Raw genomic sequence first — 56,573 nt, forward strand, 5'->3', positions numbered from 1 at the left:
GACGATGCATGTACCTCCATGAGATGGTCCGGTGGTATAGCTCTTCTACAGAACACTCATTCTAAATGGGGAACGCAGTGTTTGCATTTGTCTTCTGACAGTAGTATTGCTGTTAAGTTAACATGCCGCTGACATGTTTGTGATTGCATGTGGCCTTCCGTCCACTAATGCCCTTTACTCTACATATAGCACGGCTCTAGACGAACTATCTGACTTATATGATGAGTTGTGTGTGCAGGGTGACACAATTATCCTAGGTGATCTCAACTCAGATATATGTAAGTGTCTAAAGTTACCACGTGACAAACTTCTGTCTCACTTTGTTAGCACTCGTTATTTAGTGAATACTATTCAAGTCATTAGCTCATATACTTTCAGGAGCAAAGATAACATAAGCAAGTCTCTGATTGATTATATCCTGATTCGTTCCCATTTGCAGAGTAACGTTAGCTCAAGTGAAGTGCTTTTCACTAGTTATGATGTATCCGATCACTTCCCCTGTTTAACTACGATACAAGTAAATGATAATCTTAGGCAAAAGGTTAAAGAAGTATGTTTTGTTAAATGGAACAAAGCTTCCAATAATGAGATCTCTTTGTACAAGGTCTGTCTTGATACACTGCTAAACAATGCAGAGATTTGTATATCAATAGATACACGTGATGATATTGAATCATTTAATACGGGGATCAGTAAATGTATGGTTGATGCCAGTAGACAGTCTATACCAGTCGGTAGTTTCAAGGCTCATCTAAAGCCTTACTGCAAACAGGATGGGCTACACCAAGACCATTATAACATGCGAGTTGCAAGGCGGAGATGGTTATCCGAGGATAAACAAAGGGGGAATAATTTCCATTCCTATACATCATACAAGCAGGTAAAGCGAGACTTCTGACGTCGCCACAGACAGTCAAAGCAGGCCTATTCAAAGATATTTTGTTCTGAATTAGAAAAAACTTGTGATTCTGATGTGAAAAAGTTTTATAAATCTGTGAGACAACTACGTAAGAAGAAAACCCCTCTCAGCCAGCCAATCAGATTGGGTGAAAAAAAAAAAACCTCTGCGAATAAACCACTGCTGGCGATTGAAGATCAAGCCCTGTTATGGGAAAACGTAATGTAACAACCCCCACTGACATATGTCAGCTTTGGGGTAGGTACTAGGCGGACCCAGCAAAACCATATGACTCTGACCAGTTCGATCAAGACTTTAAAGATGGTATTGACGATGAAATTGAGAAATTAGCCTCCAGTAATGAATCTAACTCATATGTTGATAATGTACTGTGTGCTGAAATATCGGTTCAGGAAGTGACTAGATATGTACAGACACTGAGGAGGAACAAATCACCTGGCCCTGACAATATTAATAATGAACATGTAATGTTTGGTGGTGAGCTGCTGGTAGGGAAGTAAGCACTATTATTTAATGCTATTCTTAAACTTCAGTACACACCTGCAGCCTATAGACACGGGGTAATTATACCTATTTATAAGGGTAAAAAAGATAAATCAAACCCTGTCAATTATAGAGGTATTACGCTAACATCTTGCCTTAGTAAGCTCTTTGAGAAAATTCTCCTAGAACGATTAGAAACGTGGACATCCCGAAATGCCTGTAATTTTCCCCGATATGTTGCAGTTTGAGTTTCGGAAAGAGCACTGTGCTGTCGTGTCGCTATTTACCCTCATGGAACGTGTACAAAGTTATGTTAACAAGGGATCTTGTATCTACACAGCATTTCTAGATAACGAGAAAGCTATTGATCGAATATGGCACTCGGGTCTCTTTGTAAAACTCTATCATCTTGGTATTAGAGGTAAAATGTGGTCTCTTTTACATCACTGTTATACTTCCATTTAGTGTGTGCATAAGGGCGAGCAATCTGATGTATTTGCTGTTAGACAAGGTATAGGACAGGGTAGAGTTATCTCAGGTGGCTTTTTCTTGTGTGCATAAATGACCTCATAACTGAGCTTCGGCAGTTAGATACAGCAATATGTATATATAATGTTAGTTTACCATGCCTGTTACTTGCTGATGATACTACTCTTATCAGTTACAGCCCTAACGGTCTGCAAACAGCCTTATATACAGTTAGTTAATAAGTAAAATTGTTGTGTTTCATAAAAAGAAGAAATTATTGTGTACGCAGGCTTATCACTTTGGGGATCATGACATACCTGTGTTTGATAATGTAAAATATGCGGGTGTTGTTCTACAAAGTAATCTTTCTTTCAAATTATATATTGAAGAGAATTGCACAAAAGCAAGGCGTACTATTAATTCTCTCCTCTCTGTTGGTCTAAATAGTAGTGACTTACATCAGTATGCAAGTATTGAGATATGGAAAAGAATGATCTGAACAAGTTGTTATTGATGTGAATTACTACCTCCTCTGCATGGTAAAGATCCTGAATTAGCTGAAAGCACCCCGCGGTACTTTGCAAGGATTGTACAAGGTTTTGACAAACGTTCTCCCACTGATGCCACTATTGCTAATCTAGGACTTTGGAACATGGTTGGCTATATAGATAAATGTAGACTACAGCTGCTGGGGTGTCTCTGCAACAACTCATGTGTCTCAATTTGTAAAACTGTTTTCTGCGCATGAACTTCACTCTATTACTTTCATAACAATAATTTACATAGTTTATGTGGAGTGTTGCTTTCAACAGCTAAGAAATATAAGCTACTTCATCAAGTATTTCACTACGTTTGCACAGGGCAATTCCTCGCGAAGACTAAGTGTAGAAAGATTGTGTTTAATGAAATAACTACCCACGAGGGAGAAGCATGGAAATATAAACATTCATGCAGAGCTGATCATGACCTATCTCGATATTCTAAAATTCACACAACACTTACTCCTCATGTGTTATACAGCATTGTAATGTTACATCCGGGTTCAGAGAAGAAACACAGTATGTAGTAAGGAATGGGTCCAGAAGCAAAATATCCAAAGAATGTACAAAATGTAATACTTTTGCTCAATATTATTATCGCCATGTCATCTTAAACTATGAATGTCTACTTTCAGAAGATATATTCTTTTCCACTCTAATTGATAATCTTGATGTTGAAATGTTTGTTAAAATAGAGACGATGGAAGACCATGATAAGTTAGCATTCTTTCTTGGTGCAGATAACAATGACAATGATGAAATAACGTGGCATTTCAATATTATTGATTTCTCAAAGTATATATATATCTAATTAAACATATCCTAAACAACGTGTGGTAAACTTACCAATATTTCTCACTATTTATAGCCCGTAAATAAGCGGGACATATATATATATATATATATTTGTTTATTGTGATATTTAATTATTTAATTACATATGTTTGAGAATCTTCGGATTTATCTGGAGGAAATAGAGACATTCATTCATGCAGACGTCAGATTTTTTAATTCATTACGTTTGAAATAAATAACAACCTCGAATTTAAAAGGTCAAAATGTCCTTTCTTTGTAACAGCAGTTAGAGAGACAGTAAAACTGAACATCTCAAAGAGAATTTCAAAACCTCAATGCATTTAATGTTTAGTTCTTTCTTGTTTAACGCCACACTCAGTAATGTTCCATGTCTATGACGGGGGTCTGTAAATTATCAAGTCTGGAGCAGGCAATCTAGTGATTGACATCATGAAACCGATCTTTGCAGTTGGACACGATAACTTTCATCATCAAAGTCAGCGAGCCAGACCTCCCGATCCCGTTAGTAGCCGTGTACGACATTTCAAATACGTGATAAAGCAGCGATCTCCTAGTCCTGACTCATGTCATTGCTGTATGGAGCTTCACTGTTCTCAGTAAATCAAAAAAGGTTTTATTTTTTTATCAGTAAACAGTGGACGTGGGATCATTGTTGTTATTATTTGATTGGGATTGATGGCATATCAGAAGGCTTAGAATTTTAACTGGGAATGTGTGTTTTGTTTCTTTGTTTCTTGTTTAACGCCGCACTCAGCAATATTTAGGCTATATGACGGCGGTCTGTAAATAATCGAGTCCGGACCAGATAAACAAGGTGATCGATCCATCATGAGCATCGATCCACGCGATTGTGATACGATGACATACATCAACCAAGTCAGCAAGCCTGACCACCCGATCCTGTTGGTCGCCTCTTACGACAAGCATAGGCAACCCCAGATCTTCACGGGTCCATTTGTCATGCAAGACATCAACATCTATCCTTATGATATCAGGATCTTCCGTATTTGCATACTATTAAAAAAAGCAACGCAAAGCCAAATTCGTGTAAGGTAGGAAAATACATTTATACGAGGATCGGTACAAGGTATTGAGCCAAAATGTTATGGAGAGAACACTTGGTGATTGTAGTCATCTCAGTTATCGGTACATAGGAAAAGTTCAAGGTGAAGGTCAGCTACCATCAATAACGCGTATGTCCCCCGTTGGAATCGATAGAGGCCTGATATCCCCTGGCCATGGAAGAGACAAGTATGCGAATCACATACTGGGAATGGAAGCCCACTCCACCTGCAACACAAAAGCCAACTGCTGCAACGTCTGCGGTTGTGGTTGACGTCGGCGTAGCCCCCTATCAAATTCATCCCACAGGTGCTCCATCGGGTTCAAATTCGGGGATCTGGAGGGCCAGGGGAGAAGATCAACGTTGTTGTTGTGTAGACAGGCTCTTGTAATCCGTGCTGTATGCGGTAAGATTGCCCTGGATATGGACCAAACCTGTCCTGCCATGCGATGAGAGACACCCGCCCACATCATAACGCTACCTCCATCAAACATGTCCACTTCCTGCACGCAGTTTCCGGCGTAACGTTCTCCCCGACGTCTGTAGACCCGTGCTCTTCCATCCCCCCGACGGAGGAGAAATCTTGATTCGTCGCTGAACCAGACATTTCTCCATCGCATTTGAGGCCATACCCTGTGTTGACGACACCAATGCAGTCGTTGTTAACGATGTTGTCGACACAATATGACGCGTCGAACAGGACGTGTTATAATTTTGCTGTGATTTATACTTGAACTAAATATTATCATAAGTTCATGAGCTCCATTCGCTACACACACACACACATTTCCTTCATGTGGAAGAAAAAGCAAATCTACAAGGGCTGATTGATAAGTACTGAGTCTCGTTATTTCAATAATCTCTCTAAATTTTGAGTTCGTTCTCTTTACTTTGATTATTTTCTCGTTATTTCAATTATTTTCTCGAAATAGCGATTGTTTTTCTCGTTACATCGATTATTTGCTCGTAATTTCGATTATTTATTATTCGAAATAAACTTGAAATAACGAGAAAATAATCGCAATTTCAAGGAAATAATCGGAGTAACGAGAAAATAAACATTTGATTCAAATAACGAAAAATTTCGATTTTAAATATATATGCTACCAAAGTGTCACCATTAGACTTTCGTAGAACCGGCAGTAGAAACTGAGTTCAGAGGAGTTTATGATCAAAGGATATGTTGCTAATATAGATTGAAGAAGGGGGCTTTTTAGTCAGTTCCAAAGACGCTACGATGGTTTGTATGTGACTTGGAATCTAAGTTTACTGACACTTATATTGCGTATATATTCGGTACCAACTCATTCTAAATGTATACCAATGCTTGTCGTTAGAGTCGACAAACTGGGACGGGTGGTCAGGCACGCTGACATGGCTTATGAAATTGCTTATATCGTATCCCAAATGCGTTGGACGATGTTCATGATGTCAGGTCTCTGGATTGTCGTGTCAAGAGGCGATTATTTACAGACTGCCCGAATGTAGGTGGGATAGTGACATGGATTAATTTATATTTTTATCAATACAGGGCCTCTTGGAACAAATCCATGGAAGAAAAAGCTGTCATGTAAATAACTTTTCAAAACATGTCGTGAGACAAAAATACAGGTGAGGTGGTCAAATTGCAACAAACTCTTCTAGCTGTCCCATTTCATTGGGACTACTAATTACAGAACGAAGTGTGTATATGTGCAACGTTTATTGTTTCTGATTACATGGGGCTTGCTTTAATGCGGATGTCCCCTCGCTGAGATCACCCTGTAACAAAAGAGATACATGTAAGTTATTATAATATGCCTCCATGTCTGGTGTAAGTGGCAGATTCAATTCTATTCATATTTGGAAAGTGTTCTGAAATCTTCTCCAGACACGCTTGTCTGAATCATCCTACATACTGATCGGCATACTGGAGAAGCCTAATGCATTGATATGTTATGACTTTGATGAAGCTTTATCAGGTTGCCGAGCCTGACCACACGATCTAAATTAGTCGCCTCTTGGGACAAACAAGAATTTCTGGAGATCTCAGGTCTTATTTTAAATGTCAACGGGTCGACAAGGACAGGCTTTCAACCAACAGAAAAGGATAGGCATTAACCGTTCGTTCACACATTCACAGGTGGCTAAGGAAGTCAATGTACTCGTAGCTTTAATGTTGTAGCTTCAAAGTCAACATAAACTTGTGAGCATGCAGTGTCCTCATTTACTTGTGAGCATGTAGTGTCACCATGTACTTGTGTGGTAGTAGTGTCACCATGTACTTGTGAGGGAGCAGTGTCACCATGTCCTTGTGTAAGAGTAGTGTCACCATGTAGTTGTGTTTGGTAGTGTCAGTATGTACTTGTGTGGTAGTAGTGTCACCATGTATTTGTGTAAGAGTAGTGTCACCATGTACTTGTGTAAGAGTAGTGTCACCATGTAGTTGTGTTTGGTAGTGTCAGTATGTACTTGGGATGGAGTTGTGTCCCTGTGCACCTATGTGGTAGTAGTTTCACCATGTACTTATGTGGGAGAAGTGTCACTTGGTACCTCTGTGGGAGTAGTGTCACCATGTACTTATGTGGGAGAAGTGTCACTGGGTACCTCTGTGGGAGTAGTGTCACCATGTACTTATGTGGGAGAAGTGTCACCATGTACTTATGTGGGAGAAGTGTCACTGGGTACCTCTGTGGGAGTAGTGTCACCATGTACTTATGTGGGAGAAGTGTCACTGGGTACCTCTGTGGGAGAAGTGTCACCATGTACTTATGTGGGAGAAGTGTCACTGGGTACCTCTGTGGGAGAAGTGTCACCATGTACTTATGTGAGAGTAGTGTCAACATGTACTTATGTGGGAGAAGTGTCACTGGGTACCTCTGTGTGAGTAGTGTCAACATGTTCTTGTGTGGTCGTAGTGTCACCATGTACTTGTGCAGGATAGTGTCAGTATGTACTTGTGTGAGAGTAGTGTCACCATGTCTTTGTGTGGGAGAAGTGTCACCATGTACTTGTTAAGATGTAGTGTCACCATGTACTTGTGAGTGAGTAGTGTTATCATGTACTTGTGAGTGAGTAGTGTTATCATGTACTTGTGTGGGTGTAGTGTCACCATGTACTTCTGAGGGAGTAGTGTCACGAAGTACTTGTGTGGTAGTAGTGTCAGTATGTACTTGTGAGAGAGTAGTGTCACCATGTACTTGTGAGGGAGTAGTGTCACCATGTACTTGTGAGTGTGTAGTGTCACCATGTACTTGTGAGGGAGTAGTGTCACGAAGTACTTGTGTAGTAGTAGTGTCAGTATGTACTTGCGAGAGAGTAGTGTCAGTATGTACTTGTGAGGGAGTAGTGTCACCATGTACTTGTGAGTGTGTAGTGTCACCATGTACTTGTGAGGGAGTAGTGTCACCATGTATTTGTAAGTAGTTTCACCATTAACTAATGAGCATATAGGGACATAATGTACTTGTAAAGAATTAGTGTCACCATGTACTTGTGAGCAAGTGGTGGTACCGTGTATTAATGAACAAAAAGAGTCACGATATACGTGTGAGTTAGCAGTGGAAAATGTTTACCTCAGCATGGAGTTGTAGCTGTAGTTGTAGCTGGAGCTTGAGTTGTAGCTGGAGCTTGAGTTGTAGCTGGAGCTTGAGTTGTAGCTGGAGCTTCACCTGAAGCTGAAACTGAAGTTGAAGCTGGATCTATCTCTGTTGCATACATTTCTTTGACTTGAGCTGTAGCTGGAGAGAGAGAGAGAGAGCGTGGGTGGGTGGGTGAGTTTTACGCCGCTTTCAGCAATATTGCAGCAATATCACGGGGGACACCAGCAATGGGCTTCACACATTGAGCCCATTTGGGGAATCGAACCCGAGTCTTCAGCGTCACGAGCGAACGTTGTAACCACTAGGCTACCCCAACGCCCAGAGTTGAGTTGAGCTGAGTTGAGTTGAGTTGAATTGAGGTGAGGTGAGTTTAGTTGAGTTGAGTTGAGTTGAGTTGAGGTGTGGTGTGGTGTGGTGAGGTGAGGTAAAAGGAGGTGAGGTGAGGCGGATAATCTAGACTGGCTATTTTCTTAAATTGATGTTTTTTTATTTAACGCTGCGTTTAAGGTTACTGCACTTATTTGCTGACGTGCATGTGCGTGTAAGCGCGTGTGCGTGTGCGTGTGCGTGTGCGTGTGTGCCTAGCCACAAAAGGGATCGCCGCTGTTTCCACAACACGAAGGAGGGATGTAAAACTCAGTAGGTCCTGTCATAATACAAACGTCAGCCCGGAGAGCGGAAGCTCCGGGGTTCGATCCCGGCCGCGTCATACCAAAAGACGTTAAAAGATGGCTACTTGTTGTTACCCTGTCTGGCGCTCGGCACGAAGGGGCTAAAACAAGGACTGGTCGACTCGGAGTCAGTATACTGTGTCTGAGTAGTGTATTTATGTTAAACTGCGGCATGGTATCTCAGTGAGCTAGCACTATAAATCGGCATCGGCATCTGTCCGGGCTAGTACAAGCAGCAACACATACGTGCACGTCGCTATATAAGAGCAATACTCTTGGACGCGACGCTAAACCCCATTTCACCTCACCTCACCTGTCATAATACAGCATATTTACGTTATCACTCGTAAAAGACAGAGACATGTAAAACCATAGCAAGTTTTAATTAATCTTGCAACATGTTGAAGTGTAATTGGGTACTACTTTGTTTCCCATTCAGGTGCACACTGATCACAATCCACTGACCTTTCTTCATAATGTGAAGAACAAAAACAAACGCCTTATGCGCTGGAGCCTGTCTTTGCAATAATTAAATTTAGACATCAAGCATATCAAATTCAAAGACAACGTTACAGCTGATGCATTGTCTCGTGTTTGTTGAATGTGATCACTTTTGACTGCAAACATGATTTGCATGTTTGTAAACATTCCTCATAATTACCAGGTATCATGTTTACTGTTATTCACTGTACTTGGCAGTTTTTGTACTTTTATCAGCAAGGAAAGTTCTCACTGTGTTTAAACTTTCTTTCTCCGGAGGAGAGTGTTATATGGCAGTATAATTTATTGTTAAACAATGAGTATAACTTTATTCCATTGTTTCTGTTGAGATTCAGTGGAAGTTCATTGCATTGTTTTTGGACGGTGATGAGTTATAGTTGGAATGTAGTACTATTTATTGTAAGTGGTGGTGGGGAAGTTAATATATTTAGATGCTCGAATTATCTGTAAACATCCGGAATACCATGGAAGGATGACAAGCGTTATAGAAACATGTGGAACCTTCTGTGATGTTCTAGTGACACTGAACTGGTCTAGCACTGTGTGGAAAGTGCTGGAAGCTAGTTAGACTATCAACTAGGGGACCGTCCCTGTCTTATCTCGAAATTCATCTTACATTACATCAAGATCAGGTACTTTGTGAAGATCACGTATCTCCCTGAATTCCAAGCCGAGGCCCATCTCGAAACTTGGCACCTGTTCCGTAGAAGTGAATAGTATTATCACTGAACTTGTATTTATGACCACTGCCATGATATCCTGTTTGTGATACTGCCATTGTAATTGCTATGCAGTAATTTGTATTAAGTTGTAAACGTAGTTAATTGTGAAATACAATTGTTGAGTGTATTCCATCTGTCGGTTCTTTCTTGGTTTCACACTTTTACGTACATATTTCTGGGTTAACATATTTGTTTCAATTTGGCAATGGACACGTAACATAGGCAGGTCTAGATAAGCGGACAGTCTAAGGATGCCAGTCGTTCATAGGGACACTTGTTCTTACTATTTATATAATCTAGAAACTATGATTTGAACTAACAATTGTGCAAGTCTATATATCTTCCTGTGGTCGGAACTGAGGAGAGATTGTGGTATTTGAAGTTGCCAGAATCTATTCCGTTTACAGACTCTGTGCTGGCAATTACGCGGGACCATTCCGCGTTGTCAGAGCTGCTGGTTAATTATAGAATAACCCACGAGGTACGAGTGATTACGGAAAATATGTCACGAGTGAAATTAATGTTTTAAGTTCCGAGCTTTACGAGTGAAATCTGTTAAAAAATTGTAAAAATCACATTATTGCAGTTATATTTCTGTCCGATTTACACAACGTACACTATCTAGCATTGATAAAGAAGACAGGTTTCGAAAAAGGTTCATCAGGTTTTTTAATCAAAGCTTGTTTTGACAAGATCTCGTCACTGACAGACAGCCCCCGTCGTGAATCGGCAGATAGACTATATGCATTTCACATTGAGAAGAGGTAACACGGAAAACCTGTCAATTTTTGTATGTGTCATTTGACAAAAATGCCAGAACCTATAACAACAACATAGACGGAATGTACAGAAGTCTTGTTTGTTAGAGAAAAGTTACGAAAAGTTGGTAAACTTTGAAAAGTACGATTGCTGTCACAGTGTCGGAATGAATGACCCGACTTGACCCAGATATGAGACAGCCGAAACCAGGAATGACAAGAGAACCGGTTACAGTTTAATCCGGACAACAAGTTTAATTAACATCGTGTGTGATTTGAGACAAGTGTCACTGATGGGAAACATGTGCATGTGGGATTTCAGGAGGATTTGTCAAACGCGGAATGGACACAGTCAGATGACGGGAGTTTGTTGATATTTGCTACCCTTCATCTCCTTCAAAGTAGACAGTTCTAATTCTGAACTGTCTGATGTGCATGCCGAAATGATAAATTTGCAAATAATAATGTTTAGTTGAACCTTTCCTGTGTCATTCACCCCCATAGTCATATGGTCAGCGGACGGCAGTCAGCCTGCTTACCGTTCAGCGCCGTACTTTGCAGACGTCGCGGTTACGAAAAACGTATACATTGTATAAAAAGTGTCACGTCCTTATTTCTTCACACAACGTTACGAAATTGTACGAAAAAGTGTATCTTTATGATGTCTTTCTGAAAGTCTAAATGTCGTTGCAAAATGAATTTGTTTTTATTCTCATGCCATCGTTGAAAGTGTGAGTAGTCATATTTTTCGTGTTTTTCTTTCCTTTATACATTTGTGAACTAAGTTCATGTCAACTTGTCAAGTTTAGACTTTTTCATTGTGTTTTCATTTTCATTGGCAGTTATCGATGTCATCATCGTTCACAAAGGCAAACCTGTCTATACAAAGTCCGGTTTTTGGATTCGGGTGGTCGTAAAATTCATCAAACAGCAAGCCCTCTAACACAGACGCAAACAACTTGGTGGTGATGATCTTGGCGCCCTAGAAACAGTTTCTGGCAACATCACAATCTGAATCTTGGAACTTCAATCTGGCCATATGCAGTTTTGACAACAAAGACATTAAATGTGTTCAGAGGTTGAATTATACCAATAACTTTTCATGTCAGTCAGATCTCCGTCCGCTTTAACGAGGTCATTTACTTTGACAGGTCTCAAATGGCCAGCCATGTTTGTTTACAAACGGGGACGCAGTTTTGGTTTTTACTGTAAAATGAAAAATCATGTGAAATAAATGAAAAAAATGATAATGTGAAATTCCCATGTTGTTAATATGAAACTATGTGTCTTGTCTTAAAAATCTCGAATCAGTGAGATTGTAGCACGTAAAACATCTGAAGGGAAAGGCTTGGATTTGTGAATGAATGGGATGAGAAAAAAATAGTTCCGTTGTCCAATGAAAATTGATCTTTGTTCCACTGACCAATCAGCTTCGAGAATCACTAATTGCACACTGTGCAAATATCAAAAAGTTATTACACTGCATATTTGAGCCCATATGGGTAATAATGACCATTAGATAACTCTAGCAGATGACGCATTCTATTTTTTTTTAAAAAGAAATATAAAAAGATTGAAACAAACTTATCTACTCATAGTATGTATCTGTAATAGTTTAATGTCTACCATCAATATTTTAAATTGCTTATATCAAAACTAATTAATTTTCTGAAATTTTATTGTATTCAAACATTTATCGCCTATGTTCGAGCTTTAAGTTTGTTTCTTCTTTCAGTCATATTTGCAATTTATTTATAAGAAATTGTCCGATTTATTCTAGCACATCCATACTGCTCTGTGTGGTTACACTGTCCAGCGTGGGGAGACTGAGAGGGAGGCCGGAAGGTGGTCAGGGGGCTGCAGAGAGGATCAGGATGGTTGATCTGGAGGACAAATAGCCTTAGCTTTTCAAATTTCAAGAATATTTAGACTATTTTAACACTAAACCTTTTCGAGAATATGCTTCAAGATGTTGCTTATAATTTATTAAAATGTATGTAACAGGTAGACAGGAGATTTGGGATCTACTGATAAGGGCGAGAGGACTCTCTTTCTTTGAGTCCCGATTATGTTTCTAGGTTTGTCAGCACCATACCCGTGCTCGTGGGTTTCACCGAAGTGGTAAACGTTCAAGACCTGCATCACTTCCGGCTTTCCTCCCACATTCAGCTGACACGCCGTGATATGACTGGAATACTGTTAAAAGCGGCGTTAAACCCAACTCACTCACTCACTCACTTTGTTTGAGTTGTTTATACAGTCTGTGCTCGGTCCTGTTGCAAGCCTCTCCGCACTCTCTGTAGTTGACCATGCTCGAAGGTTGTTCTGAAGTCCATGGGTGTATAGTACATGTAGTTCTACCCTTCTACTTCTATCATCACATCGTGCATGTTGGGAGTTCTGAAAACTCTGCACTGCGATATTTTTTGTTCCTTGATGAGAGTTATCGAATGTGTCATAGCCGAGTGAACATGAACATGATTATTGTGTTTTATACGAACATATAGTTTCGTAGTCAATTATTAGAAATGATGATTATCTAAGTTAATCAGATTTGTTTCTTGTCTTGTTAACTAAAATTAACATAATATCTAAATCAAATGTGTATGCAACAATTCCGTGATAACCGGATAAACTGATTTCCTGCTTAGTCCTGTATCAATTTGATTATTTTATATCTGTCATTCGTCGACGCCTTGCCTTCCCCTTTTGTATGGACGCCCCTACTCGTGTTGTAGTGAACCTCATATGTTGTATGCACGTTTATTCGTTCTACGCTTACATGTATATTATCGTTGTACACATGTTGGTTGGTTGGTTGTTTAACGCCGCACTCAGCAATATTCCAGCTATATGACGGCCGTCTGCCACTTAGGGACACTAAACATACCAATCTTTGTTTATATTGCTGCATGTACATGTATGTGAAGGTAACGGATAATTACATGAAGAGAAAGGGACTGCGACGCGCGCCTGAAGTGACACGACGATACCTACAGGCCGTCTGTGAAAATGAATGAATCATGCGGTCCTTTATGTTCAGTTTGAAACGTGAAAACGCAGCAGCGTTTCACACCATGGCAAAGAGTACCTTGGCACCAGAAATACTTATTTTAACTTTTTAAACAGTTGCAGTGTGCAAATGTGTTGAAGTGTAACATATACACGCACAAAATCAATTTCATTTGCAGATTAGCGCGTTCCTAACGTTTTACAATATAGTACATACACAATAAATCTAATGAATAGCTTCTGACAGAACTCGGGATTGTTACAGATATACTATTTAATTCACCAAAATCAGATTAACGTTTTCGTACTATACAGGTTGTGCTAGACTAACGCTTAGTCTCTTATTATATATAATTTTGATAGAAACAAACAACTGCAATTAAATTGAAAAGACGCCCCTGTAAGATGGCAGATTCAGACCTTGGAAAAAGCTAGACTTGCTCATCTTATTCGACGTAATAAGCGCCCAGGGTGCTCTTAAAATTAAAAATAGGGGCTCTTATAAGAATATTATTTTGGTGCATGAGTTGAAAGATAAATGTCGTGGTTAATGCTGACAGCCTGAAATGTTTATGTACGACAGATATATTTTTCCAGAATTTAATTGCCCATAATTAAGGGTGCATATAACACACGATTGCGTATTTTACACGAATATAAAAGTCTTGTGTACATTGATCAATCGGAAGGGGTGCTAACTGGGATTGTTCACTAGCTAATATGTTAGCAATTATCGCCATGGGCGCTTATTAGAGCGGGGCGCTTATTACGTCGAATACGGTTGAGAAATGTAGTATTACCGTAGGGGCTGGGCAGAAGGGTCACACATATGGTCCAGGGACTGTTAGACAGAGAAGTTGCGACTTTCCTTTCGTTGCTAACTTGCTTGAGAAATGTTTTGGAATTTATATTTTTTGTTTTATTAATATTGTATATTTAATGCCATTGAATCAACTTAACAATTATTGACTAGCATTGCAGCAAACATTTTGCGCAAAAGCTGACAATCCTGGTTGCGAAGCACTGCCTCTTACCACACATATTGTTCATACATGTAACTACGAAACAGGAACAGTCACGATGGAACATATGCAAATCGTCTGTGAACTCTTTCTAGATTTAACGTTGTTCAGATTGTGAGACTCTGGCAAAAGATGATCTTCCCTTGATATTGTTGATTAAACTTTGATACAACGGACAACATAGATGCTACATGGGAGGAACTCTACAGCAGTACCGGGCGTTACCATGTATCCAAGATGACATTATAAGATGTGGTACATCCAGGATCTATATGTAAGGGAAACATTTACTAATTTCAAAATAAAATTCAACAGTTCTCCTTTAAAGTCATTTTCCATAGCTTAAAAGTAAACGTAAGAATACAATCTGTAAAACTTTGGTACATATAACTATATAGCATACAATTAACATTTGCACCCTGCATTAAACGATACAGAGGTGTAAAGCCATGCACGTTCTGTCATAACACAGGGGCGGTCGGGTAGCCTAGTGGTTAAAGCGATCGATTCCCGACATGGGTACAATGTGTGAAGCCCATTTCTGGGGTCCCCCGCAGTGATATTGCTGGAAAATTGCTAAACGTGGAGTAAAACCATACTCACTCACTCACTGTCATAACACGACAGGTACATTATCAGTCGTAGTGGATATAGGGACATAAAACCGAGCAAGTTCTGTCACGATGCAGAAGATCTTGACGGAAAGGTTATCCCAAACCAAGCAAGACCATCAAACAGCCAATACGCGATCATCTATGACAAGGCAAACTGCTGTGCCAGTCCTGCCATAATACAAAAGATACACTGTCAGTTGGAAGGGGATTTAACCAAGCACGATTTACAAGAGAGTTGGTGTCATAGATAAGGGTTAACTATTATCGACGTATGTAGATAAAGACGCAAGTGCCTTCACGATACCGATCTAGAGACATACTCACCTGGGTTAGCTGCCATGTACAGCCCCAGGAACAGCGCAATGAGACACACGACTTTCGTCATCTGAAGAGAACAAATTGAAATACGCATGAATCCAGAACTACACTATAATAATGTCTTCAAAGTAGTATCTTGTAGTAGTAGAATAGTTTGTATAGTTTGTAGCAACCTTGTTCCAACACATGTACAAACAATGAAATGTTTTACAGTATTCTTCTCATGAAATGTACAATGAATGAACTTGGATGCAACGTCATACCAAAACACGTTAAAAACGTTACATGTTGTTACCCTGCCTTGCACTCGGCACATGTTGTTACCCTGCCTTGCACTCGGCACATGTTGTTAGTTCGCATTGTGTGGCACATGACAACGTACTTTTGTTCATTTAACATGTTTTCACGCAATGTTGTATTGGGCAAATGTAAACAATTTGACGTATTATGTTTTAAAGTAGTGATCCTAAGAAACTTTGAATAGTATATGTACATACATTGTATTTTGTTACAAATCTCAAACCCAAAAGTCTCTCATTTCCTTGATTTAATGTTAGTATAACCACAGACTTTATAAACATTCCAAAAGGTTGTTTACAAGCATGATCATGATTACAAATTATAAATACATCCATGCATCATGCCAAGTTAATGACGCGGCCGGGAATCGAATCCCGAACCTTCCGCTCCCCGGGCTGACGCTCTACCACTAGACCACGGAGGCGGTCTATACATGAGATCTTAGCGCCTTTTCGCATATTATTGCATATATAACATCTATGGGTTTTTGTCTACTTGTCTAATTTTTGGAAATATAGGTACTTAAAATTCTGTGAAAAGGCCAAAGTCAAGTTTCAAAAGGGCCAAAGTCACTTTGCTAGATGTTGGCCCTTTTACCTCTCATTTCCGTGTTTGGTTGAGACTGGTTGTTCAAGACATTTTGAAAATTTGTAAACATTATCATTATGGTTCAACTATTTCAACAAAGTTGGCATTAGTTCAAATCATTTAAACGAGCTTCAAAAGTATGTGTTAAAACTTTCAGTAGTAGTTTTAACAGTCTCACATGTTAAATCCCACGCAAATGCCTGAGGGTTAAAAGGGCCCAAATTCAGACATTGGCCCTGTCCGCCGTCAGAAAAATTAAAAACGTAAGTTTAATTCCTTTTTCGAATGTCTTGTTTAGCAACGTTTAGATGTCTGCTGTCAGCAACAAATTAATCATTGTGCAACACAAGATTGGCAAGCCATGCTACAAAGTAATACATCAAACATGTATATTACCTTCAAGTCACTTTAGGATTGTGAATATTATTTACTTCAGAATAATATGCTTACAGAAGAATTATATCTAAATTTAGAAGTGAATTCATATTATTGAACTTACAGAAACTTGGGCTAAGTCCCGATGACTTAAGTTTTATATTTTCTTGTTTGATTGTTTTCAGAGTGTTAGATGCTAACAAAAAGCTAGGACGCCATACTGGGTGAGAAGTAGTGTATCTGATACCTAATTTTAGAAGTGGATGAAATAAAGTACGTATAAAGGAGTGAGTGAGTGAGTTGGGTTTAACGCCGCTTTTTTATAGTATTCCAGTTATATCACGGTGTGTCAGCTTAATGTGGGAGGAAAGCCCGAAGTGATGCAGGTCTCAGACGTTTACCACTTCGGTGAAACCAACGAGCACGGGTATGGTGCTGACAAACCTAGAAACATAATCGGGGCGAACCGGGATTCGAACCCACAATCATAGGTTTCTGGCGCGACCAATTGACGCAACTCTGCACAGCAAATCGCGGCGCCTTAGACGACTGGGCCACCCGTCCCCCCACGTATAAAGGAAGTGCTTAGGGGCATTAATGAGATTATTGATGGATCAGTTATATATGTATGTAACAAGTGTAAGGTGCCCGATGATGAATATCACATTCTGTATAACTGTGTTTTGGATAAGGACAAAAAGGGACCAATTACTTGCACGAAATAGTGACATGTATTACAGCATTGCTTCTCTGAACCAGAACTAATTACAAAATTTGCTAAATTTTTCATTTAAGTATTCAAAATGCGGGACGAATTTAAATATGTATAACTCTCAACAGTAACATATTGATAACGTCTTTGTGCTATGGATCCTTGGTCTTTACTACAATCTCTGTCTGTCTGTATATGGTAAAGCTGCGTAGTCTTTAGTGTTTGTTGCCCTTAATTTCTCCCATAACAGGGCTTGATCTTCAATCGCCAGCAGTGGTTTATTCGGAGTGGTTTACTTTTTTTCAACAATCTGATTGGCTGGCTGAGAGTGGAGAGTTGTGTCATCGCGTTTTGATTGGCTGGCTAAAAATAATTGACGGCACTATTTTCGGTCGTCTAGTACAGGAAATCCCCAGCTTGCAAAACATTACCGAAATGACAATGTTTCAATTGCCGAAAGTTGGTGACCGAGAGAAAATTTGTGGGGGAAGAAGGGGTGTGATATGTGGAGATATATCAGAGAATTTTGGCTTCCCAGTGTACCAGATTCAGTTGCAGAATGAGGAGACGGTAACAGAAGCGAGATACCGCTACGATATTACGGGACCAGGTGAGCAACTCCGGTACATTCTTTACTGGGCATTTTCAAAGCTAATAACAAAGCTAATGAAACAGTCAATTAATTCATGTAAAAATACCGATGAAATAGTTAAACAAAACATATTGTTTGGTGTGGTTTTTAAAAATAACTATCAACCACATAAGAAATGTCACGTTATAAAGAAGTGTTGATCTAGAGCCGATCGATCAAAAACATATTTCATAGTTATATTAAAATAAACGAGACTTAAATTTCATATTTTAAGAAAATAAACACTCAGATAATTTGGATCTAAAGCAATACTCAACTTTAATGCAGGAAACGATCAATCTTTGCCGGACGGTCCGTACATCTCACGACCAAGATGTTTTGCAACCACAGTAGTTGTTTCAACAGGTGGAGTTTATCCAGATCAATATAATTAAAGTATGGGAGTTACGAACATCTTAGCCCTACGATCGATTTGTGGGACGGGGCCCAGAAAGTAATATATGTATTTATATATTTTCTTAACTATTTTGATTTATTATAGGGAGCAGACAAAATGATGAAAATAAAGATGGTGGGCTCCAATCAACCTTATCAGGTATTTTTTTCAAACACTATATTTTTTTTTCAACAATGATGTACATTTATGCATCTTAAAATGTATTTTGTATTTTACATAGGATGAAATAATCTCAAAATTAATTTCATATTATTAGTTTTAGGTAGAAACTCAATATTACAGTTAATTATTTTCAGAATTAACAGACGATACGGAGTATTAAGACATGTAGAATAAGGTTAGTCTCAAGTATATTCTTTAATCCAAAGATTTATTATTTACCATGATTACTGAAATAACACTTCTTTAATAATGCAATTGTTATATTATCAAAGCAGATAAAGAGCCCCAATATGCATAGCTAGCTTAATTGTAATGATTTTAATTAGCATTTCTTGGGATGATAAACTGGACATATGACAAAATAAGAAATGTGTTTTTATTTATTATTCTCCCATTACAAGGTTTACTGTGGTTTATTTTTTTTCACATAATCTATTTGGCTGCCTGGGAGTGGAAAGCTGTGTCGCTATTTTAATCAGAGACCTTAAATTATTCTAATGTGTAAATTTTCAGAACATGGTAATTAAAGAAAATTTCAAATCTATGGGTGATGAAGAAATGACCAACAAGAGGTCCTCTTATAACATTTTACCATAAACCTCATTTCTTTACATTAGCTATGTCTAATTTTGATTTTAATACTTTTTACCTAAACATCACATATGAACAGGTCACTAAAATACATATTTATTATTATGGCTTGTTTTCATGAAGATAAAAAGAAGAAAATGTTAATTTTAAACTACCTATTATCAGTCTTAACTTCTAATCTGATAAAATAACAAAAGAATAAAGTTTGGAGGTAACTGTTGCAGAAAAATAATGTAAAATTACAAGGGTATTAAAATGCAAATATTTGTAGAACTATTGAAATTTATTGTTCACATATAGCCTATGTATTTATGTTTAACACAGAATAGATTATTGTGATTGTCAAATTCACATTGTTTCTTGTCATTCACAAATATGGGGATATTAGATGACTCATTTAGTAACATTTTTGGTGTCTTGATGTTAAATATTATGTTCAAAAGAAAAATTGTCCAGTCAATAAGTTTCTTTTTATATAATAAAATCACATGTGCTCACCATGTTCAGGAACAAAACAAAATAAAAAAAAGATGACAAGAAATAATCATCATTTTACAAATTAAATTATTCACTGTAAACTTAGTTTTAAAGAGGAAAATTCTTTCAAAAATATTACAATCCATTGATTGATTTGAGAAGATGTAATCAGCTGATCAGTTGCCCGAGTTGGTGTTTATAGAATCTTGCCTGATCAATCCTGCTGACAGTTCCTTTTGGCCCTTGTTTTTCGTTTACAATATTCCACAATATAAAAGACAATATTTAATTTCCTCTTATTTGGGTTTATAACATTTGTTTCAAGCGAACAAATAAACGAATAACGTATTTACATACACTAAAAAGGTGGGCCTATATAGTGTTGCGCATTGAGAATGATAGTCACGGCAAGACGAATGCAAATAAAGTTATGGGCCGAGTAAACTCGTGTGGTTTGTCTTCGCTAGATCTTTTTAACCTGTTTATGGTGCAGTTGAAAAAGCATTTTAGAAACGAGGCTGGAGCTCGAGGGAATCCCAAGTGGTTTCTAAACACGGGGAATCTTCAGCTACGAGCTCGACTTTTTATGGCGTATTGTAATGGGAGAAAAAGGATTAACACAAGGCCTCGTTCTAATAGTGACAAATATATATATATATCTATATATTTGGCTCACGAAATGGTATCATGAATTAGGCCTATCGAGATGTCGCAAAGTTGTTTCAAACTGTTTCAATCGACAACTCTAAATAAATACTGACATTGCATTTTTCACATTTTACCACTAGAATCTTATTTTAACATTAACAAGCGTAAGTGAACACATACAAAAAAAATTGCAATACGAGAAAAAAGGCCAACACCCAGATACAGCGCGCACGTGCGAAAGTTGCAGTTTTGTCTGTTTTCTTTAAAGAGAAATATTGTACGGAGATTATGTGCAAAATTGACTCTTGTTGTTCCAGATAAGCAGCTTGCGTTGCGCATTGAGAATGATAGTCACGGCGAGACGAATTCAAATAAAGTTGTGGGCCGAGTAATCCAAAACCATCAGTTCACATTACTCATTCTCAAAACGTTACTCCCATCAGCTTTTTTATAGTTAACAAAAAACATAACATGAATGCTAACAAGTGGCTTGCCTGTCATGGGAAAACTCGTGTGGCTTGTCTTCGCTAGATCCTTTTTACCTGTTTATGGTGCAGTTGTCTTACTGAGCATATTCGAAAACGAGGCTGGAGGGAATCCCAAGTGGTTTCTAAACACGGGAAATCTTCAACTACGAGCTCGACTTTTTATGGGTATTGTTATGGGAGAAAAAGGATTAACACAAAGCCTCGTTCTAATCGTGACAGATTAATCACTCGTGTGTAGATTTTTCGGTAACAACAGAACACAGTGGTTAATCCTCTATGTCACACATTTTCATATATTGGGGTTTACATGTAACTTTTGCTCTATATATACTTAGTATCTGTTGTAGGAAAATATAAAGGACATGATGTTCCTTCATATTATTTGAACTACATCCAGAGACCATATAATATGGTCTCTGCTACATCGAAACTCAGCTTATGCGACACTTTAAATATGCAAAACTCTGTGAGGTTTAGTTCAGTAAAGAATATTCGCTGTTGCGCTGATTATTCCAAACGTATCCCTAACCATAACTCTGAAGTAATTATTTGATATGCTTTACAGAGTTGCAAAAACCTTTTTCGTACATTTGTTTTGTAGTCTATAACTTGACATATGAAAAGGTTGAGAATAGACATAGTCTTAAATACTCGTCTCAAATACTTTCCGTGAATATAAAGAGAGTCCTTCCTTGATTGTATTAAGGAATATGGTTAATCATTGAGAGAGGGATTTAGTAACATATTATATATTTTTGTGCGGATTTGTATGTAGCTTTGAAAAAACTACATTGGTCGCTCTGTACTGTGCTGTAAGACCTAGGATTATTATAGGCGCAAAAGCCCCAACGTACAAAACTTATCACAACATATCTAATACAAATCGCAGCACATGGGAACTGACCTTGTATAGCTCTTTCCTTCACCGGGAGGATAGCATTTGCGTTGGTGTAGTCCCTGTCTGACGTATTTATACAGCATTTTGCCACTCAAAAATGTTCTCAGCCCAATCGTCAATCAACAGATGTTTCATAACTTGAACATGTTAACGTCAGCAATATCGTGATTTCTTTTTTATGAATGTTATCGATATTTCAATACAGCCATCTGCAACAAAAGGGCACGTATTTTTGTCCTACAATGCGAGGCATATGTAAAACAAATTTCAAAGTAAAACTTGTTTTTGAAGACATTGTCAACGCATACGTTGTATCTTAAATCGAGAACTGTCCAAAGAAACAAACAATTGTCCACAGTCACAGTTACATATAGTCACATCAGATCATCAATACATGTGTAGTCATTTAAAATATAAAACCCTTTTCCAGTGACCACTTATGAATCTTGCTGAGGCAAAGTCGTAATTGTCTTTCAATGATGTTCATCTTTGTACCATGGCATGAACTATTGAGGTCATCAACAAATAATGACCCATCAATATTTTTAGTCAACACCCTCTCTGACTTTAAATTTTCACTCTTCTGAAAGCCATGCAATAACATCATGATCAGGCATACGGCCACGAAGGCCTTTATTGTGCATTTCTGTTATAATACCATACTTCCTTGTCATATCATAGGCTTCCTCCAAGTAAATCTAGATGGACACATGTTGTTTATTGATAAAGCCATCGCGGAAAAGGATCTGTATAGTGTGTTGAGGTATTGATGGAATACACAATGTCATTTTTTTAAACTATTCGGGTCTGACAATACCAGTGTGATTTAATAAAGGTTTCCTACAACACAAACTGATTCAACATAGTGTTGATGTGAAGGTTGTCAACATCAATGATTAGACAAATTGAATGGGTTATTACATGTTGGTGTTCCAAAGTCCGAACGACGGTGGATTATTAACCATGGATATCGTTACATGTTTGAGTCATGTTCATGTAGACATTATATGTGAAAAAGGCAGACACATTCTTGGTATCAATAGTCGTGCTTGTGCTCCAACAATTTGAAACTTATCAAAGCTTATTTAAGCTAAGTTTGTACAAACAATCTGGTCCTACTAGATGACCACTGTAAACATGGTTTATCAGGGTTGTTTTATGTACTCTACGTGAGAATAACTGATGAATCATTCGTATATATAATGAAAACTTTCACATCCTTTGTTTGTCGTACTAATGAATAGGTTTCACAGATCGTGGTCAGATGGTAACAATAGCCTGGAGATGATGTATCCTTCAAGGCAATGTAAGAGACGTGCTGGAAAAAAATATCCTTACTGTGGACTTACTGACCTCAGTATGACCAGTGAAAAACATTGGATCTCGATTTTATCTCACCATAATTTACTAGCTCTATGGAAGCAGAGTGGATTACATGTGTTCACAACGAAAACCATATACATGCAGACAGTCCTTGGTAGCTGAGTAACACCACCTGCCCTTTGTCCTAGACTAACATTTGGTCCCAGAAATAAAGTTATCTGATTTAAAAATATACAATTCCTTCGTATACCCTACCTCTGTTACTTCACAGCCAATATTCCTGTTATTTGGCCAAGGAAGACATCTGTATTTTACCGCATAGGTAGAACATTGTAGATGTACTGATCTAGGTTTACTGCGTAGGTAGAACATTGTAGATGTACTGATCTAGGATCTAGGTAGAACATTGTAGATGTACTGATCTAGGTTTACCGCGTAGGTAGAACATTGTAGATGTACTGATCTAGGTTTACTGCGTAGGTAGAACATTGTAGATGTACTGATCTAGGTTTACTGCGTAGGTAGAACATTGTAGATGCACTGATCTAGGTTTACTGCGTAGGTAGAACATTGTAGATGTACTGATCTAGGATCTAGGTAGAACATTGTAGATGTACTGATCTAGGTTTACTGCGTAGGTAGAACAGTGTAGATATACTGATCTAGGTTTACCGTGTAGGTAGAACATTGTAGATTTACTGATCTAGGTTTACTGCGTAGGCAGAACATTGTAGATGCACTGATCTAGGTTTACCGCGTAGGTAGAACATTGTAGATGTACTGATCTAGGATCTAGGTAGAACATTGTAGATGTACTGATCTAGGTTTACCGCGTAGGTAGAACATTGTAGATGTACTGATCTAGGTTTACTGCGTAGGTAGAACATTGTAGATGTACTGATCTAGGTTTACTGCGTAGGTAGAACATTGTAGATGCACTGATCTAGGTTTACCGCGTAGGTAGAACATTGTAGATGTACTGATCTAGGATCTAGGTAGAACATTGTAGATGTACTGATCTAGGTTTACTGCATAGGTAGAACAGTGTAGATATACTGAACTAGGTTTACCGTGTAGGTAGAACATTGTAGATGTACTGATCTAGGTTTACTGCGTAGGCAGAACATTGTAGATGCACTGATCTAGGTTTACCGCGTAGGTAGAACATTGTAGATGTACTGATCTAGGTTTACCGCGTAGGTAGAACATTGTAGATGTACTGATCTAGGTTTACTGCGTAGGAAGAACATTGTAGATGTACTGATCTAGGTTTACTGCGTAGGAAGAACATTGTAGATGTACTGATCTAGGTTTACCGCGTAGGTAGAACATTGTAGATGCACTGATCTAGGTTTACCGTGTAGGTAGAACATTGAAGATGTACTGATCTAGGTTTACTGCGTAGGAAGAACATTGTAGATGTACTGATCTAGTTTTTTCTGCGTAGGTAGAACATTGTAGATGCACTGATCTAGGTTTACCGCGTAGGTAGAACATTGTAGATGCACTGATGTAGTTTTACCGCGTAGGTAGAACATTGTAGATGCACTGATCTAGGTTCACCGCATGGTTTCTCGCTTACCATGAAATGTTAAACGTATCTTGTATTGTAGATGTACACTCTTCAGAAAACGAAATGCACAGGTAGATTCTTAGTAAATTTATTACACCTAATAAAGTCGATAGATACTCAACAACAAAAGTTCCTGTGACACCAATATGTTAGTGTATTTTTACAACAAGTAAAGTTTGGTTTTCAATATTGTAGTACATTATGGAATCAAGTCACAAAAACGCAACTGCTACAGAAAAGTAGCAAAAGTTGACTTTTATGCAAGCCCAATGCATTTCACCAAAGAATGGATATAAAAAATTGTGCGTTAACGGGATTCCATATGCATTGTTTAGCATCTTGCCATCGGTATGCTTGAAGCAGGATCGAGTCAACGTGATGTTGTAAGACAATTTAACGTCTACAGAAACACCATTTTGTGTTTATGGCAGCGTTAGCAACAGACGAATGCAGTCAGAGACCACGAGTAACCAATAATCGACAAGACAACTGGATTCGAGCAACACACCTAGGAAATCGATTCCAGCCAGCAACAGTGACTGCAAGAAGCATCCCTGGCCTTCGACGAATATCTTCACAAACCGTACGTCGTCGCCTCATATGTGCAGGGATTGTCGCCAGAAGACCCGCCAGACGTCCCATTTTGACAGGATACCACCGTCAAGCACGTCTACAGTGGTGCAGAGAGCGTTCTGTTCACTGATGATTTTTCCCTTCAGCCACAGCGATGGACGGATTCGAGTGTACCGACGTCGAGGGGAACGTTACGTCAGTCATTGTGTTATGGAAGAAGATCGGTTCGGGGGCGGCAGCGTTATGGAATAGGGGTAGGATTACAACAAGACAGAGGACGTTTGATAGTGGTAGAGGGAAATCTCAATGGACAGCGCTACCTCGACGAGATCATCGGCCCTGTTGTTCTACCGTGTTGGTGTCGTCATGGCGTCCAACATGACAACGCCCGGTCTCTTATTGCTCGACCTGTTCAGGATTCCTTCAACAAAACAACGTGAATGTCATTCCCTGGGCGGCTCGATGATCTCTCACCAATCGAGCACATGTGGGATGAGATGGACCGGCGCCTTCGACGTCAACCACGTGTTCCACAGCCACTGTAGGAACTTCGAAACATGCTCCAGCAGATATGGACAGATATCCCACAGGACTTTGTGCGACGCCTGGTCAATTTCATGAGACGAAGATGTGTTGCTTGCATCACAACCAGAGGTGGACACACACGCTTTTGATTTATAAATTGATTATAAACATCCGTTAAGCCCAAAGAACAACACGATTCCTTGCCTTGGAAAATGAAATAGGACTACTTACTATGTCGACTTTGTTGACAAAGAGGTTACACAATCTGAATCTGAGCTGTGCTGATTATTTTAATCCAATTGATGTTATAACAAACGTAAAGGCCAAAATAAGTAACGTGCTTCTTCATACTGCTGGTAAAGATTTCGGATTTGTTGAAAAGTGTAAGAAAACATCAACATTACACAAGCGCCATAAAATCTGGTTTGGTAAACAATGTAAGGTCGCCCGTTGAAAATACCCGAGGCCAAAAAATATTTCAAAAGTAGCCAAAATTCCAAAATAAACAACAACTAGTTCATGCAAGTACACTGGAAAAGTAATTACGTCTGCATTCATAATTTTTCAAATACGTATTTAAAAAAACCTTCAAGACAAATTGTATAATTTTGAAAGAAACGACCCTCGTTCATTTTGGAAACTTCTCAAGCAAAGGCAGTCTGGCAATGAACACCTACCAGATAGTGAATCTTTATTCAACTCTTTACAATCTGTGTCTGAAGGTGATGACTTTGATACAGATAATCTTGAATACTTGAAGTAAACATTGGAGAAACACGGTACATAATTCACATATGTTATTTATAATATGTTCCAGAATATAAAATCATGTGTTTACTGTATTTTAACAAGTTTCTTTTCATGAAAACCTGGCGTAAGACAGAGACCAAACCTTACTTATACCGGATATCGGAACGGCGCTTGTACGGGATTCATGTACGGTGCCCAAGTGAAACCAGATGAATTCTATGATCGAATCAGAAATATTGTCACAATATTTTATTACTGAATGCAGATGATGCAATGTTATTGCTTAAGATGAATACTATCACAACTAAAATATTAATATTTGGTGGATCAAAACATTAATATAAACATAAATTCAAAATTGGTCATAATGTTTTGGAAAAAGTTGATTCCTATAACTACCTTGGCGTTGCCTTTACAAAAAATATAAATTTTCTTTAACAAAGAAATAATTAATAGAAGAAGCAACGAAATCTGTGTTCTGTTTTATGCCAAGGACGTAAATTATATTTATGACTTAAATATCAACTGCGGCTTTTTGACAGTATGGTTAAACCAATTCTTCTCTGCGAATGCGAGGTATGGGGATTTAAAAACATCTCAACCATAGAAGAGGTCCATTTACGTTTGCTAAAATATCTCTTATCTTTAAGAAAAAGAACTCCAAATGTCATGGTACATGAGGACTTGGAAGACACCATCTATCAAACATCGCTAAAATAAGAATATGTTTTGGAACAAAATTTCTCCCTAGGAAATCATCCAAATGACCCTTTCTTTATACAAATTATTATTTAATGACGACCTGTTTGGTAAATGTAAACATAAATGGATTACATATATCAAATACACTTTTGACGAACTTGGACAAAGCTACATCTGGTTTTCACAAAGTTTCATAAATTCTACTTATCTAAAACATTTAGTCTATGAAAAAATATAAATACACGATGCCATGGCGATTAGGTGCCTCACTCTGGCAAGTGTGGGTTCGAATCCCGGAAGGGATTATCCCAAATATAACATTTGTTACGTTATAAAAAATTAAATGGCACTAGTCTACAGTGTTGGACAAGTGCAAGAGATAAGATAAGACTTAAAAGGTGCAATGCATAGTATCATATAAAAAAGTGATTACCTAAACTTTGATTAACCTTTACCTAAATATTACTTGAACGTACTGCAGGAAAACGTTTGGCGGGTATTATTAGGTTTATAACCATAATCTACCTGAAACTGGGAGATGGAGAAATATAGCTTCACCCGAAAGGAAATATCCACTTTGTAAACTGTCTGACAAAGTGGCGATTAATTCCATTATTTGTTTATTTGTCTATCTTTAGAGAACGAAAGAGAGAAAAATGTACACAGATTCTACTACATCGAACCCAATATTTATAAAATAAATATATACTTTTCTATAATTCATAATTGTGAAAATTGTCCAAAGTCTGTACAATCATCATGTTATTATTTAAACCTTATCAAGTAATTAAATCATGCATTGTTTCAACACATAAAAAAAACTAAGAATAAATTCTCCTAAGACTCAAGCTTCATGAAAATCCAAGGTCCAGCAAAGGTACCACCAAATCCTTGTCAAAACTACCAACAATAATTATGACAACAATCAAGTAAAGCCTAAGTGAATAAGTTCAGAATATATTTTTTCACATTTGGATCTTAAAAATTCAAAAGATTTGGTCCGAAGATTTGAGACTAGGACGCACATCGTTCCACCCTTTACACAACTATCACTCATAACACATTAAAAGAGAAATTACGTTCTCTAATTAACAGCGCTTTTGTTACCAAGAAATTAGTTTTGATAAATGTGGATAGTTTGTTACCTCATCTATCCACAAAAGTTGGAAGTCGATCAAATGAGAAACCAGTGTCCTATCTGAATCTGTGTGAAGAAATTCACAATGATGGTATCCTCTGTACCAAGCTGTGTGATTGTATTTTTTGTATATTATCTGTATGATTTCGATTTTCCTATCGTGTATTTCGCCTTCATGTCTACCAATATACCATCAGCTTCAACATATTGTGTATACATTTCCCAGTTGCTTCCGAACATAAGAGCATGTACACCACTGAGCTTACAGCTAAGTATTTCCAGTCAACCTTTCACCATGACTTTAGTGGCTCGGGTGGTCAGGCTTCGTATGCCGACGACCTGAATCATTGATCATATACTGAATTACCTCGTCCAGACTCGATCGTTTACAGACCGCCGTCGTATGGTATTGCTGGATGCGTCCTTTTTCTGAAAATGTGTGAGTGACGGGTGATACCGGTAGAGCAGGTCATTCTTACCCTTTTCGCGAACACATGATGTCATCACTGATTTAAAGTGATCCATTTATATAACTTATACCACTGCTGTGACTAGCGTATTCTCTGGCATTGTGTATGTGAACTGTGTCTGTTTTATTGGTTTTAGACCCACGGAGTGCTGATAATACCTAGACTACACGACCTCGGATTCGAAAGGGGACGCTGAATTTTTTACTTTATTTGCTTCGTCATTTCGTTTCACAAGGTAGAGTTTTAAACTTTGAACAGGACAATTGTCACTGTTTGTAGGATACGTCCGTGGAAGTTCTCACGACTGTTATCGCCGTGACTTGTAGGCAACACAGAAACTATTTCACCAATCGATAATTGATATGGGTATGCCATCTTGATTGAAAGGACTGATAGGCCAGATCCCAGGCAGAGGTGATCAGAATCATGCTCTCAGCCCTCAATGACTTTATCAGAAGATAAAGAGATATGTTCTCTTTGTGTTGTAGAATATGCATCTACTATCAGTTTGGAGCTTCTTCTAATTCTTAGGCAAGAACCAAATAGAGTAAAACCATTATACTAGAATATTAACACAACGATTCTACACTTAAAAACACAAATACACAACATCAAATACACATTTCTGTGGTTTACCATGTTAAGAATACACTGCGTGTTTATAGTAATCAACAGTCATGCATATTGAATTATGTAAAATCTGACAAACTTCGATCGAAGTGGACACAAGTAACGCCGATGATGAACACAAGTGAAATTCTCATTTTTCTGGATTGTAAATGTCTAAAAACCAATGACACATTGATATTGTTATACACACGAACTTATGTATCTTGAGCGCTCTCTTCATATATACATTCCTTTAACGATATCTAGCCATTCGGAAAGTTACATGACAAATACATCCCGACATTCCTCGGTTTGTGTATGACAAAAGAAGTAGTATAGGTAATGGGGGTTCTGCCGCAACTCCACTTGAGTGAGTGAGTATGGTTTTACGCCGATTTTGGCAATATTCCAGCAATATCACGGCGGGGGACACCAGAAATGGGCTTCACACATTGTACCCTTGCCGGGAATCGAACCCGGGTCTTCGGCGTGACGAGCGAACGCTTTAACCACTAGGCTACCCGACCGCCCCTCAACTCCACTGGAGCCAGATTTATATACCTATACTACCACTACAGAGGAAAGTTTTAATGTGTAAACGCTGATGCGATTTAACGATCGTCATGAGATTAAACTAAATTGTAATGAAAATATTCTCTATTATTTTCATTCATACGTATACAATTATTTTTAACAAAGTGATATTCAACATTTTTACTAAGTTCTTCGTTCATTTTACTAGGAGACCAGACTATATACTCTTCTTGGTGATTGGAAAGAAACAATTAAAGACCATATTTGGTTGGTTTGATATTACTGATATAATATATACCTTGTGGTAATTCTCTCCATTTAATCATTTTGTCCCTGAGCATAAATTCCATTATTATATATTTATGTAAGCATTCTTCTAAATGTTGGTTTTGGCACGGAATAATTGTCTCCCCTGTCAAGCGCGGTGTCGACTCTGTCGAGAGTATTCATGGCTCTGCGATACTTTTTATACAATCCAAGTCTCAACTCCTTCTCCTTCTCTATTCGATGTTTTATGTCGCTTATTTGATGTAATCGAAATTCATCAACTTCATCGAGCGCTGGATATAAATCCATATTATTAATATAATTAATAATAATCATATAATAGTCTTTAATTGGTCTTGCTTAAATGTTTTGAGAGTATACATCAAGCTTATCAAATGTATGTTATACGGCATGAATATCTTAGTAAGAGAAATGTTGTCACTTTTAGTAATTCGGACCCCCTCAAGGGTTGCAACGGGTGATGCTCCAATATGAATAATACTGCAACATCGACGCTTATGTTTCTTTAGCCATTTAATCGATAGACCTGGTAATATTTCGAAGGCATCTTCAGGTGCATCTCCGATCAAGACTTCAATAATAAGCGTAGAAAGATTAGGTATTGCACTCAAGTTCTGTTTAATATCATTGAATTCAGTAACCAAATTCAAACTAGCATAAACTAACGGAGGACTTAATAACATATGACCTGGGTTTTCTGGCAGGGGAGAGACTAACACACTTTTTCGTTTTGATGGGATATAAGCCCCGAGTATGATCCCACTATTTATTATATCTTAGTTAAATTATGTGCTTACTCATCATCACATACGGTGGGGTAATGATGATATTCAGTAGCCACTCGATGTTTGTCCATAGTCCATTTATTATCATCGTTGAGAGTAAGATCAGTGTTTTTATGGAGTCTTCTAACGTCGACATCACTTAAATCTCCTAGATTACCTGTGAATGTAACTTCTTTCCGCTTGTATACATTATCTTGTAAGTGTAAAGCGTATAATTTACCATTGTTACCGGGTTTACCGAATCCTTCTGTGTCTCCGAGATTGGAAAGCGCAATTGTATTACATTGTCTGAGTGTTCCAGGGCCTGATGAATCAACCATTATTTATAATATGGAGTGTTACACTCAAGTATCCTATATGTACAGGTTGATGTTTTACATCTAATACAGAAATTTTGAGGTCTGAAATAATACCACACTTTAATTTTTTATATTGTAATGATGAGAAAGATTCTGTTCTACCACTATTGTATTTTTCATCTTTGACTGGAATAGATCTGGATAGAGTTGAAGGACTTTCGAGTTGAATATTAACCGTAATGCTTTTTTGATCAAGATGGATGCACAACTCTTTATAGGGAACTAAATAGGGTAATTCATATCCCCCAAATGTTGTCTCAACTAATGTTATTTCTCCTCTAAATCCAAATGTAATTGCTAAGTTCTTTTCAAGAAATATTTCCTTTTCTTCAGCGTTTAAAATCAGCATCCCATTCGACTCATTTTGTGTGAGACTAATTCCATTAGGCTTAAAAATTTCATCATTGAGTGAGCATACACTGTAATACCCATCAGGTATAATAATGTATTTGTCAATAACATAGTTTTCACCAAATATATATATCTCATTATTACTGCTTACAGCACTTATATTGGTCCACCGTGGGTAATATGTTACATCACAGAGAGCGACTTCAAGTTGTCCATCCGAGTTATCGATTTTATGAAGCAGTTCAATAGACTGACCATTTGTTATTACCGGGAGTGTAACATACATATTAAATATACAATGATACTATATCATAACTTATATTACTAATCAGTCGATTTTAGTACCTGCCTCTGGTGCTAATTTTGTTGTTGAATTCCCTGATATCTTTGAAAAATACAGGTTCACGGCATCTAGCGATAAAATGGTGCACGATTGGTTCCACAATCCAATGCAATTTTGGCAGAATCAGTTAAACATTGCCATATGGTGTGCCACAACAGGATGTGGTGTATCTCTTCATGCCCCAGGATTTGAACTAAATAAGTCTGTTTTATCATTTCACATCTACTATCAGATTAGACGTATACTTAAAGAAATTAGTGCCCCATTACCGCAGGATCGAGCATGGAATTCCTCAAATAATCCGTACAATAGGTGGGCATTCGAACGTATTTATCAGGAATTTAATGTTTCTACGAGTAAAGATTGGCATCTGAGTGGAGTTAACCATAGTCTAGGTATTCCGTACGCTGGTGCACACTCTGTTAAAGAAGTCAGCAATGATTTACTGAAAAGGGGTCGGCTTCTTCTGAGCTTTGCTCTCTCGAGTAACAAGTGGAGAGATGATCGTATGAACTTTAAGGGTGGTGTTGCTTTCACCGTCCAAAAGGTTGAGCAACCACCTGGAAATGCTGGGAATGAATTTCTATTTGATAAAACAGAAAATAATTTTACTAACCCAGGAGTTGTAAGAGTTAATGAATCAATAAGAACTTATGTATGGACAATTCTTGGTGCACAATCGCAAACACGAACGGGAATAATCGGTTCTGGGACGGCGCTCGATGCACAAAAACAGTTTGTTGCAAACGTGGAGGATGCTATTAATTCACCAGTTGAAATACCATCTTCTATAAAACGTTATCAAGATGTATTACAGTACGCTCAATCCAAAGTATACTATGTTTATGCGCCGGGACTATTCATGTCTCCGAGTAATATGGAACTTAAGATCGGTCAAGTAATTGGTTATAATAATAAATTTGTTATTGCTACTGATCAGCAAAAACCAGGTATAAATTCAGATATTAACACCGAATTAATAACGCAAACAAACACAGGCGAAACGGGAATAGTCAAGCCACAGATATCTACTAACACATCTACTAACGCACAACCACAAGTGCCACCCCATATTACAGCTAAAAATCAACAACATATTAATGAAAAAACAGCGCTTATAGTAGGTGGAGTCGCGGCTGGTTTACTCATGATTTGGTTAAATAGTTCTTAGCGAACTGTTTTGGTTAAATAGTCTTTAGCGGATACGTACAACAGCCCTGCAATTGCTACGATCAGTGCCCACAAGTTTTGACTAAGCCAAGTGGTGGTCTTAGCTAATAAATTCCAGAGCCAGGAAACAATACTCCCTATTATACCGGAAAGTGCAGATGCAGCTTTCCCAGTGAGCTTTCCCAGTGCTGAACCTAATGCTTTTAAATGCTTTTTTATCCACTCTTTTATACCACCAGGTAACTCATAGCTATATGCTTGTCGAGTTTGGATAGCTTGGCTAAATTATTGATGAGTTCTCCCCGCATTGTTTGCATTGCCTTGTCAAGACCTCCTAATTCCCTAATACTGAACTGCGAATATGGTGATACACTGACCGTGGAATTATCGTAGTAGGTATCCAAGATTTCTTCGAGTCTGTCCGAGGCCACCTTCGAGCTTTCTTCCAAATTATCTATGTTACCGAGTTCATCAGGCACAATCCGAAGAACCTTAGTAGTCTTCGCGGAAAGTTTCTTCTCGTCGTGAGAAGTCTACAAAACCTAATTCATTTCAAACAAAGTTGATGCCATGTTTAGCGGCTATCGTAGACAAAGCTAGGGGCTTACGCGTACGAGAATTCATAAGATCAATATCCAGAGAGCCACTCAGTCACAATATTCCTTTACTGTCTATCGTAAACTTTGAATAGTCACGACCAATTGGGCTTTCTTTTAAGGCATTGTAATAATCATTAACGGCTGGTTTCAAAAGTTCATCGTTAAGATTCGTAAAGCTGGTTTCATCAGTACCCTCTTCGATTGTACTAGTATCAGTTATGTTATCTAGATTAATATCATCCATTTTTATATTAAACATAAGGTTACATAATTTCAATATAACGATGTCTTCGTAATACGGACGCAAGTTAAACCCACAATGAAGACTTCGGGATCCATTAGGGGTCAAAGCAATTCGTCAGTCTGTAACTATAACTAATGACCCTAGTACCATCGATCAGAATCAAACGCTTCTGGTTCGCTTTCCTAATCACGGCGCACACGATGTGTTAGTTCTGGGAACTGTCCGACTAGCATTTACGATTAGTTTGACTTCTGCCGACGTTCACAGGGAGCCTGTTCAGAACATAGGTCATGCTATCGTTAAGAAAATCGCAATTAAAATTAGCGGTAATGAGGTTTTGAATATCGATGATTGTGATGTATACTATTGTTTCATGGATCTTTGGAGAACAGATAAAGAGCAGGAAAACTTACAGAACCAAGGTATTTGTAATCGGAACACATTGAGACTGCGTGTGGGTGCTGAAAATGGTGATAATGCCGTCGTAAAAGATCTCGCTGTTTCCAGCGCATTAGGTAACTGATTCTATATTCCGCTCGACTTTGAATTACTAGATTCCCACATGCCCTTTTATCAAGCATCCCTAGGTGATAGGTTAGAATACGAACTCACTTTTAATGACTATGGTAGAGCTGATGAAGATGCTAGCTATTCCATTGACAATATCTTGCTATGATATGATAACAGATCCTGAATTAGCCAGACAAAATCGTAACCAGTATACCGGAGGTTTAGCCATTTTGTACGATCGCGTGCTTCAACATCGAAAGATCACAAGGAACAAAAAAGATACGACGTGGAAAATCAATCTAAACGTCCCCACGAGATCGTTGAAGGTTATTTTATTGTTGTTCGAGGACCCCTCCAATGCATTTAAAAGAAATACCGAGAAGTTCTACAATCCAAAGATTACAAAAGTAGAATTGACTATCAAGGGCGTTCCTAGTCAACTATATAGTCAAGGAATGCTAGCGTATCAACAATGGGATGAGATTAAAAAACTCCCTTCTATAAAACGAAGCCCAGAAGTTAACGCGGTCGCGAAAGATCTGTCTCTCGGGGGTGTATCGATGGGTGAATACCTCACCACGAAGTACGCGCTATGGCGGGACATACGATCAACAGACGATGACCAACTACACGGCAGTGGGCGTTGAATAGAAAATGCCACCAAGGGTGTCACTATGCAGATAACGAAGCTCCAGGAATCGGCTGGTAAATTAAACATATATTTGTATGTGATTATGGATGCGCAATTTAATATACAGATATGGACGATTCGTACAAGCAATCTATCGACAATCTTTTACCTAAAGAACCGCACTGCGCTATCATCTGTGGGCAAACGGGTTGTGGAAAAACAGCTTTTATTCTAGATATTTTAGAAAGTCATTATCGGGACGTTTTCGATCATATTATTATTCTGTGCCCGACTATAAGCATCAATAAAACATACCTATCGAGAGATTGCGTAATAAATGACGATGGGGTACACAGAGTTGATCCGGTCGATCGTTTACAGGACTGTTTACGAGTATGTCATGAAAAATACAAAGGAGAATCAACCCTTTTCATTATAGACGGTTGCAGTGCGAGTAAAGAACTCACAAAAAAGAAAGCTATGCTGTCATATTTAGCATTCTCCGGACGGCATACTCAGCATAGCGTTTGGGTACTTACTCACAAATACAACTCTGTCCTGAAAGATCTTAGAGAGCAGACCAAATGGGTAGCCCTGTTTCATTGCAAAGACCGAGATTCATTCGAGTAATGTCTACGCGAAAATGATGTTATTTATACCAAGTCTGAACGATATAAAGTCAGAAAACTGTTAGCTTCAATGAAGCATTGTAAACTCGTATTAAAACCGATCAACAAGCTGCTTATGCAATTGCTTAGCAAATGTAGCAAAATTATAGCAAAAATATGGCAAAATTATAGCAAATATAGCAAAAAAGCAAAAAGATAGCACTAGTAAATTGAACATTAACGGTTATTATGTAATAATGCGGCTTGAAATCCTCATTCTTTCACAACAGTTTATTATTACGGGCTGTGTTGGATATACCATATTATATTATGTTAGACTTTTAAATATCTACTTAGGTATTACATTATGGAATGCGACGAACTCATCAAACAAATGCTCAAAGATGAGCCAGATCAAGATGTAGATAAATCTTTGGATAAACATAGAGAAAGACTCGCCGCCTTGGTAGCCGGTGGAAAATGTTCCCAATATTTGGGGGAAAATTGTACCATCGAAAAAATTGATAACATGACCGATGGAGAAATTAAAAAACTGTACGTGCGTTATGAGTCTAGACTCGGAGCTACCATGACTAAAACAATAGGGTCGGCTATGTTACAACTATACACAGTCGTAGCTAGTACGTTTCTCCCTATCCCGGCAGAACATCGCATGTATTTATGCGAATCTCTTGTGAAAGACCCATTCATCGAACACACTATAAGCGCAGTAAGCGCAGCTGTGAGTTTTATCATAGATACTGAATGTTCTTAGCTCCGGTGACCACCGCTTTAATAACGGCTAGGTATTGTCAATTTTAACATACGTGCCCACTTAATAATAATGGAGACTCAAGTGACACCACAGATTGTACAACAAGTGAACAAGGATGCACAAGCCAGAGTGATGAAGAACAAAAAAAAAATCGCAGCCGGTAGAAAGGGCTGGCTGGCGAGGAAAGCGAAAATAATGCATAATTCAAATATTGAGCATAGTCTTCCGATTAAAACTTGGGCACTAGTAGGAGTTGTTGCTATAGCGGTGGTATGGTTGTTTTATAAGACCGGAGAAGAGAAAACGTGACCCTGATGTCACAACAAGTTCAATTAGAGGTTAGCCCCCATATAATGCTATAAGAAGCATGACTTTTCCAGTTACAGACGGTAAAATGTTGGTAAACGCAACATATTATTCAGCGGTGGTCAGCGGCTTGGCCATTGGCTATGCCCGTATAGCTAAAATGATTACTAAAGCCACACCACCCAAGCTAGATTTTAATGGTTATGATATCGGTATGGTGATTCTTGATATTGGATTAGCAATGACAACAAAAGATATGCTCATCAAACAAGGGCTTATCCCAGAAGACATAATGAAGTAATTAAACATTTGACTATTATATATTATCGAACATGGCATGAATTGCGATGATGGTTGGTGGGGCTATTGTTAATGTTCTAGCTTTTTCGGGGAGTAATTTTTTATTTTCTACTCTGAGGGAATCAAATGCTAAAGAAGTTGAAGAGGAACGTAAACAACATAATAAAGCATTAGAACAGCTCGAAGCAGCCCAGTCACAATGGACCAGGAATAGGATATTAAGATTAGATTTTATTAATAAAGAACATTCAATTCAAACGTTTACGGATTGCATGAATACTTCCTCGTTTAATAAAAAAACTTGACCCAATACAGAGACCAACAATAAGTCAGTTTTATACACCGTCAGAGGAACAAAACAAACGCGAGATAGCATTCATAATGTTTGGGTTATCAGTCAACGCTATTTTTAGCTACACAATAACTACGCATAAACCATGACCTAGTTAGGGTGAGTCTTATCAGCCACTATAACCTGTAAACACACTATGTCACCCTGACTGCTTATCTAGAAATAGCGATGACAGCTATGACTCACCAGTGGAGATGTTAGGCTGGGCATGCATTTAGACAAATGATACTAGAAGTGTATATTTATCACAATGGCAAATGGCACAAAGCTTTGGCAAAGCAACATGGTCTACGTGGATATTCTCGAATGAGAAAAGCTGAATTGATCCATTTATTCGGTTTGGAATACAACAAACCCAAGACTGTTAGAGAACTCAAAGCTCAAGCAAAAAACAGTGGGCTGAGAGGTTATTATCGAATGAGAATAGCTGAATTGATCGCTTTACTAGATAATAATCAACCCGATGATAATAAATCAGTTGACGATGTTGATAAAAAACAACAAGAATTAAAATTTGCACCCACATCCGCCGGCGTTGGTAAATATCTAAGAGGTTGGAAGATGGATATTAATTCCAACATGGATGTTAATGATGTTAAGCCCATCATATCGAGCAAAATTAACTAGGAATTAGATGATTTACAGCTGACGATTAAAATGTCATTGAGTAAAAGTAGCACAGACAATAGCACTGAATATACTGAACCATATTTCTGGAGCAATCAAGAAGTTATAACAGAATCCGACACTATAAACGCATCATTAGATACATCAATTCAGGGGATACAGGCAACTTTAGAACGCTGGACTAATAGGGGTTCGGGTTGGGGTGTGGATGAAATCGATAGTTTATATTTAGATATAGCAAATTATATGCCCTTCACAGGTGTATTTTATATAGATTAATTATTAAAAGAAAAAAAGCCATAATTAATGTAAAAAATAAATCTGATGACTGTTTAAGAATGATGGTAAGATCTGCATTGTTCCCCGTAGATTCTAAAATTGCAAATAGACCTTCTAGCTATCCTAACAACGATGGACTCAACTTTGATAGCATAGACGAACCTACACCAATATCACAAATTGATAATGTGGAAAAGCAAAATAATTTAGCTAAAAATGTTTTCGGACATTCTTCTGAAGGAATTGTTGTACACAGGATAAGCTCCGCTCCGGAACTTATTCCCAGAATCAATTCATTTTTCATTGAAAAAGATGGTAAATATCATTATACATGGATAAAGAGTTTAAGCAGACTATTATAGGATCAAACAACCCATAAAGAAAAGAAATATTTCTGCGAAAGATGTCTGCATGGGTACAGCAGACGGGATCTATTAGAAGTGCATAAAGAAGACAGTAGAGGTGTTGGACAGACTGCTATCAGGATCGATATGCCTAAAGAGGGAGAAAATATACTAAAATTTGAACATTATTGTAATCAAATACCAGTACCATACGTAATTTACGCTAACTTCGAATCACTTATCAAACCTATAGAAAATACTGAACGCAATAATCAAGATAGTAGTTTTACGTACAAAACTCAAGAACATATTCCTTGTGGGTTTGCATATATAGTTGTAAGGTATGATGGGAAAACCCACCCGTGATTTATAGAGGCCTTGATGCAGCGGGAAAGTTCCTAGAATACCTACAAAAAGAAGAGAGAATAATCAGGGTAAAATTATCGCTTAAGAAACCCATGACGAGGGGTGATTGAAGGGCCTATAAGAAGTCAACAATTTGTCATATTTGTAATAGACCCCAGAATGGGGATTCCGCAAGAGATCATTGCCACGTCAAGGGGTAATTATCGGGGAGCCGCGCATAACGTGTGTAACTTGAAACTAAAAATGAATTCTCAAACAATACCAATCCCCGTTGTGTTTCACAACCTTAGAGGATATGAATCACATCTCATCCTGCAAACTATCTCAAAGACCGACGGTGGTTTAACGTGCATTCCTAATAATTTGGAAAAATACATATCGTTCTCGTTGACTAAAACTATACATTATACAGACAAGGATGGGAAAGCCAGAATAAAGCAAAGTAATGGGCTTAGATTCATAGACCTCGTACAGTTTCTGTTATCTTCAATGGACAATTTAGCTAATGTGAACAATCCCGATGACTTTGCGATAACAAATCAGTATACCGATAGGTTAACTCGTCATTTGTTGTTGAGAAAAGGTGTATATCCTTACGAATATATGGATGATTGGTCTAGATTCGATGCAACTAAATTACCACCCCTTGAATCATTCTATAGTAACTTAACAGAATCTAAAATAACAGATGCCGATTATGAACACGCTCTGACGGTCTGGGATCAATTAGGTTGTAAGAGTTTAGATGATTATCACGATCTGTACTTAAAAACCGATGTACTCTTACTCGCCGATATATTCGAGATATTTAGAAAGACATGTTTAAAACAATACGGCTTGGATCTGGCATGGTACTTTTCCAGTCCCGGACTATCTTGGGATGCATTGTTGAAGAAGACCGATGTAGAACTAAAACTACTCACAGATTACGATATGCACTTGTTTATTGAGAAAGGATTAAGAGGTGGTATATCGATGGTAGCAAAACGTTCTCTAAGGCTAATAATAAATTAGTGGAAGGTTATGATCCGAGTAAACCAGACATTCATATATTATATCTCGACGCCAACAATTTGTACGGATGGGCTATGAGTCAACCTTTTCCCACGGGTAGTTTTGAGTTGGTCGAAGTGAATGATATCCATAATATCAATGTGAATAAAGGGTACATACTAGAAGTTGACTTGGAATATCCAAATTCGTTACATAAAGATCATAACAGTTATCCGCTAGCTCCCGAAAGATTAATGGTTAATAAAGATTGGATGTCAGAATATCAACACTCCTTGATGGGTAATACAAGGTTAGCTAACGTAGAAAAACTCGTACCAAATTTGATGGATAAGACAAAATATATAGTTCACTACAGAAATCTCCAGTTATATCTATCGTTAGGTATGAAACTAAAGAAAATACACAGAGTTCTAAAGTTTGATCAAAGCCCTTGGATGGAGCCCTATATAAGGCTGAACACAGATTTAAGAAAGATAGCTACCAGCGATTTTGAAAAGAATCTATATAAGCTCATGAATAACTCAGTATTTGGTAAAACTATGGAGGATCTAAGGAAGAGTGTTGATGTTAAATTAGTCAGATCTAATGAGGAAGAAAGACTCAGGAAACTTATAGCCAGTCCGGCTTTTAACAGAAGCAAGATATTCGATAACGAGTTAGCCGTGTTGCATATGCAGAAGAGTAATATAAAATTCAGCAGACCGGTGTACGTTAGTATGAGTATTCTTGACTTGTCAAAACACTTAATGTATGAATTTTACTACAATGAACTTAAACAGCAATCAGCAATACGGTGATAGATGCGAGGTGTTATATACCGACACAGATGCTTTGGTGATGGAAATACAAACCGAAGATGTGTATAAAGATATCGCAGAAAAAATAGATATGTACGACACGAGCGATTAGCCTAAAGATAATCCACTGCACAGCGTAGTAAATAAAAAGGTGTTAGGTAAGATGAAGGATGAATGTGCTGGGACTCCTATAGCGGAGTATGTCGGATTAGGACCTAAGATGTATTCTATAAAGAAGTCCGATAATGGAGAGATAAGAAAAGCTAAGGGTGTTAAGAAGTATGTGGTAAAAAAGCATATCAAACACGAACAGTATAAAGAAGCATTATTCAACGGTAGAACATTCAAACACGAGATGAACTCTTTAAGAAGTTACAATCATAGGATATATGGATATATGGATTAAGAATGAACAAGACATCATTATCCCCCTTAGATACAAAGAGATGGATTGATAAGGATGGTGTAACTACCTATGCTTATGGTTATTTAGGGCGGTAATACTGTATCGTTGGGAACTATGAGCAACTCTTCTCGTACAAATGCCCTGCCTGGTCCATCTTTAAGATAATAAAGAATAGGCTCTCCTTCTTTCATAACCAATCGTCTAATGTTATATGTCTTAAGAGACCAAATCGGATCGGTTGCGCGACGTAGGCCTCCATCGAGTTCATCGGGCTGGTATAAATATCTTACGCTTACTCTATCCGGAAGTTTTTGTTCTTTGCCTCTCCTCGGTGATGAAGATTCGAAAGTCACAGATTTCATTTCACCGCATCACATGGTTTCTTCCCGATTAATCTGGTTACTTCATTATTCAGCGCTGATACAACAGCTGATAAACGTGTCACCCATTCAGCTTCACTTTGAGCACCAAGTTTTCTTTACATACCGCGATCTGAGACACTATGAAGTGGTATATAGGTAGATATTATATTATTTTCTGTGGATACATTTACCTTGGCTATATTTTAAAATTCAACAATAGCTTGCGTGTGGTTTGTTTGGAAGCATAAAATCAACTATTGTTTGTAAAAACCATTTGTGTGTGTTAATATATATGCTTTTTTAAAGGAAGAGGTGTTTGAATAAAAAATTGTTTCTGTGTTCACAAACTCCTATCATGTAATTATATTTTCCTTAATAACATGTTGTTTGCATGTAAAATAAATGTCCCTGTTCACCTATGTAGAAAGTCAATAAGCGAAATGAAACTGAGTAACAGACTGTGTATTATAGATCCATAGAAATACGATTGCATAGACGATCAATTCAGAATACAACAGGTGTAAGGTGTGGCTGATTGAAATGTATCTCGATGAGTAATTGAAATGTATTTCGCAGCTAATAATCAATAAACATTGTGACAGAAAAACAAGTGAAGGATTGAGTTGAATTTTAGTTTTGCGAAAAAGGTCCGTGGTTTCTGTGGATGAAACTAAGTTTGACAATGTTGCAAATGATCACTTTCTTTGACTTCATTGCAGATTCCTCAACCTGTATCGAGGAGAATTGTTTACAGTTATGTAAAATTCTAATTAAGATTTCTTAAAGCTGTCACGGTGGCAAATTCAAAATTCGATATCATGGTAGACAGTTCTATTGTAAAGTCAGATTGGGAGTTCGAGATGGCGCTATGTATTTATATCTCGAATTTTGAAATAAGCGGTTAAATTTATAAGTTTTTTTGTTTTGTTTTTTTTGTTTAACGCCACACTCAGCAATATGCCAGCTATATGAGGGAGGTCATGCAAATAATCATGTCTGGACCTGACAATCCAGTGATTGACATCACGAGCATCAATTCACACAATTGGGATAAGATGACATGCATCCAATCAACCAAGTCAGCGAGCCTGACAACCAACCCGATCCCGTTAGTCGCCTCTAACGACAACCATAGTCACCTTTTAATACAAGCATTGGTTGCTGAAGATCTGTTCTAACCCTGATCTTCACAGGTCCAAATCTATATGTATTTTTATGGTGAGGCGGTCGTGATCGGAGAATAGGTTCGAGAGTTCGGTACACACATTCGTGGTAAATATCTGTCATGTTGTGGATGATAGGGATTTTGTCATGTTTTGAAGAAATGTCATCATTCTCATGCTTTTGATGGTACACAAAACGTAAGCTTTACCTCGAACATGCTAGTTCCGGTCACAAAACTTATGCTTTATCTTTTACTGACTTTTGCATTATTAACATTACATAACGTTTCTCAAGGTTACAGACTCCAAGGATTCATTAAAGTGCATTTTAAGCACCTAAAATTGACAACTAACACCCTGATCGCAAAACTCCTAACGATTTTTACTAAAAATAGATACGAAAACGTTTGCTGAATCCGAGATTTGAATGACTGATAAATGCGTACATTCTTGTGTTCTCATACATAAAACAGCAGTGTAAACATGATCTAACATGGCTTAATGTGGAATGTGTCTAGGATTGTAAACTGTCCATATTATTCCAAATTGTATGCATACACATGTGTCATGTCTTTATTTGGTTTTGTGTCTCTACCCGCTAACATATGTGGCGAGATACACCTTCCAGGATAGTGGACGATGTGGACACTGACGTAAATTTCTACAACATGTCCAAACATTCCCAAACAGAAAGAATCATATGCTTTCTGAAAGTCAATCCAGTACATCGTTGTTGTCGTTGTCGTTTTTGTCGCCTACGTCATCATTATCCTTCAAGGGTAGTGGACGGTATGGACACTGGAATATTTCGAATATTTGGAAATGTGTGCATTTTAATTAATACAAACACTATTTTAAGCGTCAGGAAATGGGATTTTTCTTGTCATGAATGGCGAGTATAACAACTTGGGAAGCTAGCTTGACATTTCATTAGTACGGTCCTCATACTGTCTTTGCCTTGTTTCTCCTGAATCTCATTAGTTTCAAAAGAAACAGATAAATCGGTCATACAATGGTTTCATTGGATTTATCAAAAAGGACCATATCAGGTTTGTTAACATTGATATTCAGTACTACACCAATGGGTCGTTTGGGAACACCAATTGACTGGCTTGTTTTCAGTCTTGACATGCTTCACAAGAGGATCTTCAGATAAATAAATATGTGCAATAGTTCACGATTAAATTCAATCATGAAAGGCCTCCTTGTTAATCACACCATAGACGTTAATATATGGTGATCATCCTCATCATAAACAAATATCATCACCATTATCATTTAAATGTTTATGTTTCCGTCACAGTACATCGTATTTAAAGAAAAGAAGATATAGATATAAACACAACTGATGATACATCTATGCGTTTAAAGTTGATTTTGACAGCCCAGGCCAAGTCGGACCCAACACAAGCCAAACACTTTTGATAGAGACTATATTGAGAATGTAGAGGGAAAGGGGCTTCACTTTCAGCACCTTGTTTTCTTTAAATACGATGTACTGAGACACTATAAAGTGGTATATAGGTAGATATTATATTTGTTTATAGATGTGAATACATTTGAATATACATCTGTGAGGTTTAAGTTGATTTTGACAGCCCGGGCCAAGTCGGACCCAACTAAACACTTCTGACAGAGATTTTCTTCAGAAAATACAATAAACGTGCTTGACTTTGACGGACTAGTTTTCTTTAAATACGATATACTGTGACATTATAAAGTAGTATATAGGTAGATATAATACTAATCTATAGATGTAAACACATTTGATGATACATTTGTGTGTTTAAGGTTGATTTTGAACTTTAGAAGTGCTAGGACAGTTATTAATACGTGTCGTGTCAGCCCTATGACATTCGCGAATATCCAATTGCAGAAAACATCCTGTGTTGGTTTAACATGAATAAGTAATAATTAGGTATGCCCAACAGGTTAATTAATGATAGAAGAATAGTCAAAACACTGTCGTTTCCTGCCCAGGACATCACACCCCTACACGCTAAGGTCGGTGAGAAACATTCTCATCAAAGAAAACACACAGTCAAGACACTGACTTTTCTACGAGGACTCACGGTATGTAGTCATAATTATCAGTTTATTATATTGTTGCAGATGCATTTTCTAATGATAATTCTAATGATAATTTCTAATGTAAACTTGTTTTAGCATCTCACAATTAAAGGTGTTTGCAAGTTACCATATAAGTTTAATAGCACTGTTTTGACCAAGGTAAAAAAAAAATAAGGTGCCGTTTTCGCCAGGCAATAATAGCCGTTTTCGCTTGAGTCGAGGTGCCGTTTTCGCCAATCGGTGCCGTTTTCGCCCGGTGACGTTTTGCTGAGGTGCCGTTTTCGCTATAACCTTTTGAGATCTGCCTATATATGCACGTTTCGTTTTATCATTCTGCAATCCATTTTTAGTATTACCCGCTGGGCCGGCCCGGCCCGGCCCGACTTTTCTTGGCCCGACGTTTAGGCAATCACCGGAATATTACTTACTTACTTACTTTTATTGGAGATTTTATGTGCGCTTTCCGACTGCAGCGTATTTTGCACACGGGCAAGGCCATTGAATGTGTTTCCGAAAAGGGGAAAAAGTTGTTTGGCAATCCAGTAGGGGTGTTTTAGTGGTTGCTTATTTAACATTTTGGAAATTTTGAGATTTGAAAAAAAATGCCAAGAGGGTTTGGGGGGCGAATTAAGGGAGCTGAGTATGGAAGATTGTTGGTTTGATTATGTGGTTTGGTTTTGGTAGTTTATTGGGGTTTTATATGCGATTTATTAGTCCTGTTTTGATTAAGTATACGCCTAAGGCTTTGAATTTTTCTATTTTATTTTGTGGGTTTAGGATTGCTTCTAGAGTAAGAGCCTTATTCAGATTTAGGGTGGTTTGTAGTGTAGTTCGGTGTGTTAGGTAGTGGGTGCAGTGTATGAGTGCGTGTTCTGGGGTTTCTTGTTGTTTGCAATGTGGGCAGGTTCCTGTTGTGTGTTTTCTTATTATTTTTAGATGGTTATTTAGGTTGGTATGTCCTGTTTGGAGTTTAGTGATTACTCTGTCGATTTGTTTAGATGGATGTAGAATATTTGGTTTGGTTAGGGTTTTTTTAGAACCTTTTTGATTTGGCTATTTGAGTTTAGATATAAGTTATGCCATTTTTGGTGATTTTTTGTTTGTTGACACTTTTAATTTCTGATTTGGATATGGGTAGGTTTAAGTTTATTTCTGGGATTTAAAGGGATAGTTTAGCTGCTTTATCGGCGTTTTCATTTTCGTATATTCCTACGTATACGTGGGCGGGGATCCAAATTAATACTATTTGTTTGCCTGCCTTAGTTAAATCGTATGAGCTTTATAGTATTTGATTTATTAGTTCAGGGCGGTTTTTGGTGTTTTTATTTTGGAGTGCTTGTAGTCCACTGAGCGAGTCGGTAAGAATTAGGGTTTTTTGTTGTTTTTTAGATTGTTGATTATGAAGGGCTGAGGCCATGCCCATTAGTTCTGTCGTGAATATTGATTGATTGTTTGGGAGTCGGTAGGATTGTGTGGCTTGAGTTGGTTGTTTGATGTGGCCTCCGAAACCTGTGTGTTTGGAGATCGGATCTGAAGATCCGTCCCTGTAAATGTGACACCAATTTAGCCATTTTTTATGTTTGTATGCTAGTGTGGTGGTTTTTGCTATGTTTGTTTATTTATTGTGCTAGCTAGTGTTGTGTCTATTTTGGGTGTTATAAGTTTTGGGGTGAAGATATTTGACTTGTTACAGTTTTGATTAAAATTGTTTTTTTTGTGTTCATTTAAGTAATTGATTATTCTTTGGGATATTGGAGTAAGTAGAGGGTGTTATTGAGGTAGGACTTGGTTATTGGGGCTGATATTTTTGTTTATTAGGTTTGGGATTAGGGGGTTGGATTGAGACGCGGCCCAGAAATTTAGGGTTAATTGTTCCCTACGTAGATTTAGTGGCATTTCTCCTGTTAAGGCCTGGAGTGAAGTGTAGGAGGTGCCATGTTGAGTGCGTGTTATTAGTTTTAGAGCCTGATATTGGATTGAGGCTAGTTTTTTGCTTAGGGATTGGTTTAGGGTGTCGTATATGGCACATCCGTAGTCTATTTTAGATTTAATTGGTGATATATAGAGTGAGAGGAGGGTGTCTTTGGAGGCCCCCGACCCGGAATATTGCTGGGTCCGGCGTTAAATAACAAACAAACTTAGCTAACACAACTGAAACAGGCTAATTTGTATATCACGTGACCAAACAAATAACCCTTGCACATTTGTTGTTCGGGGTCATACACGCTTACATATCGCTGACTCCTTTCTTGTTTGTAAACAAACGTGCATGAGAAAATGGATATGTATAAGATTTTACACGTACAAGAGACACATCAAACCGAAACATCAACAGGGGGAAGCCCTTGAGTATATCTGTACGCAAGAGCGTGACTGTAGAGTATGTCTTCCCACTGGTATGGAAAATATTTGATCGTCCAGTTGCTTGGTCCGCTTTTACGTCAGAGGAAAGGTTACAGCTCAGAATCTGTATACCTTCAACACCATCACAGTAGTGCGCGGTTTTGAAAGTCATTCTAATTCCCCACTATATGACCTGTCTGTTTCTGACCAAGTGGCTGTGTATTGAGAGATGGACTGAAGCTGAGTAAACATGTGTGAGTACCAAACCTTGGGTAGTGTTATTCCTTGTTTCTGAGTGAGTGAGTGAGTTTGGTTTTGCGCCGCTTTTAGCAATATTCCATCAATATCACGGCGGGGGACACCAGAAATGGGCTTCACACATTGTACCCATGTCGGGATTCGAACCCGGGTCTTCGGCGTGACGAGCGAACGCTTTAACCACTAGGCTACCCGAACGTCCCCCTTGTTTCTGAGTATGCCCATACTTGAATGCCTATGGGGATAATTAGGAGTAATGGTCCTCGGTTCCCTCACTTCTTCACTTACCGACCCGCTCCTCCCGACCAAGCGAGTTGCAGTCATGACTGTCCATGACGACACGCCCAATACACTTAAGTAACTGCTGTAGGGTCTATTGACGCCCCCAAACGCAGTTACGACACCATCACAATATTGTTGATAATACGTTTAATGAAAGTTAGTGGAATGGTAACTGTGTGCTGAACATTGTATCATTTTTGTTTTTTAGGAATGTGAGACTGATGCGTCACAGAGGTAATAGAATCTGGACTTCATGATGTGATCTCATGTCACCAAGAGGAATTATTTTCAACATCTCAAGGAGCCACTTTGGCATTTTAGGATAATGTTCAGGCAGTTGTGATTGATGAGTGCCACACAATGGTTATTAAAGGTACAACTGCCTGTAGCCTGCTTGTTTAATACCAATGTGGATGATTGCAAATATAAATTGGCAATGCAAGAGAATAACCAGTCCAGATTACCTGCCGAAAGAGATTCCCTTTGGCGAAATGGTCAAAATATCTGTGAACAATTTGTGAATGGACCACTGAAAACCAATGATGACACAAGATGTTAGCAAGGATGTCCTGCCATAACAGTGAGTGAGTGAGTGAGTATGGTTTTACGCCGCTTTTAGAAATATTCCAGCAATATCACGGCGGGGGACACCAGAAATGGGCTTCACACCCTGCCATAACAGTAGCACCCGCCATTCACACAATTTACATACAAAGGAAGTATTGATTGCCTGCCGCCTCACAGCAGTACTCATGCCTTCTGGCGGTGGCCTGTTAACAGAGCAAACAATCAAGTGACACGATAGTGCATTTACTGAGTAAGGATAACATATATGGATGCATTTCTGTATTACAATTAGGAGCGTCATTGCAGTCTAGGTTCTAACGGATCAAGCAAGTGGGGTACAGAGTATGGATTAGAAGCATGTCAACAAGTATAAGGTAGAGTTTACACAGTTGAATAGATAGGGGTGGTTTCAGTGGAGTACAAAGGGGGTGAAAAACATGTCAGTCACATATACAAGGGGGTGAAGCCAGTAACAAACAAAGGGAATCTGTGATGACTTGATGGTAAGCAGAAGATATGTCATAGCCTTGATCACAGTTGATTAATGGTGGGAGTCTTTTTATGTGGATTTCTTCTTTTCTACTTTTGAATTCTTTGAGTTTGGTTTTAAGTGCTGTGCTGCTGCCCTACTAAATAATGTTACGGGTGTGTAACTGAGGTGAAAAGGTGAGTGTATTCTGCCCCACCATTGGCACCCGTCACAAACACACGCAGCGGCAGGTCAAATATTCACCTGAACAAGCACGGGAACATATTGTACGTGCCGAAATATAAAACTGCATTTGTATCATGTCTTCCATAAAACCTGTTCAAAAAGTGAAAGTGAACAGTACATCAAAACATAAAAAAGACCCCCCTGTCCCTTCGAAGTCCATGCCAGCATTTGAAGTGCGCTTCAGTCAATCAGTATTGACTGTGGCGTTCTCTTGCCTCGAACAAAGTCTGATAATCCTTATTTGCTGACAATAATGTACGCTTCATCCAGATTCCCAGAAGCAATTCCATTAAGAAATATTGCGGCATCGGTTCCATAGATACATGTGCCCACTGAATTTTGTTCTTTGTGATCAGGGTCAAGTACAGTCAGTCAGAGCAAAGTTGAATTCATTGAAAAAAATTATTTGTTTAAAGTTAAAAAAAACCTGAACAAATTTGGGGACGATTCTACGTGGAATGTTTTGCAAGGTGCGTTGAAACTAGTGCTACATTTGGTGTGTTGAGCCGTCTTTACGTTTTGACAGATATATATTTTTATGTAGAGTCTATTGCAATACATGTCTTACTCCTTCCTCGTAGATTCCCACCATATCTAAGATATCGATCTTTTATCGTCTTACAATTGCACTGATATCGTTTCATGCAAGTAGACAAGCTACAGTATATAACTAAGGCTATCTGATCTCATATTTAACAAATACAGTTTATTTTAAGACATACTTGGGCGGTAGGGTAGCCTGGTGGTAAGAGCACTCGCTCGTCACGTCGAAGAGCTTGTTTCGAATCTTCACTATGTGTGTAGCAAATTTCTGATGTCCATTGCGGTGATATTGCTGGAATATTGCTAAAAGCGACTTAAAACCATATTCACTCACTCAGTCTAAGAACACTGGTCAAGTATTACAATAACTAGCCGTGGGCCTCTTGTAGCACATTCAAAAGCAATAATGCCCGACAAGGTTTTGATGTTGTATGCAGCACTTTCTGATTGCTGACAACGAATATTGTAATAAAGGGCAAAAATCAATTCTCGTGAACTTTCTCATGATATATCATATTTGTTTGACATGTTATATTGCATAAATACGTAGACACAGCGTCAGAGCACACATCATCTTCAATTCCAAGGTTTTGATATCTTTGTAATGCATATTTTATGCCACGACATATAGTGTCCTATTTCTTCAAGGTTTTCAAATCAATAACGTTTGGAGGGATATCGTATTCTATGGAATATGTGTAGGTTGGGTTTAACAGTGAAAGTTTTTGTCCAGAGGAGTAAATATTTTGTAAAGTATGGAGTTTAGTGCCTGTTGCGTAAATAATGATCTCTCAACGTTTAAACACAACCACTTCAGACAGCAACACTGCCGATTCCAGTACTAGTTTATCACGCAATCGTTTAAGGGGGAAACATGTAAAGGTATTTAACAGATAGCAACATAAATATGTTACCAGTAATTGTACTTTATTGCTACTCACCTAACCATATTAGCAAACACCCACCCTCCCAACCCTATACACTATCAAACCACCCACACAAACAAACATGCGTGTCGAACTGGAATTTTGATAATGTTCTATATATACTTACTTGGGGTGACTAAGAGTCTGACACAAATACATATGTAACAAAACACTGAAGTAGCGGGTGAATTCCACATTAATTAATTTTGGTTTTATGCAATATAAAATGTAGAGAAAATAACTGGTGATCTTTGTCGGCACTGAATCATCCTTGCTATTATCCCCTTTCCTGTTATGATATGGATTTGATAATAATATTTTCACTCGTTAGTTTGAATGAAAATCACGCTTTAATAACCATTAAAATAAACACGAATTACGTCTGGCACGCCGTGATTAATACCTTCTTATTGGTGGTACAAAATTATAATGATACTTTAATGTTACAATACACCTTGATTTTATAAGACATGTACAGATATATTATGTCTCCCTTGGAAGTATCCATCAATATCCATAGAACAACATCACATTCACGAGCTTCCACAAATACTCCAACTTTTTGGGATTTTCATGTTTGGTGATTGGTGATAGCACACGTGACAACTACTACAAGCCCCTGAATGGACAAATGTGCGCATTGGCAAACCCCATGTCCAGTTGTGAAAATACCGCCCAGCACGTGAATGATAATAACTAAAATCGACAAAGTCAAATCTCTGCTGAAAGCAAAGTCGATTCCGACTGTACCATATGCACGTATTCATGAATCACTATTTGATTGTGATGATACCAGGTGCCAGGTATCCTGTGACATCCGTCGCAAACACATGCAAAGGCAAAACAACTGTTCACAAGAAGAAAACACGAGAACATATGGTACAAATCAAGTAGGAGAATTGCATCGACATAATTGTGGCCCCTGATGAGTGAAATGTGGAAATGTCCCCATATGTCTACCATCAAACGTTTTAAAAGCTTTATTGAGGCTTTATGGAAGCTGTAACGCTGATCCAATAACTTTTAAACAACCTCAAATGGTGTAAAATGTAGACATCAAAGCCTGGAGCTGCATAAAAATTGCTCAACATAAAGAAAGACTATTGGAAAGTTGAAGTAATACCTCTTGTCATAGAGCCTTCTGGTTATTTTTGTCACTCTGAATCGGGTGAGTCAGGTAAATCAGTGAAAGGGAATTGGCATTTGGACAAGTATTGAACGATATTGTATCATTGATATACTTGAAGCTAAGATAAAACGTCTTGGATACTTTTCCTTGGTTTGACATTTCTAGTTGTTTGCATAAAACGAGTGAGCACACAGTGGATTAGATGTACAGCGTAATGCAGACTTAGTGAACACATTGCCCTCATATAACACATCGGATACTGGCATTGCAGGCACAGATGCCACCCGTCTCCTCTAACATAATGGAAATTAAATGATGGAGATATATATGTGTGGTATTAGTATTGTGTACAGAGCAAGCATTCTTCAGTGTAATGGTAGAATTTATGATAATGTTATCCTTCTTACATGACAGGTGGCTAGGGCGGCTCATGTTCTTGAATGAGACAATTTCCAGCTTGTATTGACATGTGACTAGCTTTAGACTTTCCACACGTAAGGATGCAGTGACGAATATGAGCAGCCATAGTCAAAAGAAACATCTATACTACTGAATACCACCAAGACTTCAAGATGACATACAATATTTATATTGTCTGATGCGTTGGCAAATAGAGGCGTGCTGATATTAGTATAAGCATAGGCGAAGAGTCACTGGCTGGTCTTGAAGTACATATATATTTCTAATGATATTATTCAAGCAGTTCGGATACATTTTACGAAAGTAGTGCATCAGGCTTGATTGATATCAAGAGCCACCACCTTACTTCAGCTAGGTCATCCAGGGAGCTCTGATACATTCTGAGAGTATAATACACCTGGGCAGTGTCTTGAACTTTGGATTCTTCAGAAGATGGAACTACTTGTCCTACTACTTACTTACATGTACCTCCAATATGGACAAGCGACGGAACAGGAGGTGGTGTATGGTATTGGAATCAAGCTGTGCCACCTTAAATGCATTCAAAGAGGCTCCTGTATGAGTTTTGCGTATAACATTGACAGACTAGTGTGCCGTCTTTCTCACAAGGATGACACGAGTTTGACAAAGGAGGGATACGTTATTTATCCAAAGAAAAGAAACCAAGTAAGTTATTCTATCTTCATGTGGGAATATTAACGATAGGTGGTGTATCTGAAGGTCTCGAGGTAAAATCTGGAATTTTGAACAGAGTCTAAAATCTGCTGCTAAAACATGACATGATTGTTATTGTACAAATTGCATGTTCAGTTGGTTTTTTGCTTTCATTCAACAACCATGGTAAGTATGTCCTGCGCTACCAATAGAATGCATGCAATTTGCAACAGAATTAGGTGTCTGTTGCCTGACACAGCCCACTGTTGCCTACTGCCACGCGACAGCAGGCTGTAAACCAACCAGACAATAACGTGCAGGCCTACCTATTTATCTGAATAAAAAGAAACACTGTTGGAATTGCTGTAAAACTGGTAAGCATGTCCTGTTCTACCGGTAGCAACCGTTAGTCACATAAGAAAATACACTCAATAAGGAACAATTTCATGAAAAAAAGAATATGGTTAAAACAAGTTTCTTTACAAATATCGTCTTTGCTAAAAAACCTCACAACGTTTAGAATTACTAGTATTACTGTAGTGTTATGAATTGTCTCTGATGTTTAGGCTTCAGCAGGTGCGTGCAATCTCGCGAACTGTGGACCTGGCACTCGGTGTGTGGAGAGACATGGTGGTAACACAGTATGTGTTGAGGGTAAGAATCCTTGTGGGACCAAGCCACAGGAACCTTTACTTTATGAGACATTCGCAGTATCACTTTTAAACTACTGAGATTGAGTTTGCTGTGTCTAAACATTGTTTATGCCGAATCTTTATTATTTGGACTTACTAACATACAGGTGAAAGTGAATGAAAATGATATATTTAATCGATGTACAAGAGACATCTCGCTGCAAATGCAATATTCTAGAACGTAAAGATAAACCCCATTTCATCTAACCATACTTGTGTGTTTGTTATGTAGTGCCGTACAGTTTTATCAAAGGTGTGAAAGGGCATTACTGTATGTTCAACACTAAGGGAGGTCACTTCAATTAACGAGCTGCCGCGGGCCTCTAAAAGGAGAAAAATAAGCTCAATATTGAATGAGCGTCCCGGTATACTGCCATAACAATCAGCAGAATTTTTTTACATTAAATACTGCCACATAACAATGTCCACTTTGTACATCATACATTAATATGTATATACTTTCGTTTGAAACAACGTTTAAAGGATTAAAAGGAGTTTGGAAACAATGGCACAACAATGTTTGAATTCAAGAACAGTTTCCAAATGCTTTTTAAAAAAAGTTAACATGTTCTATTGTTCTATTAAACCTAAACATACTGAACAGATTGTTCATATTAAAACGTTATACAACTCAAGCCTTCAAGAGATTCATTCTGTGGCTTTAACAAGGTTTTAAAAGCGATAGGTAGGACAAGAGTTCATCAAACGTTAAAGGAGAAGTATTTGCGTGTCAAGTCGTTGTTACAAACGCGGCAGTCGTAAGCCTGTCACGATAAGCCTGTCACCATAAGCCTGTCGCCATAAGCCTGTCACCATAAGCCTGCCACCATAAGCCTGTCACCATAAGCCTGTCACATAAGCCTGTTACCATAAGCCTGTCACCACAAGCCTGTCACCATAAGCCTGTCACGATAAGCCTGTCACCATAAACCTGCCACCATAAGCCTGTCACCATAAGCCTGTCACCATAAGTCTGTCACCATAAGCCTGTTATCATAAGCCTTTCACCATAAGCCTGTCACCATAAGCCTGTCACCATAAGTCTGTCACGATAAGCCTGTCACCATAAGCCTGTCACCATAAGCCTGTTACCATAAGCCTGTCACCATAAGCCTGTTACCATAAGCCTGTCATATAAGCCTGTCACCATAAGCCTGTTATCATAAGCCTGTCACCATAAGCCTGGTATCATAAGCCTGTCACCACATGTGTATTCATTGTCCTGAATGACTGGTAGACATGGACGTGCATGCAAGTAGTCCGATTGTCATAACATATTCACCTCGGCTCCCACAATGGGGATACATTTAGAGAAATATAGAGCACAGATCGGGGGTTTTATGCAACCGGAAAAATCAAGAAAGTTACATGCATAAAACTGAAAAAAGCGAGTGTATGACACACGCAAGATACATATATTGTGTTTAACTTTCCTTGTAACGATTATTGAAACTGTTAATTTTAGATTAATACTATGCTAGCCAAAGTAAGAGTACAAACAGTGGCTTTTTATGCCATATGGCTACTCGAGTAGATCAATTATGTATTGGTTGAGGGTGATTCATTTAGTTAAAGAAAGTTAAGACGCTTACATGAAGAACCTCGTGTTATATGAATGTAGAAGAACATCTAACTGAATGCGAGTGATACATACCCTTCCGTTTTGGAATCCAACACAGATCGCGTATCACACAACACAAACACAGTATTTTCAGGGACATGATGAATGGCTCGATCATTTTATTACCGTCTTTGCAATGCTTGTGGTTTTGACACAGAGATCCATCCATGGTACGACCCGGAATATGTAGATGGCGTCATCGAAAATGATACATACAATATTTTTTAAAATAGGCCCATATACAGCCTCAGACGTATCCAGGCCAACAAACCTGATCTTGTCCTTTTTTATAAGTCATCAACATTTTTGCCGCACCCGAAAGCTTCACTATGGCCTTGAATACTGTAAACTCTTTGAGCCTTTGGAGACCGAATCGTATGATGGTCTTTCAAATATTTGTACCTCAAAAGTTGCGAAATGTAGACAGGAACTATTGAAATATGTTTTTGACATAAATTGAAAGTTCACGATTTGAAAGTTGAAGTCATCTCTCTTTTCTTAAAGCCTTGTGGACAACTTCCTTTTAACTCGACATCTGTATGCATAGATCTAAATGTGAAACAGATGCGGCTGTTTCATTTGTCTCTTTTATTCCTAATTCAGATTGGTAAATCAGTTGAAGGACATTGGCTATTGGACTATAAATGAACCATATCACATCATTGATAAATATGAAGTTAAACGTTTTGTTAAAAATTCCCTTGCCAATATGAGCAGAAATACCGATCCATGTGCATAAAGAAACAAGAATGAGCAAGGATTATTATTAAAATACACCATCCTTATAAAAACGCCACCCCAAGTCAATGTCGTCAGATCACCGACAACTTATTCCAGTTATACTGTATTACTTGTTTCACATTGCACAGGTCTGGTGTCTGACCATACAGTCACGAACATAGCCCAAGGAAAACCTACAACTGCGTCCTCCTATTTGAACCATCCCGGCTCATCTGGTGTTGCTGTGGATGGTAACAAAGACCCCCATTACTACCAAGGCAGCTGTATCCATACGGCATTCAGATATCCAGCATGGTGGATCGTTGATCTCAAACACATATACACAATAGACTTCATTGTGATATATAACAGAGCTACATTTCAACGTAAGCACTTCAGTTGTTATTTACCCGTTTAACAGTTCCACAGGCAGTCTAAAATATCAAAATCAAATTGTCTCCCAGGATTCAGATAAAACTGTGAGCACTTCAGCTGTTAGTTACCGTTTAACTGTGTCAAAGGCACTGTAACATATCAAAATCGATCAGGTAAGTAAATGGTCTCCGACTGGCCCCGCCAGCTTGCATTTATTTAACTTTATCGAACATATACACATGGACAACAGCAGTCTGTGGCGATTGTATGAATGTCTATCAGTAACAAAGCCAAACTGAAGATAAGA

General features: G+C 38.1%; 1 long non-coding RNA gene across 1 annotated transcript; it reads right to left on the minus strand.

Moving 5' to 3' along the window:
- Positions 1–7,866: 7,866 nt before the first annotated feature.
- Positions 7,867–21,809, minus strand: LOC139457734 (uncharacterized). The gene is made up of 3 exons (XR_011652625.1): positions 21,782–21,809; positions 15,494–15,554; positions 7,867–8,007 (listed from the first exon to the last, which is right to left on the minus strand). It is a non-coding gene; the product is annotated as an uncharacterized lncRNA (long non-coding RNA).
- Positions 21,810–56,573: the final 34,764 nt, after the last annotated feature.

This window comes from Haliotis cracherodii, unplaced genomic scaffold (assembly GCF_022045235.1).
Source record: "Haliotis cracherodii isolate W230 unplaced genomic scaffold, xgHalCrac1.p SCAF_12, whole genome shotgun sequence".
In the NCBI taxonomy this organism is placed as follows: domain Eukaryota; kingdom Metazoa; phylum Mollusca; class Gastropoda; order Lepetellida; family Haliotidae; genus Haliotis; species Haliotis cracherodii.